We start from the raw sequence: 72,089 nt of genomic DNA, 5'->3' as shown, positions 1-72,089 counted from the left end.
ACTGCTCATTATTCCGATCCCAAAGAACTGCTAAATAAATTGAAAGAAATCAAAAGAAACGAGTCAAACTTATCGTCAAATGAAATCAGACGAAAACTGTATACTTTTCGGTATTTCCCAAATAAAATGACAGGGTCTGATTTCGTTGATAAATTTGGAGAGCTTCTCAGAAGCTACGAAAATTTACAGGGAAAACAACCCTTGTCAGAAGAAGAAATACGTGACGCATTCTATAATGCCGTCGTTAATAACGTAGCGCAGATTGAAACCCTCGACGCTGTGATTGAAGATGCACAAGGAAAAAGGATGACTTATGACCGTTTGAAATCTTTCTTTTTAAAGACAGAGTCGAGATGACAGAGGACCGGAGCTGCTGGGGGAACTGCGCCTGCAACAGCGCTACGGGTGCACCAGCCCAACTCAACCCACGATAACGAACGGTGTTATCGGTGCGATGACTACGGGCACCACTCCTATAACTGCCCGGTCGACGCAGGAATAAGAAAGTGCTACTCCTGTGGAAGGCTTCAACAGAACCTCATGGAGCATAAGAAAAATTGCAGGGGTGCCAAATCAGGTGAGAAGAAAAATTTAAATTGGGATTTCAAAAGACGGGAGAACAAAGACGGACAAGGATCTAAAAATTCGACAAATAAAAGGGGAAAAAGGGAGCATGACAGTGAAAATAACAACCAAAACAAAAGACAGAAAAGGGACAGTGATAAAACTAGTAAAAATGAAAGTAAAACAAAAAGACAGAGTGAAAACACAAATGACAAGAAAGGTAAGACTGTTTTTAAGCAAAGCGACATTGCCTCTTCGCTGTTTTCAAGTTCTGCAAATAAATTAAAGACCGACAACTACAATCTAGTTAAATTCATCGCTAACTCAGGAGCAACCGACCACTTGGTCAACTCTCGGATTGTATTTAAGAGCTTAAATTGTGATAAAACAAGCAAAATTAAGTGCGCGAATAGTAATCCTCTGGCAGACTTGAAAACGGAGGGAGAAGGCACCATCGTCGGTAAAAATAATAACCATGATCTGACACTAAATAATGTGATCTGATCTGAATCCTTGTCGGAAAACTTACTTTCTTGGAGAAAATTTGTGGATTCAGGCCTGCCCATATACCTCGATAATAACAAAATTGATATATTTGACCCAACTTCGAACGAGTCATTCATCACAGGAGTCTATCGACAGCCATACTGGCTTGTTGAATTAAATGTTCACAATAAAGATAAAAACAAATTTGACAGGAAATATGCATATCTAGTGACGAATGGCTTGGGTAAATCTCGGTATAATACACGAAGCAAAGCTATAACAAAAGACAGTGAACAAGACAGAAACTTAAGTAAAAATGTCCAGCGAGAGGAAGCTATTGGAAATCCGTTGGCACTACATCCCATAGGATCTTGCTTTGATAACTCAGTCAATGACCGTGAGCTTCTGAATCCTAATAAAATAAGCGTGTACAATACACCCATTAATGACAGCTATAGAAGTCTTGAAAAAACAAGCCCCATCAACGAGGCCATCCTATGGCACGTGAGATTAGGGCATGCTTCCCTCGCTTATCTAAAGGCATTTCAGAAGAAATTTCCAAATTGCAAAGATCTGAAGAAAGTTATATTTGATGACAGTATAGCTAATTGTGATGTATGCTCCAAGGCAAAATTCAACAAACTTCCGGCTAAGACAGTTAGAGTGAGATCCACCGCTCCCCTCCAAATTATTCATTCGGATACCATGGGTCCCATAAGTCCAACTTTATACCCCAAACGCTACAAGTTTGTGTCAGTGTTTGTGGATGATTACTCAAGAATGGCCATGGCATATCCAATGAAAGCTAAAAGTGATACAGGGATTTGCCTGGAAAATTTTGTCCGGAGCGCCAGAAACATCTTGGGGTATGACGCCAAGTTCTGCTATCTTAGGTCTGACCAAGGTACGGAATTCACTGGTGGCCATACCCGAGAGGTCTTAAAGGAACTGGGGGCCGAACTGCAGCTAGCCTGTCCGGATACACCGGAGCACAACGGGACGGCAGAACGATTTAACCAAACAATCGCAAAGAAGACAAGAGTCTACATGTTCGACTCCGGTCTCCCAGAGAACATGTGGGACTTGGCTCTGAGTGCAGCAGTTTATGCTTACAACCGAACACCTCACAGGTCGAATGGAATGGATATTCCGTTGGTAAAATTTGCGCCACATAAGAATCTCAATATCGAACAACTGAAACGGTTTGGGTGCTTGGGATACATGAAGATTCAAAGAAATTCTGGCCTGAAGTTCAGTCCGTTAGCTCAACGAATTGTTCTAGTGGGATACACAATCACAGGATTTATCCTGATGAAACCTGAAGACGGAAAATTTTATGAAAGCAAAGATGTGAGATTCAATGAACGACTGGTATACAAAGACAGATACCTAAAAAACGATATAGTGAATTGGGAATTAGTTACAACGACAGTTGATAACGACTGCTGGCTCCTGAAGTTCGACGAAAAGACGGAAGAAAGCACAAAAACGAAGGGAGAAATCGTCAAACGAAAGAGAGGACGACCGCCGAAAACATCTGGTTCAGGAAATACGGAAGAGCTCTCACCAGCGAAATGACAGAAGCTAATATATGACACTAGTTTCACAGGACTGCAGGTGCCCCATGATTCAAATAATCAAATCAGATTTGGACAGGAAAATTTTAACGAAGAAGACTGCTCTGTGGATCTAAATCAGGTTAAAGTATATCATGCATTGTTAGCAGAAATTTACAAAGATCCAACCAACTACCAAGATGCTCTGAAGAGCAAAAACAGCACAGAATGGCGGAAAGCAATAGAAGAGGAACTGAAGTCGATGAATGACGACTTTGTTTGGAAAATTGTCAATAAACCAATGAGTGATAGCAAAGGCAGAAAACCAAATATAATTGACTCCCGGTGGGTTCTGAAAAGGAAAGAAGACAACTCTGGAAACATAAAATATAGAGCCAGGTTAGTGATCCGTGGATTTAAAGACAGAAACCAATATGATCTGATGGAAACTTATGCTCCAGTCTCAAGACTAGCAGTGATTCAAGTCTTACTGGCAGTCATAAACAAATATAACTTGGAAACACGACAGCTTGATGTAAAGACTGCCTTCTTGAATGGTACATTGAATAATGATATATACATGGAAATACCTGATGGTGTTCCGTGTGCCCAAGAGTTGAGAAAAACCAAAGTGTGCAAGTTGGAAAGATCCCTGTACGGTCTTAAAATTAGTCCCAAACGCTGGTATGAGAGGTTTTCAGAGACTGCTACAAAAATAGGACTCCAGGAACACCCAAGTGAGCCTTGTCTCTTCATATCGAGATGTGAAAACAAATTTTTATTTTTGATTTTGTATGTGGATGATATGCTGATGGCAAGCAACGATGTCGATAAACTTACAGAAGTGAGTAATAAGCTTAAAGCCGAATTCGAAATGACAGATCTAGGGAAATCAAATAATTCCCTGGGAATACAAATCGACAGAGACAGAAGAAATCAAATCATTCGTTTAACACAGGACAAATAAACGAACAAAATACTGCAGAGGTTTGGTTTCGACAATGCACGACAGTGCAGGACACCTATGGTGACGAGACAAGTCATAAATCAGCAACGAAGAGACAGAGAAGAATCTGGAAACGAAGAAGAGCAAAGTGTGAATAGGCCAGAAAATTTTCCATATCGAGAAGAAGTCGGCAGTTTGCTGTACTTAGCAAACACTGTTCGACCTGATATATCTTATGCAGTGAACGTATTAAGTAGACATCAGATCAATCCCACAGAAGAAGATAGACAAATGGTCAAGAGAGTTTTCCGTTACCTCAATGGAACTAGAAAGAAAGGACTGACTTTTAAAGGAAGCACAGAAATCATGACGGCTTATTCGGACGCAAGTTTCGCAGACTGCAAAGATTCGCATACGACGAGTGGATACGTCATAAAACTATTTGGCAACTCTGTATCTTGGAGAACGCATAAACAAACTTACGTCTCGTTGTCAACCTGCCAAGCTGAATATATAGCTATGCGTGAGGCATGTCAAGAACTCATGGCTCTAAGAAACACCTTGACAGCAGTGCTAAATATCTCACTCTATCCTATGACTGTGTGGTGTGACAATAAAGCAGCCGAATCCAGTGCCAAGTCTTATGGAGGAACTAAACTCAGACACATGTCATCAGTGCGAGAACATTATGTGAAAGAATGTGCTAAATATGGGTTCATAGAAATCAAGTGGATTGCCTCTAAAGAACAGATTGCCGACATTTTTACTAAAGCTTTACCGATTGAATTGCATGAGAAAATGACTGCAAAATTACTAAATGACTGTTAGAACAACATGACAGTGAATCTCGTTTAATCAAAAGAATCTTATTCTTATGGTTTGAATTCTGTTTTAGGTAACAACAATCAGTGAGCAGACTTCAAAGACCCGAAAAACAGCGAGATTAAAGCTGACCCATTGATACATTTTATATTACTTATTTCTTATAACCGTTCAGAGATAGGTGCTCCATTAAACTGAAGGGAGTGTTAGAATAAGAGTTTGTATAAAGCGCCATCTCTGCTATTATATATGTACTGTGCATACGCGAGCCCCGATGCTGCGCATCAGGCCAGTTCAGTTGATCGCTAGTCTCTAGCCAGTAAAGACTTAATTGTAACAACAGCTTGTAAAGACGGTATAACGACAGTTTATTCTAAATAATAATAATTCTGATTTCTCTACAAAGTGTTTAGTGCTTTTCCCTTCTTGTTATCCTTCCTGGCTTATTTCCCGAATCCTGAAGGCCTCGCGCAGTGGATAATAAACTCAATAATAACCAATAATACTTCGTTCGTATATATTACAATAGATAAAAAGTTGATCAGGTACCATTCTTAATAAGCTTACTGGTTGTTTACCGTGAAATAATAGCCTGCAGTCTTTCTTATTTCAGCATGGTCATGCTTAATCTCTGTCAACCCTTCCTTAAACCCAATAACACATTTTATTGTAGTTGACAAAGCAGGAGTTTTTCTGTATGTTCTTGTACGTCCTGGTCCTGTAATGAGACAAATAATAAAACTAAATCTACCTCGATGATCAAAAATTAGTTGCTGACATTTTTTATCTTCATCATTATATTCGAACCATTTTCTATTCATTTTCTCTTATAAGCTATGCACAAAGTCGTATGTACCGTGCTGAATACAACATTCTTTTTTAAAGTTGTTTTGCTTATCACTGCCTTTTCTCGTCGAATATGTAAAATGGTCAATGGGACGTGAATCTCAAAAATTCTACCATCTACAGCTTAGCTCGATCACTTCTGGTAACTAAGTAAAAAAAAATTTTTGTTGTCTTGTTAGAAAGAAATCTTATTCTACTATTGCTAGGTAGAGTTACCGTCAACTCGTTATGATGCATTGTTTTTTCAATCTCTTAAATATATCTACGAGTTAAATTTTCCAAGGTATCCTACCAAACTAACAAAGTACTGTTTGCTTCTCTCTTTTTCTCTGGATTGCAAGATCTTGTCAATTTTATGCTTCTGTTCCAAGACACGCTCTTTGTGAACAAGGTTAAGTTTTTGAGAGGAAAAAAACCCTTCAATTTTTTTACCATCTAAATCACTGAGCATTTACACATGTATTACACATGTAAATGTTGTCTTTTCAAAATTCAATTAATTTTCAATATCTCTTCACTCCAGGTTCTTACTGCACTTTTTTCAAACACCTTTTTCTAACGGCTTATACGTACATAATCATCTATTTTATATTTATCTTTATTTTGACTGTGATGTTGTACTGTTCGCGGTTGTCGCGAATTCACCAAATTTTGTCGTTCTAAATGTGCCTTACATATTGTTACACTGCTTGGTGCTTACTTAGTTGTAGATTGGGCGGTATCATTGTATCCATTACTTAAATTTTGTAAAACGTCTATTTAACGGTACGTATTTTTGTATATGAACTATCTGTATATACGCTCTTTGAACATTTGAATGACTCGGTCTACTACGGCAGCTTGAACATCAGAATTCTTGGCAACTCTAAATATTATGGCATTGTCTTTTAAGAAGTGTTTAAATTCATTGCCTAAAAACTTAGTCCCTTAGTCCATTTGTAACATAAAAGGGAAATGAGATGAGATTTACTATCTTCAAGAATTTTTTAAAAACCTTCTGTTCCACTACGACAGCTTTTATTTTTCAAAGGTTGCATCTATACAAACTTCCTTAATATATCGATTACAATTAAAATAAGAGATACTTCAATATTGTAGTTTTTTGATGACGTCAGTTGAATGAGATTGGCCTTCCACAATTTATCTTTAAAGATAACATCGTAAAACAACCGTGGAAACTTTCGTATAATAGTTTTATGTAAAGTATAAGCATCATGTTTTTGCAGCCATTCTTTGATTTTCTTGAAAGATATTTTGTTTTAATTAACTCTTAGTAAATTGGGTGCACTAAAAATGCTGCTTCTTGGTGTTTAAAATATTGTATCTATAACGTATTTATTATTTATTAATAGTGTAGTCAATTTTAAACGCCACTTGATTTTGGGGTAGATAATTGTACTACATGCTTATCATGATTAGATTTATTATGGTGTACAGTTTTTTCCAAAGGTAATCAAAAACTCTTGTTTTCAAACGTCTCTTTGTCTGCATCGAGCAACTTTACATTACTGGTCCCATCCAACAGCAAACTTGAACTGTTGTGGCTCACGGTTTTCAAGAGTTTGATTTTTTTCAACTTTGTGAATTACTGTACCTGTACCATCCCACCTTAAATTTTTTTATATCTTTTCAAATATTTTTAAAATAACGTAGATTTCTGTTAGTATTTAGGTACAGTACTGATGATCGTTTTATCATCCATCCCATAATCATCCGTCGTAGCTATACTTTTAACCTTGTTTTCTGCAATATGTATTGGCTCCCGCTTTTTATCAATTAAGTATAAATATCTGTGCACTACTTCCAAGTATTTTTTTAGTTAATCATATTCATTACTTTACAAATTGAAATCTAGAATTTTTTTCATCGAGTCGTCTAACCGATTCAAATTATCTCCGACTCTCTTCATGGTTTCTAAAACAGGTTGCGAAAGAAAATTATTTGTGGTTGTTAGAGTATATGGACCAGAGCTAGCTCTTATGGTAGTACTTTTTCTTCTTATTTTTTTGAGCTAGTCTTTAGAGAGTGAAAGGATTTTTTTTCCTCTTTTTATTTAATTATTTTTACAATATTCTTGATAATATTTCACTTAGAATAAGTTGCAATAGTAAGGGTAGAAAGCCATTGCCTTTCAAAACTACAATTTTCCTTTTTTCTTTCCAAGAATTTTTACCTCTACTTTTAGAAATTAATTGTCTTAATATACTTCCAAACTTTTTGAAACTTTTTTTTTGACTGATTTTCAGAAAAACAACACCTTTAAAAACATTTAGAACACACTTACACAAGCAGTTGATTTACTTTTTGTCTCTTTTTTTCAATAATGTGGCTCTCTGTTCTCTGTTAAAATGTGTGAGAGCTTCTAAAATTGCAATGTACCTTCTCTCACACGGAGCTTCACGAGACTTGTCTACCTGACGAGGGGCTTTTTTATAATGCCAGTTTTTCGATGTTCGTGGATTCATAGTCAAAAGAAAACTGAGAGCTGAGCGTTACTGCTAACTATTTCATCTCCTAGCTCATACCAAATGCATTCGTGCACTCGTAATATATTTTGGCAGGTAAACGTACTGATACTTGTCGTCGGTAAATATACTTTCACGAAATCTTAACTCATTCAAAGTATCTTGCTTGCAATCAATCATAAGATACCCATGATCCTTACCCGTTGCGTCTTGTTATGCCTCTTGCACAAATTTCGGACTTTCATGATGTATCTGTCTAGCCAAATGTTGTATTGGGGCACGTTCGCGAGGGTTTTTAAATGTGTCAATAAATACGACACGTTCGGACTTATGTCTCGCGAATTAGTTGACTTGTGAAAAATATTTTGCGTTATGAACATTACGCTAATATCTTTATAGTGACTCCCTTTTGTAAACATATCTACCACAACATGATTCGATGATTCACGCATCAGATCGTCGATGATAAGAAGTTTTTTAGGATAAGCATCGTTTCAATAATTTGATGGTTTTGATAACCCCTTGCGAAATGCAATTTGCTGTCCATTTTTCAATAAATTTCCATTTTTATAACCATTCTGCCACACTGCATAATAAAAGAAAATATTGTCAAACATAACGTTTGCCATTTGTTTTAAATTTTTGAAAAATATTTCAACGAAAACTGTTTTTTGGCAGGATATTGGGCCGCAAATCATGCTTGTCTATAGGTGTTGCCAGCGGGTATCCATTACGGCAGTATTTTTTATACTAATTATATTTTAAAAAGCTTGCAAGTTAAATACTGTTCTTACAAGCATACCTCTAGATGCTGGTGACCGTGACGCTGCAGTGTTACAGCTAATACTTATGCGTATGTGTATACTCCTATATATAGGTATTAATCTATGAATGAGATGGCTTGACGTGTGAGCGTCAGATCATGTGTCTTAGTGCACACATCAAACACCACACTCTCCTTTTCTCAAATACTCCCTAGGGTAAATGGAACAAGCATGCAGCAAAAGCCAATATCTATTTTGGTAACTATCAACGCACATGATTGACTAGTATACTTTTGTTACTAGTACCTTATTTGAATTTTCAAAGATGCAAGTTCTGAATGGCTTAGTTGGTTAATAGTTGTATTGGTATGAAACGTGGATTCGATTTGAGCTCTTCAGAATTTGCACATGATAATTTTTTTGTTTATTTTTTCATACTTATTACAATTCCGAATATTTTTTGATTTAGAGTTTTTCAAAAATCAATATTCGGTTAGAATACCTCCTTAAAAAGCAAAAATATTAGCTAAACGGTTTTATTTCGCAATAACTTTTTTTTAAAAAATGTACAGTAAAAATAATTGTTCCATTTTTTTTATTATCACTGATGTTATCCATATTATCCATAACGTGTGAACATCTGGGGAATGGTGGTAGCAGACTTTGTCATTTAAGATTTTGGAAGGCGTTATAATATGCATCACTATCTTGCGATGATGCTATTTTTAGGGATAAACTCTTGATGATTCATTTTTTTAACATGCACGCTCCATACAGCGAACAAAATGACTGCTTGTCTTAAAAATGCTTTAGCGCATGCGCTAGACAAATGGCAAATCAATTTTTTTTTATTTTCATGCATTTTGAATGAGGTACGAATTTTCAAAAAGTCCTGAATCTTGCGTGCTTGTATTGTACTTCTCAATTTAGCTTCATCATTAGCATACACATAAGTGCCCTAAAAATTTTTGGTAAGTGTAATACGACAATATTTTAAATAATTGATTGGAAAATCTCTGTCAAACCACTTTGTACCGTGAACTTTTAGCGTCTGGTGGTTATCATATACTCTTACATCGTATGGTAAATCGTTGAATAGGTGGGTCGGTTTAATTACTTAAAAATCTATGACATTTGCTTGTATCGATACCACTGCAACTTCTTTTGGTATGAAATTTTTGTCAGAGTCGTAAAAACCTTGAAAATCTATTACGAAATACATCATAGTAAATCACTACATATTCTTATAATAATCATTTTCTAGACACGGTTCTAAGTTACTGGAGAATTGATTGGTTGTAAGTTTTTTTACCGATGAAAATAGCAATTTGTTCTCTTTTCATCCTCCCTGTTAGTTCTGGAGAGATGCCTTTATTTCTTTAGTACCCTTTTCCTTCTTGCCACTTGTCAACATCGTTAAATACTTAGTAAAAAACAGGTTGCAACATGCATTCATAATATCTTTTGCAAAATGGGGTGACATCTCTCCTATATGTTTGAGAAAATCGTCAATAATACTTTAATTATAGTGGTCGATGCATAAGTTATACACACTAATAAGTACTGTTAAAACTATTATCTTTTTTTTGGGCAAGTCAGAGTTTTCGGGATATCGTTATGATTCTAAGGTAGTTCAACAATTCTACGATCTGGAGGAACTCGCTGGTGACGTTTGTGCAGACTGCCTGCTACAGGTGAGTAAATGAATTTTAGGTGAACCATTATAGTGGTAGAAGTAATTGTTATATAGGTATGGTGCAGGTTATATTAAATTTTTCACCAGTATGTTACGCAAACAACTGTCACTATTGCTATGCATAAAATTTTTATCATAGCACTCTTTCTAAGTATCCTACTGCTACAGTTAATAATTTTTCTGCTATTTAATTTACTAACGTCATTAAAATAAAAATGTTATGTATACTTTTCATTTTTTATGATAAGCTAATGAAAACAATATTGTTAAAATAAATAGGAGAGAAGCGAATGATGGTAATAAAACTGTTTGAACGGCCAGTAAAACAGGTTATAGTGTATATTATTATTAATGACTGATAATACATTTTAAACCTTATAAGTTATCATGGTGTTTGCATTATATTACTATGTAAAAAATACGATCATTTTAGTATTATCATGAAAACTCTATTACTGATCTGTAGCCTAGAACTACGTTATTTTTGATGAAGATTCATTTACGAAAATATGTCAAATGAACGATTACAAGTGCCGATATGCACTTCATAAGAAACTCACGCCGTTGTAAGGTGCAACATAAACATGTTACTGATTTGTAATTTGTTATAGTACTGTTCGAAATTAAAAATTTGTAATCTGTAGTTTGCGTATGTAATAGTAAAATAAAAAAATTTTACAGTACAGTATTACGAGATTTTTCATTGAGACACCGTTAAGACGGTAGAGTTGCATTGGCTCCTTTCGAAGTTTTAGCTGATTTTACCATCCCTTTATATAAGCGTCAGCTGACATGTTACATTTGATAACAATTCGTAAAAATCAGCAATTTTCAGCTCTCCAGTAGGCAAATTTAGCTGTATTATTCACACAGTAAACCGAGAAACATAGCCATTAACGCACTACGAGGTCATTTTTTTTTAAATTTAAAATAATTTTAAAAAATTCAGATAACATCTGTCATTTAAGATGTCATTTGACACGTAGCTTCAATACAAAGTGTTTGTAATTCAAATTCAACTGTCTATATTATGTCATCAATACGTTGGTTTTCTCATATACCACACGATAAGTAGAACCAAATTAGCACTCTGTGGAGCTGAAGATTGCTGTTTTTACAATTTGTTTTCAAATTTAACTTTTTTTGAAAGGTTGCATTTGACATGTTTGCATGACATACTAGCGGACATGTCAGATGATATCTTAGATGACATATCAGCTGGTGTTTGTCAAAAGGGATATATTATGAATTTTAGTGATTCCATGAAATTTCTAACTGACTTACTGGCATAGTATACAAAATAAAATATTCGATGATACCTCTTACAATATTTCTTTTTATGATTTCAAATCTTCAGTGAGGAGAGACAATTTTGTCAGTCCGTTCAAGAAATAAAATTTTTGCTAACATTCTTTGATATTTACAGCATGCTACCCTGATAGGACACCCGTCTATGCAAATATTATGCAATTCTGATGCTTCTGCAGACTTACAGCAGATTTATGCTATATATAGTTACAATAGTTTCTTGCACAAGATTTGCGTAAAACTTGCGTTTCGAGCGGTGCGTCACACATTTCTACATTTATGCTTGCAGCAGACTTACGGCAGATTAACGTCAGATGCTTGTTCTACCTTCTTGTACAAGGATTGCGTAAAACTAACATTCAGTGCAGTGCATCAGCTATCTCAAGCATCTGACGCATATCTGCTGTAAGTCTGCTGCAAGCATTATTGCACAAATAAATGGCTAATAAACTACACTAAACGCAAATTTGGCTTCATTCTTATGCAAGAAGCTGTTGCAAGCATCTGACAGAAGTCTGCCGTAAAAGCAGACAATATTTTATTCTTACGCATTTGTGTAAGACGTGCTACCAGGGTAGAGTCATTAGTGAAAATGAGAAGGATGTTAATAGTAATTATGTCATGATAGTACTGACGATGATGATAATGACAATAATGATGTTGACGACAATTATAATGGCAATGATGATGGTCACAATGACGACTATTATGATGATGATAATGATGATTATATTAATTATGATAATCGTAATGACTATGATAATGTCAGTTATGATAGCAATGACAATCGTGAAAAAAAAAAAATTACAATTATAATCAAGACGTGTCACTTGTCATATCACAGCGCAAGCCTTACGTTAAATAATAATTATTTTAACAAAAAATTACCAGCATTTATTAACTTACGTTACCTTTCAGAATTTTTATGATGGAAGGAGGAACACCTACTGCTATAGCAGTTCTTTTGTTTTCACTACTCGTTTCACAATCTCGAACAGTGGTAATACACAATTTTCTCATCTCATTAGGTGTATAGAAAAATCGTAGGAGATTCTTTTAAAACTTTGAACAATTTTCAGCCTTTACAATGTTACTCCAAACTTTATCTCTGATAGTCACATCTGCACTCAAATACCGCATAACAATCTACAATGATAAAATAAGGGTAATTCATAATGTCAGTACTATAGACTATCGAAGAAAACTACCAATGCTATAATACACTCTCCTTTAGATGTAAACATCCAAAAGTTGGTTATACGCAATAATACGAAATTTCTGACAATATTACTAAGTATGTTATGATATACATAGGCGTCTTATGAGACAAAATAGCAAAATGGCTGCAAAAAATATGGTATCAATGTAACTTTTACAACTACAAAGAGTTTACAAATAATATTATGTGTGGAAAAAAAAAATTTCACATGGATAAAACAAATCCACTTACTCAGAACATGTTATTGCATGTAATCATAAATACAATAACGATATTTAAATCTTGTACGGTTGTTATAAGAGAAAACAACTCGATTAGCTAGAAGCACAAGATATAAATAAATTAAAAATACAGGTTATTAAATGACATGTTGTATTTAATTCCATGACCATTGTTTGATTTCAATCCAACTGAAATATAATATTACTTTTATAATGTTTTCATCGTCACAACATATGACTACGTTTAACTATAGACGTAAGAAAGTTTGACTTATCAATAAGTGTATCGATGTATACTTGTGTGCCGTTTTATGTACAATGTACTGGTGTGTTGTCATTGCCTTATGAGAAATGTACATTGATTCTAGTTAATTTAAAATAGACTCTGTCTGAAGAAGGTACTGTGGTGCCGAAACAGCTTTAACAACAAGCAGTAAAATAAAATGAGTGAAGATTGTACAAATAGTACACTTTTATTCTCCTTTTTAAAAATATTACTGAAGGCAAATACTTTCATTGGACGAATATAATTATACATGCATATAAGAAATAATTATGCGAAGTCTGCAGAAGGTAAAATGACAGGATGCTACGACAGGGATCTTATTCATAAGTGTCTGCACATTTTCTTAAGACGTGTTCTTACGAAAACAACCATGTAATCGTAGAATACTTAGGAGATGTAATAACGCTATAAGTAGTTTTATTGTTGAAAAAAAGACAAAAACAAGGGCTCATACGTTAATACAAACTTTTTAGAGTGGCTACAAAGACAGACAAAATAAAAGACTTGAAAATTTTAACGGATTAGGCCACCTTTTTTTTACAATTCTCGAACGTAGAGTATATTTTAGTTACATTTATTGCTTCTAGCTATCAATATAATACATTAGAGTGTGACCAATCGTACCTGCACTTTTCCTTCGGTCTTTGTAAAAGTTTGTAAGTACTTAAACCCATCACTGGTATTTGCTTCTCCATGTGATACAGACTGAGGTGACCCGTTTCTAATGTTTATATGGGCGTTATCGTCTTCATTACTGAGTGAAGGATCAATGATGGGCCAAGATTCTTTGATTTTCAAATTTCAGATTCGTTTTCAAAATCGCTTTCTACAATGGGTAAAATTTTTTTCCTTCTAGACTGAACTTCCGGCCTTTTGCTGAAGATATCGTCACCTGCTCTTTTGTTTTGGACGAACAAACTCTTTCTTGGATCTAGAACAACAAATGCATTAGTATTCCTTAACTTACTTATTTTTGAAAAATGTACACATCAGTGCACTAAATTACTGCAGTTACTGGCAATTAGTGATTTTAAACTATTGGAAGTAAAATTTTTTACAATCTATTTACAAGAATATAATACGATTTCACATAAGAAAATGGAAAAGAAAACGGTCAGATTAACTAGAAAAATTTTTATTTTCAAACAAAGAACTTAACATTATTTAATTATTAAATTAACAGAACAGATGAACCAACATCATAGAGGCAATCGCCATGTATACGAATTTAAGGTGGCTCCTCACTATAGACCTACTAAAAGAGTTAAGACACCGCAACACCGCTTCTCATTGGCTGTGAAGGCTCTTCACTAAACATGGATGGATAAAATTCTCTGCTTTTCAGTATAGCAGACGCCCTACTTTTCCTGATTCGCACAGATATCCACTTTTTCGACTAAATATCTCATAAAAATCCATGATAACACGCAAATTTCTTTATATCATTAAAAAGCTTGTAACTTCCTCTACCTGCGCCCAGTTTTTGATTAACAATTGCATTATTTCTGGTGAGATTTCACACAGCTTATAACATAAATGTTAAACCGTCCATAAGAGGCTAAGTTAGGAAATAGATTTTCAAGTTACTTTTTTTCAAGAAATTCCATGATAAGTTCTGAAATTTCAGGGAAAGACTCAAGGTATTTTTATAAACCATTCCTTTAAATATCATCCCGCTCTGCAGTTTTTTCAATTAGTGAGGAGCCACCTTAAAAAGTTGAGCCTTAAATGCTGAAAGTCAAAGACATTCTTGAGAAACGTTATGCGGTGTATTGTTTAACTGTACGTGATCCTCCCCTTGGCGTTGCATTGTCGACCGTTGGTTCATTACCGACTTTCACCAAATGCTTCTCTAGACTTACATCTACATCCTAAAAAATACACACCGTGATATCTGGCATTATATATAAATATATAACATTACAGTTGTGTGTGGGTACTTCGAACCATATGTTTTTAATTTATTGTTTATTATTACTATTATGTTAAAAAGCACTAATGCGTATACAATATCGTGATTACAGCAAAATTAAGTACTATATCACTTAAGCTCGCTATTTTTATAAGTTAGTAAGTGTAATCTTACATAAAATAATACAACTAATCCTGATCAGAGAGTCTAACAAAATTCTTGACTTCCATGGCTAGGTGAATTTGCTCTAGGAGCAATGATAGGTGGACGTCGTACAAGTGTGTGTTCATATATATCACTATATTATATAGTACTTGTATCATATGGGGCTGTGATCTTCCTTCCCTACCCTTCCGTAACTCTCACGCAAAATAATGTATTATTCGTTTAATTGCTAACTTACTTTTTTATCTATACATTTACGCTTATCTCCCTCACCCTCCCCTGCCGATCCCCCACACAAACAATATGTAGATTCCTCTGCCAATTGACGTCAGATGATATGTCATCTAAGATATTCTCTGGCGTGTCATCTGATATGTCATTACAATGTTAAATGAAATTTTTCAGATAAAGATTAATTTGATTAGGAACTGTGAAAAATACAATTCACAGAACTCTAGTTTGCCAATTCGTTTGTACTACAATCCACATCATACATCAAAAGATACAGGTCTAGAAGCTAAATAGTAGTAATTGTAAATATTTGATAACAAAGAAACAATTTGGGATGACAAATCAGGTGATACATCAGCACATTTTATGAAACAATTCATTCCGTTTATCAGGTAGATTATACAAATATATTTGACATGAATTTTTCTTTCATGTTCACAATAACGACGAAGATAAAGAAGGTACACAACAGGAAGTAAGGGGCGTACGCCGTCACGGATACATGAAACTGTATGTGTTGTGAATGTTTAAAGATACGAGAATCCTTTATTTTACAAATTTTATAAGGTTTTACGGGGTTGGCTCGCCCAACGCGCAGGGGGTGAAGCTCTACGGGTATATAAATATATGTACATACACGTATAATGTGGGAGTCTTTGGTTTAGTATCTGGAAACACGATTTCTAGCATACAAAAGGGCGGGAAGGGAGAGAAGAGGTGTAAGCTTACCCTTGAAGCAGGCAGTTTGGAATACTTTTTTTTTTAAGCTGGATTAATTTATTTTTGAATGCAGGTGGGCCGAAGAATGTTTACATTTACGTTCACAGGGGCATGAGGAGTGGGTCTCGGCCTCAATAGAAAAAGGTTCTGGTTACCAGATGCTACTATCTGGTCCGTGTACCACTGGCATTAATGGCACAGATCATAGGTATGAACAGGTAACTGTTCTGCCCGTGTATTGTGGACACACATGTAGCTACCAGAAACTGCATATAAGTGGCCCATGAGGTAAAAAACTAGTAGACTGTATTATGCAAATATAATACTCTAGAGAGTTAGTAAGTAAGTAAAATCGCATTTTTTTCTCCGTAGGAAATTATTTAGATATCCACTGCATGTTAACCACCCTCGTCTACGGCTTGGGAGGCCAGTTTCACCGAAAGGATACCAAAATAGTTTCCTAATGAGAAAATTCAAATGTCATTTATGAGTTTATGTTGCATGTTCAATCTATGAAATCAGAGGAAAATCAGTATTTTCACTGGGAGAAGAAAAAAAGTATGTGTTACAGGGGGAAGGAAACGTAACGCCTGCACGTATGCTGTATGAAATCCTATAGGCTTTGTCTTCACCTTGGGCGTTATTACACGTATGTTCGAATATTCCATCTTCCCCTTGTAAGAATATATACTATTTTAATGGATTATTCTCCTGTACTTCCACATAAGCTAAATTAAATTCTATTATAGTACATCATAGACATACAAGAATTGATTCTATATCTATATCCCTCTACTTACTAAATGCATTATATAGCTGTGTCAAAACAAATTTAATTAATATCTCATAACTCCCATACAAACAGCTGTGTTTGGGCCAGACCAGGTCAGTCTCCAGTGTCAGAACGTCTGTGTGCCAGCTCGGCCCAGACAGTCACCTGTCCGTACTGGTTGTAATTTAGCATTGCATGCTGGAACCGGACCAGACAGTCGACTCATGGCATCCCTGCAGGCCCATCTCCATGCCGTAAGGTCGATTTTATGGGGATGGCGACCAACAAGTCTTAACTGCCAGGGAGTAGAGACTCCAGCCAATCAGAGCACGTAGAATATTGATGAATATAGGTATACATCAATGGTTACCATGAAAGCGCCATCTGACCTAAGCTTGCCAATTTGCCATCCCTATTCGGGAGAGTTTGGTAATCCGTGTGTTCTAGAGAGGCTTTCTGACAACTTACCGACAACTTAAACATGACATAAGATATCGTAAGACGTTATTATGTTGTTGGTAGGTTGTTTGGAAGCCAACCTGGAACACACACCATATATTCTGTTGGTAAGTGTTGTGTGTGTACACGGAGGGTTCTTATTTTATATTTTCCCAGCGAGCAAAGCGAGCAAGGTATGCGCGCTTCTGAGTTAAGTTATGTATTCTTTCGGCAACTCTACTGTGGGTACTTAAAGTATCCAATTTTTTTTTTTTCGAGTGAGCGAAGCAATTAAGGCACGCGCACTTTCAAGTATACACAACCACCCACGGTAGTACGGCACCCATTCATCAACCCACACACGCTCAAACGCACTTGTGTGACAGACAATGCATGCATGCATGCATACATACATACGTTAAGCTTATGTAAAGATGTATTTCGATAGCCTCGAGCACAGTTATAAATAGTGCCCTCATCGGTCAACTTGAGAATGATTGGTCGGACTTGGAGAGAAGTGTACTATGTGAATTAGTTTTAAAGCGTTTGCAGAGAAACGATTTTTAAAGCTTGGCCATCTGGTGAGTAAAGCTAGGATGCAATAGCATATGGTACTATACTTTTCTAGTTCGACCAATCCTTACTTAAGTTGAACGATGGGGGTGTTATTTCAAAATTGCGCTCGAGGCCAATAACACTTGAAAGTCGAAATGTTGAAGTATTACCATGCTCTACGAGCTGTTTTTGCTATGTATTAAGGCTGTCCACCCAATGTAGCGTTCATAATTTTAAATAAGTTTTTCACAAAAATAACACGTATGCGCGCATCTACAGCGATCGGGGGTACTCGTTTCAGGCTTTTTCTCCGTTCACCCTTCCGCACCCTTTCATCGTGTGTCCAGATACTAAACCGCAATCGTGCCCTTACTCGCTTGGCTATTTAAAAAAAAAACAATCCTATTAATTACGGGCCACATAATCTTACACAATACTTCCGTAAAAAAAGAAGATTGTGTTACCAAAGTAAATCTTTGTGATCCCATATTACTTGCCTCAGAAACAAGCATTTCGTACTTAAAAAAAACGTGATTTCTCACGTGATCTCGGTACGTGATTTATCACGTGATTTCTCACGCTAAAACGTCACGTAAATTTTATCATAAAATATGTATTTTGCAAATAATTGTAAAATTAAATTTGAGATGAATTTATCAACCATAGCAGGCGTTGCCATCAGTACGATAGTACCAAAACTGGTGGACTAAAGTGTTTTACATGAAATTTACATGAATAGAATTTTTTTTTAAAATACCTAAGTTAAACAGAAAATACTTAAATTAATTGTTAATGACTCTTATGGGTATATTATCATTTCTTTGAAATTAAATAACTTAAAAAAAGATTATTGTTTGATATTGTTTGTCATAAAAAGGACATAGATGTGTCAGAGTTGCCAAATGTGGTAACGGCATCTATATGTGCCTAATTGATATTGATGATAAATATCAATGAAGTTTGCTTGTATACCCCTTAGGCTGAAGATACATGCAGCGGAATAGAGCCGACGAATAAAGAATGACGAATGGGAACGACCAATCAGGGACATTTGTCCATTCGTCCATTCGATTCAGCAACAGGGAGTGCAGTTGTTATTATTATTAGATTTATCAAGGTTAGGAATTCTGATAAACTGTTAATCATAAACATGATGTCGTGTAGTAATAAAAATGTGAGTTGGCAAACTTCAAACAATCTTAAAAATTTTTAACAAAAAATTAAATAATAATGTACACCATACAAAAAAATGACTGTACCATATCTGAGCTCTGAATCGTTCATTCGGCCATTCGTCAAATCTTCGTGGGTCCTGTACATATGAAGCGTAATCAAATCAACGAATGAAACATAACCTATACATTTTCAACAAATTATTTCAATAATAAAAAAATGTAACTAATGAAAACACGAATGCATAATTTTTTATGAATTAATCAGTGACACTTACCATTCGTCATTCTTCATTCGTCGGCTCTATTTTGCTGAATGTATCTTCAGCTTTAGAGTCATTAATGATTAATTGATATTATCAAGAAGCATTAGAATCAATGTCCACTTTATTTGTAGAATCCTTTAGTCCTCTAGTTTTGGTGTTATCGTACGGATAACATATATTATAGTTGATAAATTTATGTTCTGTTGCGTGTAAACACAGCCGATCCAACATGGATTGCCTAGTTCAAATTCAAAATTTGATTAATAAAAATATAAGGGGGTGACTACTGTATAGAGGGTTAGTTTTAATTAAAATACAAAAAAATTATACAAAAACAAATAGTGATGGAAAAATAAATAGAATTAAAGGGATGAAATCAAAGTTAACGACAAAAGCCTTTCAACGAATAAAGAAAAAAAATTATAAAAAATGGCCTACTTAAATCGGTAAATTTAATAAATTATGATACTGAATTTTATAACTGGTAAATGTCAATTGAGAAATTAGAGGGGGAGAAAGGTTAACACAATTAATAACCACTTATTAATGGGAAAAAGCCTATGGCATAAAAAACCCAGATTTATTGGCACGAATTGAGATTACAATCGAAGAACAGATCATACATTAATTATTTGAATTGTAGTGTGTGATGGTGTGTGTAAGGGGGAGGACCTGATGGTGATGACTCCCAACGCTCACGAGTTTAAGGTCGAGAAACGATAGACGAATGATTTGCGAACCAGCGGGCCCTGCGCGGTCGCACGAGTTAGCGCAAGGCTGGTGAAAGCGGACCAACGCCCGGAAGACGAAATTAGCTACTACTTGCGCTTGCGGTAGCTCAAAGATTATGGTTGTTCTGAGTGACGAATTTGGGTGGGGATCCTGATACCAGAACGAGAAACGGGATTAAACGGGTGAGACGTGGCGTGATAACAGTGGGATGACGATATGAACTGATTATGGTGTAACAGACGTGTGATTGGTGTAATAGACATATGATTGGTTTATGTGGTGGTGTGATTAAATGCAGATGGAGGGAGAGAATTTAACCACAATGATAATGGATGTGCAAATTTGTGTAAAAAAAGGTGCGGACGATGATGAGAGTTCGTGGACATGAGGCGACTAAAGGTAGATTCTACACGAGGATGCGCGAGGAAGAAAGATATGTAATAAGCAAGGGGTCGATGTGACAGACGTAGACGTGCGCGGGGTGAGGAGGACAAGTCCGAATAATTGTGATGATTATGACCTTGAATACGGAAAGGAAAGATGGCACGAGTGAGGTAAAAGAGTTAAGGTGGCGGCCAGGACGAGCAAGAGATCGATGGATGAATAATAATTAAATAATGAGAATAAGAGGTGTAGAGGGACAGTACTAGCACGAGGTGTAATTAATGAGAGATATGATAGTGCAAAGAGCAAGTCATGAAAGAATGAGGTGTAGATCGAGTTAATGAATAAAAGATGAAAATAAAATAGAGCTAAATGAATTGTAATAAAAGACTAAGCGTCTCGATTACGATGTCCTGAGTCCTGGGGCTCGATGACAGCAGCGAAATCTCCTGCTGACGGTGCAAACGGCAAGCGGTAAAAAAAAACACCAAGCATGAAGATGCTTTCAATTTGGCAGGCCAAGCAAGAGAAAGCGTGCAAGCAAGGCGTAACTGCCAAGTCCTGAAGTCCCACTCCTCTCGACCCCGTGCCGATGGGACATGAGCCAATCAGCGACAGGGGCGGGCGCGCGAAAGGCTCCAGGGGAAAATGAGGTGCGTGCGACTCTGAGATGTGGAACTAGACAAGGTTTCGCTCAATTCCGTCCCTTGACGTAACATGTCTGATTTGATTTTCTAAAATTTTTTGCAATTGTATACTACGCACCTACTGAGCGAGGTCAAGAATGTCGCAGATTTTACGTCAGTAATGGTGGTTAACGTTAAATGTACGACATTTCTTTACCTCCGAACGTGGTGCATTTACTACTTATTTGCATATCCTTGCTCGAAATTTCGTGCTTTACTGCATTTCTTGAACAAGTGGTTATGTATTACCGGTGCAGGAAGCACAAATTTTGGCGAGGGTATACAAAGAAATATATATTTTTTGATCAAATAAACGTAACGTTTGGCGTAAGAAATCACGTACTTAATCACGTCAGAAGCTCACGTAAGAAATCACGTGATTTTTTTCAGTAGGGCTGCACTCATAAATTATAATAACGAATTTATATAGAATATACATACCAAATCTGAGCGAACATTGTTATCTTCTGGTGATTCCTCTAACAAATCCGAAACGGACCTTTCCAAAATATTGTTGAAGTTGGTGTTATGCTGTGGAGTAGGTGGTTGTAGAGTCGAATATTGCAATTCAGTACCTCCGAAATTTTCGCAATCATCTATGTCGAAAACATTGCATATTTTTTTCGGTAAGATCGTATTTTTTACTTTTGAATTAAGAGTGGTATTTTCTAAAAACAGACAATACATACTACTTAAGTTTATGCCTCTTGAAGTTCAATTTCACTCAAACAAACTAAGTAAGATGACGTACGGTCTGTGTCCGGGATCTTATGTAAGTTTACCGCAAGAGACATACGCGAATGTAGGTTCACTAAAATACTGTGTAACTTTTTTATAAGCTTATAAGATTTCAAACAGATGCAGTCAAATATTTGGACTGTGTTAATAATTAGTTGTAACTTTTCTTTTAATAATATCTAAGTAGACTCCTAGAGGGCTTAAGTGAGGATGACAAGAGCCAGAGGCTTCCACACCCGTGTCAAAGAGTTCAGGGCATAGGTTTGTCACAGTCAAGCTCACACAGATAATGTATATTACTTTTTATTAATAACCATGATTATGGTATAATTATTGAGGATCTACAAATTGTTGTAGCTACGTATAGCCTTAAACTGAAAAATTAAAATGTCATGCATGGAAAAAAAAATTTTTTTCGAATTTTTTACATTTTTTTTAGATCTAGTGCTGGTAAAATTTTTTCCCCTGACCAATCTCTCTGTATATTAGACGATCGGGTTTAATCATTTGAAAAAAACGAAAAATCAAATTTGAGCCCAATCGGATAAGTACTTTTTTAGATTATCAAGTACATGCTTACGTGCACACATACTACGTAACACACCGTACTAGGCTACCTTGTAGCACTTTTTTTTAGATTCTTAATTTTTTTCACACTAAAATATATATATATATGGTTGCATATTTTATCTAGTGAAAAAATATAAGACACGGCTCGTGTAAAGCAGTCGTACCTAAATATTACTCTTTTAAAAAGGGTACAATTAAGTTTTATTTTTTAAAAAGAGTTAAATATCATTTTACTACTTGGCAAAGAAGACTTTAAAAAAATAACTCTTTTGAATAGATTACAATAAGGTCTTTTTTTTGAAAAAGAGTAAAGATATTAATCGCAATTATTACGTTGAAAAAGGTAACACTCATAAATTAGACCCACATATTTATTACACACCTTTTACTTTGAATAAGATTAAAGTCTTGCAAGACAGTTTAATAACAACACCTATCTCATTTTATATCAAATAGATAAACTATGTCAAATAAAACTGACCTCATCTTAAATTGTTTACATAAATTGAAAATTACTCTTCCCTCCATAAAGCAATAATTCAATAATTAACATGTTACAGAAAGGCAGAAATTTTAAATTTTTCCTCTTCCAAATGTTTCCTTATCACTAATATACCATTGATACTTATTAAACAATTCTACAGATACACTACGTACCTTCTAAACCATCATCCACAGCTATTATTAAATTTTTCATTTTCTGCATTAGTGTTTTGTAATTATTTATTGTATCTTGTTTTGTAACAATCTTTTTCTTTAAATCTTTAATCTTCTGTTCCAATACTTTTATTTTGTTTCCTTTTTCCTGACATTCATTTTTCAAATTGGCCAGTATATTCTGCATACAATGAAGTGACTCTTTCTGGTTGATACTTTTTTTAATGGTTGTTCACGCATTTTCTCTAATTTTAGTTTAATAATAGACATCTTAGCATTATTAGAGCCTTCTTAAATTTTACTTTGCTTACTTGTCTAAAAAAAAAAAACACTTCGTTACATAGTGGCTTTTGAATTAACTTTAATTATTAATGCATACGTCATTATAACTTACATCTGTGGGTGCTGCAATGGAATTATTATCATCGCTGTCTCTGCATTGGAATGAATCTAAATCACTTTTGTTGAACTTTTCGAAGTTTGCACGTTTTTTTACAGTAATGAAATATCACTTTTCGAACCTGGTTGATGTGACATTTTTTAAAGGCTATTTATCAAATAAAAATTTACAAAGAGAGGTAGTTTTACATTGTCACAATAATGTTATCACACTGTACAAAGGAACAAGAAATTTATCGAAGAATACTTACATATAGTAGACAGTAAAACTGGCACAGTCTTTCTTGTAGAAGTATCATTTTCTTTGTCAATTTAATAAAGATGGTAAATTTTTTTCCTGTTAAAATCTTGGGAACGGTTGGGCTTCTGTTCTTTAAACTCTCGAATGTTCGACAATAGCACAAAATGCTGAGTACCGTCAGTTAGTTTTATTCTTGCATGAATTAAATCACCCATTTTTCTAAAAAGGCACGTATGAACAAGCAAGAGAGTTTGTCTGAAACAACACTAAATCAGAAAGAAATTCGGTAAAGCGGTGTGCGGGTGGTGACAGGTTTAATGTAAAAAGATTCAAGGTTACACGTTACATCAAAAGAGACATGCAGTATTAAGTAGGATGGGAGAGACAGAGAAGATACTATAGGTCTGGTCTTCACTACAACGGACGCGCATAAATGTATAACACGAGAGAATAGTAGGTCCATTCAGATCAGTAGTGCTGATATGAAATATCTTAGATATATGGGGTGTGTTCCAGTAACGCTCTCCGATAACTTACCAACAACTTAATTATGTCTTACGATACCTTGCGTCATGTTTCAGTTGTCGGTAAGTTGTCGGAGAGCACTACTGGATTACACGGATGGGTACAGTGAGCAAGTTCCTGTAGGCTTCGTACATATGGTAGTCAGCGCCACTACACGGGGCACGTCCGATTGTCTATCGTTCGTTCGTTCATGCACTCTTATTCGAAAGTACGAGCCCCGTTAGATGGCACAGATGCTAGCGTACACAGCTGTACGAAAGATGCAGCTGTTACTGTAACTGTCATGAAAGTTATAATAATATCCGTACCTTTCGTGCAGCTTTTGGTTCATGTGTTATTGGTACGCTGGCATCAGCGTTATCTAACGGGACTTGTACTTCAGAATAGGGCTGCTCTACGCTAAAAACTTAAAAATTTAGAATTAGAAATAAAACGATGTAACGAGGAATAATAGATAGACATATGCTCTTATTTTCTGTAGCTGACGATAGGTAAAAACAATATTTCGGACAGCGATGTCAAATGGTCCGGAATTCTCGTACAAAATTCCTGGATACCCTGTACAGATTTCCGGGCTATTTGACATAGGCTGGTTCTACATAACACGAACTCTGTTGCGCACTACGGAGCACCTTCCTAGTTACTTTTGTATTAGTAGTAATAAAATACACTAGAAAAAAAATTAGCCGTTGTGCTAGAAAAAGTAGCTACGTTTGTTTATACCCAATTTGTGATAAGATATTAAACGTGTTAACTTTTTCTAGCTCTATGTTTGATTTTTTTTCTCTTTTGTTTTATTACTACTATACAAAAGTAACTTGGGAGGTGCACCAAAATGCGCACCAGAGTGCGTCTTATGTAGAACATGCAATAGCCGATTTTGGAGCTAGCTGCGTTGACTGCAGAGTCGGTACTCTGTATTTTTTTTTTTTTTACACAAGGATCTGAAAAAAAAAATTATTGTCTTAAAGGCATCTTTAAGGCGACAATTGGTTGTCCATACAAGCTTGAATAACTGTAATGCTAAAGGAACGTTTGGAAATATGAATTGTTCAGTGAACCGTACGTTAACAGTGGTTTCATGGAAGCGAACGAACAACCGATGGATTATCGAACGTGCCTTATGACTTTAACACGTAATCCTACGATGCTGGTGGTACCCATTCCAACTACGTAGGCCACCACTCTAACTAATTTCATTTCCTGTAAGAATTAGCATTGGTGGTTGGTGGTTACCACCTCAAGGGGGCAGCACTCCATGGGCACAGGGCCTATTGGAACCCAGCATGAAACAAAAAACGACTAGCGTGATGCCTCAGAACTTCCAAGGCATCACCGGGCACTGACACTTTAGTGCCTAAGCAGGAGTGCTATTGCGGAACTATTTTTTAGTACATTAGTCCCATGCTATAACATAGGCCCACAAATTTACGCAATACGATCTCTGGTAACGGACTCATGATCCAGGACAGGCAGGAAAACCGGAGCGCGACAAGCGCCATCTACGTCTTGCAGTCTTGGTGGTATATGCTTGACGCTCAGGTCATTACACTACACGGGAAAGCTATTCTATACTTTCAGCACCACGCCACACTACAACTTGACGTCAAATTACAACGCATAAGAGATGGGTAACGTTCCGTCATGCTGTGGTATGGCGTGGTGATGAAGTTACGGAATACCCCCCCTCCCCCATGCGCAGCGATGTCAAATATCCTGGATTCAGGGACTCCGGGAATTTAGAACAGGAATTCTGGGACATTTTACATTACTAAAACTGCAGACAGTGTCGTTCTTTACTCATGCGCTTTATTACTATACCTCTATGAAACTGGACTTATCTGGTACAATGATGGGCCCAACGGCGCTGAAGGTTCAAAATTCTAACAGCTTAGTCCGCTCTGACCACTCCAAGCGAATAAACCTACTGTGTCCAAGTCAAGCGTGCCTCCAGATACGTATACTCACAGACTTACAGTCCTCCCGCTTTTTTAAAGAGAGTGGCTTTATGTATTTAGTACACGTGTTTCGGTCAGTACTTGATCAAATCAAATATTTTAGTGAAAAAATTTATTAGCAAACATGGAACGAGATCCTCACAAATATTTTATTAATGCTAATAGTTATAAAAATATTCCACGTACTACCAAGTATACGGCTGATAAAAGGACAAATTCCATAGTCAACGAGGTATTTATTTAAAGTCCTTCAAATGAACAATTAAGGATTAATAGAGATTCTTGTGCATTGAAAAAATTATCTTGTGCATTGAATTGACAACATACAGTATATGCTTTTATAATTTTAACGCAGTAAAGAAATGGATGTGTTCATTGCTTTTTACGATGATATTTAAAGCATTGTTAAAGGATTATGACAATTGTGCGGATGATCCAATACTAGAAGATGAACCTGAGGATGGAGCTACTTTGACTGTACTGTCCAATAACGAATTGGGGTACCTAGAACCTGTATCAAACGTAGTAGCGTCTGATACTGAAAACGTTCATCGACATTTATAAGCTGTTGAAAGTGAGTGTTCTTATTTTAATGCTGTTATTGGATCTAGTGAGATACGAATCATTTAATAGCTTAGTGGCCCTATACAAAATCATAATAATCAAATATTTTATTGTATGTTAAGAAAAATAGTGCATTTTGCTGACTCTTGTTTTCACATAATTGCATTTTATTTTGAAAAATTTTTAAAGTAGCAAATTAGAAAATAATTTTTTAAGCTATGCTATTAATTGATTTAAGGTGGCTTACAAGTTATGGCCCCCCTGTCATCTAATATCTAAAACTTGTTATAATAAATTTATCAGATATGGTTGATAGAATGTTCAGAGTAAAATATAACTATGCTTGGATTGTAACTGTAAAATAGAATATAATATTTTGTTTTAAACGATATTATTTAGGCTCAAGCCTATAACAGCATTATTAAATACTTTTTGCGTAGTATCCAAGTAGAATTGTGAGTAGCAAATTATTGAGTATACATCGCACTTTTAAAAAAAAGTGTTGTATTACAGTAGCATGGTATGAACAGCAATATTAATACTTGGTGTATTTATTTATGGGTGTTGATGCATTAAACGAAATTAAAGGCAACTCCGTCCACGTAAGTGACTTGTAAATAATGAATACTTCAGTTGCACTCATCAATAGAACCCCACAATGTCATTTGTAACAAGTAAGAGCCTAATAATACAAATTCAATACACTCGTACAAATCTCTGTTTCTCTTATAGTCAGTGATTAGTTCAGCATACATGAAAAAATAAAATTTTCTGTAAACTGCTTGCAGTTTGTATTTAAATAAGAAATTAATATCTAATTAAAATAAATCAAAGTTTTGTGGCATTCTCCCAAGTAAATTTCTGCTTCATGAAAGATACTTACTAAGTATTATAAAATACTTATATTTTTGTCCTAAATAAAAGCTACCTATTTGACCAAAGCTAGTAAATGACATATGTTTTCCATAAATTGTAACCTGAACGGTATGTTACTGGAACGAGAATCCACTGCAAACTTTTCCTGTGTATCATCCCTGCATTGGACAAAGCTATGGTGGGGGAAATATATTTAGTATTTTTAGTTGCCTAATGATTTATTGATTATTTGACAGTATGAGTTTAATTTTCTTCATAATCTCAGCGTCCTACTACGATAAAGAATACAAGTTGAACATAATCAAATTATTAGTTTAATAAATAGAAAAATCAATCGTAGAAAGCAAAAATTTTGTAAAAAGTATTTGCTGCCGATGTTACGGACTTGGAAATACAACAAGTAGTATTCTAAAGTGTTTATCAAAGAATAATAATTTTTACAGTACTAAGTGATGCATAAACCGACACGGTGGCGCAGTGGTAGAGTCTCAGTTTCGTGATCAAGCAAGCTTCCCTACTGAAATTTCGCCGGTGATTTCTCAGGTGAGACACTTATCATGCCAAAACCTCGCCTGAGAAATATTTATTTTTTCAAAAAGCTATGAAATGTGACTTCAGTGTTCTGGTGTGTCCCATTGATATTATCATCTGAACAATTATCGAAAAACACACGTTTTGAAGTATTTTTTACGTATTTATAAAAAAATTATCAAACATTTTTCTTATTTAAAAAAAAATTCATCAATCATACTTAAAAACGTGTGTTTTTCGATTATTGTTTTTATGGTAATACCAATGATGCACGCCAGAAAATTAAAAAGTCACATGTAGTAGCTTCTTGAAAAAAAAAAATGTCTCAGGTGAGATTTTAACATGAGAAATATCTTCCCTGAGAACTCACCTGAGAAATTTCAGTAGGGTAAGCAGCGTTAGGTGCGGCGATTACTTGAATTGGTGACCGTTCAAGTCTCACGGTTTTTTCATCGTAGTTCAACTTTCTGGGATCGATCAACTGTTTATCTGCTGGTTAAGCGAAACCAAAAGGAAGTGAGTTTTTCATTGTACTTTCGGTAAGGGCCGAACCTAGTGTCTCCACGCGACGCTAAATAGTAACGCCGCGAGTCCCAGCAGTAAAGGGACTTGCAAAGGCAGTGAAACTAGGATTAGCTTTACCTAGTTTAAACTGATGTTGCAAGAATTAATTGACTAAAGGTAAAGTGAAGTGGCTACCCCTGAAAGAGCTGGCTTGGGAGCAAGCGTCCTCGTTTCAGAATCCTCAGGGGGCAGTCATCAAAAATGGTGGCACGGGTGTGGCAAGCCCGAGTGACCCCGAGCCAGGGGAAATGCGTGTCGTTTTCTCTCAAGAATGGTAATCAAATCTTATGCTTCAATGACTTCAGCTAAGGCGTGAGCGGAAGAATGTCGCTTGAAAGGAGACCCGGGACTTGACTTAACCGTCTGGTCAAGAGGTGAAGGCTCTGTAAACTTCTCAGAAATCTAAGCTGCTCGAATGGTGAGAGATTGAATGACCTGCTGGGAGCCCGGGTCGTTAATTCGAGAAAATAATTCTCAAACCAATATGTACAAATCTAAGAATCCATCCATGGATGCCAAGGTATCTGGACGAAGTAAGGAATAAATGAACATGAAAAGTAAAAGTGAAAGAATAGAAACAGCAAGAGAAAGGCAAAGTGGAGGGAACGTAGGACAAAAGAGAAAAGGAGGGGATCTGTTAAAAGCCCTGAGCCTCAAGGAAACGTCGTCCCTTCCAAGGGACGTAACTTTGGAAACAAAGCGGAGTTGGTAAACAACTTCTTGATGCCTCGTAGAACTTTCCGAACGACATGCGTCACTCGAAGCAGGTCAAGTGAGGAAGAGAGAGGTAACGGACGATTGAAAACGCAAATCTTGAACCAACTGAAAGAACTTTGAATATGCCTGAGCAGATGTGACATGACAAATCCGTCCGAAGCATCTGATCAAAACCTTAAAGCTTGATGCCTATTGAAAGCGATCGATTGTCGTTCCAGACCATGGACGCGCTCCAGAATGCCTGTCCTCAGGAGGTTAAATTTCTGCAACTAAATGTTGACAGATCAAAAAAGGTGACTGGAGAGGTGTACCAGCTGATCTCTGAAAAGAGGTTGGACGTACTCCTCCTCCTGGAACCGGCCAAAAGGAAGTCAGGCAACTTCTGGACGTGCACTGGCCTGGGCACAAATACGATCATGGCCACCGGCTCTGAAGAGCCCTGGACAGCAATTGTTGTCACTAACCAAAATTTTAGCGCTCTATTCATTTCGCAGCTCAATAACCAATGTTGCGTGGTTGCGGAAATCACAGCTCCTGGGCTCTCGTTTTATGTCATCAGTTGCTATTTTAAATACAGTGATGACAGGGAGTCGCACTTCGCCCATTTGGACATGGTGCTTCGAAAACTAAAGGGAAAGCGTGTGATAATGGGTGCTGATACGAATGCTGAATCATCACTCTGGAGCCTAAGAGGCTCCAACAAAAGCGGTGAAGCCTTTGAAAACTTAATAGCAAGCCATGACCTTGTGACCCAGAATAAGATCATGAATACACCAACATATGAGTCAAGGAGACAAAAATCTTGGATTGATGTCACCTTGGTGAGCTTGTTGGTGAACAATAGGATCTTGAACTGGAGAGTGCAGGTACCATGGACAACCGGTGAACACAAATGAATTTCGTTTAGTTTCAAGGCCCATCGAGAAGAAGGAGAGAATCCTTCTGCTGAAACAAGGTTTGACCTGAGGAAAGCAGACTGAGAGAAGTTTGAGAGAGAATCAATAAGACTCTCAGAGGAAAGACTCGATGACTTGAAACTGAACAATGAAAACGAAATAGATATATACACCCAAGAAATGGGAAAAACTATAATTGATGCGTGCAAACATGCTATGTCCAAGAAAGGTCGCCAGAGGAACCGTAGTCCATGGTGGAATGAAGAACTAGCAGAGAAACTAAATAAAGTAAATAGAATGCTCAAACAATATCAAGAAGATGTCTTGGTAAATGAGTACAGAGCACTATGAAAAAATTACAAACAAATGATTTGTAAAGCGAAAACTGAAAACTGGAAAGACTTTGTTAGTAAAGTGGGGAATGAAGACGTCCTTGGCCGCGTCTATAAATACATGGCAAACAAGAAAATTCCACGCACTGCCTTTAGCGCTCTTTGAACTAAAGGCAACTATACAGTGTCAATGAAAGAAGCTGCTAAAACTGTGCTAGCGATTCATGTGCCGGATGACGTCAAATCTGGCGACTCCCTGGAGCTGAGTCGCATGAGAGAGAAAGCGGGGACTCTTCCAGAAACGGAGCATGCTCCTGTTTTCACTGCTCAAGAGCTCAGACTTGCCGCAAAAGGTTTGAAGAACGGTAAGGCACCAGGGGCCGATCGGGTGGAAGTTCAAGTTATTAAACGGGCAACGAGACTCCTCCCAGATGGGCTCCTGAGGTTAATGAACGCCTGCCTGGAAAAGGGTCACTTTCCACGAGAATGAAAGAAGGGTCTGCTCACGGTCCTATTGAAAAGTTTCGACAAACACCTTGCAGACCCTAGTTAATACCGCCTAATAAATCTTCTCTCCGTAAACGGCAAAATCTTGGAAAAGCTCATAGTCAATCGACTGAACAGCGAAATACTGAGCTCCAGGGGTATATCATCTCACCAGTACGGTTTTAGGCCCCAGATATCGACCGAAGACACCATTGTGGAACTGAGACGGATAGTGGATGAGTTGACGTGTCAATACACATTCAGGGTCCTTTTCGATATAAAAAGCGCATTCGATAACGTGCAGTACTCCGTGGTCCTTTCAGCTCTAAAGAAAAGGGGGTGCCATAGGAACATCTACCAGCTTATAAAAAGCTACTTTGAAAACAGGCAAGTTTCCCTCGAGTGGGCGGGCCGGTCTGCCTCTAAAGTCACACCAAAAGGGTGACTGCAGGGCTCAGTGATTGGTCCCAGCTGTTGGAACCTCGCATTTAACCCACAGTTGGTAAGACTGGAGGCCAAACCAGACGTTGAGTTCCTGGCATATGCTGACGACCTCATCACAGTTGTGAGGGGTAACTTTCGAAAAAAAATCCAAATGAAAGGCCAGGAAGTCATCGATGAGGTCATAAAGTAGAGCAAAAGCGTAAAACTTGAAATTTCAGAGAAAAAGACCGAAGGCATACACCTCAAAATCAACGAATTTGGAAACAATGGACCCAAGGTAAAACGAAGGCCTGATAAGCCAAGGAAATCAAGGAAAAGAAAGGCAGCTTCGCTGCTACGGACGCCGATCATCAAGATCAAAGGAAAAAGTCTGAAAGTAAAGAAAACTGTCAGGTACCTGGGAATCATGACTGAGCAGGGTATGAACTTCGGCAATTACTGCAAATACCTCAGAGACAAAGTGACACCGCTTTTCCATAAGCTCAGGAGACTAGCTAACAGCACGTGGGAAATGAAATTTCCTACGTGCATGCGAATACACCAAGCAGTGTTCGCTCCCACGGTCGCTTATGCGGCCACAGCATGGGGGGACAAGTGCACAGTGCATGACATTCGAATGTTGTCAAGCGCGCAGCACACGACTTTGGTAGCAGCTACCCAAGCGTAAAAAACTGTCTCAACAGACGCGCTATGTAAACTGGCGGGCACACTTCCAGTTGATCTTCTTATAGAAATCAGAATTGCCCTGTACAATTTGAGGAAAGGAAAACTAATTTCCTTTGGAAACCTTAGAGAAGTCAGGGTGGAAGAAGTCAGTGAAAAGCAGATAAAGGAAGAAGCCCTGAATGCATGGCAAAAAAGATAGGACAGCGCGAAGAATGGACGAGTAACATACTTGTTCATCGAAAACGTTAAAGATCAACTTGATACGAAGTAGATGGAGTTGAATCACGAAAACGTTCAGGTGCTCACTGGCCATGGAAATTTCAAAGCAAACCTGTACCGGTTTTGCTTAACGGGCAGTGATGCCTGCGTCTGTGGGGAAAAGGATACTTCTGACCACAGGCTTACGAGCTGCTCTAGAATGCATGAAAATTGAAAGCAATTCATGTGAAAGGTAGGACTCGATAAGTGGCCAGAGAACAATGAATATTTCGTGTCAAGTCAAGAAATCTTTTCCGCTTTCTCGGAGCTCTGCAAATCTTTTGTGAAGAATGCGAGCCCTGCGTGAGCGGAGAGAGAAAAGCAATTAAAACGAAACTATTGAAAGACGAGTATGAAAGACCAAGTAAGAATGGGCCTTAGGGATTTGCGCCCCTACTCACTCATAGCAGACGACGTGGCTCTGGGCGGGAGCCGATGGTCAGGCTGCCTCGAGGTGTCCCCGTGGATGCGGTCATCGTCAAAGCTATCTGTGAACGGTTGGATCTAAAATGGCTAATCAAGAGTCGGGGCAGCTGATGACCGTAACAAAAGTGTCTGTCCTGGACTCCAGCTGTATCGTTCATAGAGACTCGATTTATCTTCGGGTCTCCTTGGAGATACAGCTGGTACGAACCAACGGGCATCTAGATTTTTCCGAAGTCAGACCCAAGGCGGATCTTGCGCAGTTGCGGATGGGTAGTCTTTCAGATTTTCTAAGAACCTCTCAAGAGGCCGTAAGCCCCGATTGGTGGCAACTGGCTGGAAAAAGGGAGCAGTGCCAGCCCAATATATTCGGAGAACATTGCTGTGCACTACTTCGTGTGTCGGTAATCCTTCTGTTTATCTGCTGTTACGGACGACGGGAGCAAGTGTGCAGTTCAGCCTTTGTCTTTATAGACGTATAGATACTGGGTCTGAACTTGGGCAATACATCAGGCTGGGCTGTTTGGGGCTAGATTTTCCATACCCACAGGATCTTAAAGAAGGTCCTGGTGAATGTGGAATTATTACCCCTAGGTTAAAAGTTATCTACCCCCTTCTCAATCCCATTCCTCATCCTTCCCAATTCCAACTGCACAGTGCCCAAAGTAGAGCCCTTAAATGGAAGCAGGACGTTTCGCAGTATGATAAAAAAAAAAAAGAAAAAAAAAAGTATGTGCAACTCATACAAATTGTGTTTTTGTAGTTGAGGCGTCTATTATGTAAGCCCAGAAAAATTATTTTGCACTAAACAGTCATAACTCTCAATCAACCCCGCATATACGATAGTTAAGTATCTCAGGCGTGGAGCGCTCATGCCATCTCGCAGATAAAAAATTCTAACAGTGAGGTAGTAAAAGATAGAAACTTATAGAATAACCATGTTAAAAGTGCTGTTTTGTTTTCAAATTTTTTCTAATTATAAAACTTGTGGTTGTTTGTTATTGTTAATTCAGGCATCCAGTAAGTAATAAAGAAATTATATACCATCAAGAAAATATCTCAATAAAGCTAAAAGCATATTTCTAGCGTAAACAGTGCAGTATCCGCTTAGAACAGACCAGTGACCGCTCGTCCTGCGCTCTCGTAGGCTTAAATTGATTCTGTTCGACCAGCTTATTCCATGTCATGGAAGCTTTATAGGAAAACTTTCTCTTTAAAATAATCTCTTTTATTTGTGAATACACAATTTTACTGTTAAAAAAATTTGATGACTCTTACTGCCCCATACTTGGGTAAAAATAAAAAATAAGACAGTCCTTTTCAAATGGTTATGTCATGCCTTAGTAACTTCTATTACCTTACTGTTAAGACGATTTCCCGCGTAATGCCACTGTCAGCGTTACTTACCTAGCGTATAAAGTCTACTTGAAATTAAACATGGATTTTACCAGTAGAACTCCTCATGGAAAATATTCGTCGTTGAATTTTCTTTGAAAAATATGTCTCGTGTAAAAAATTCCTTGTGAATTTTTCTCGTGAACTTGTACGTGGGAGAAAATTTCTCGTATTTAAAAGTTTGTCAGTGCCGATGACGATGTTCAGTTATTGCGGCTCCGAACTTTGATTTTAATATTGTTTTTAATAATCTATTAAGTGTGTAGGTGCGCTGCAGGTGCTAATGACAATGCCTATGTATCGTGCTCTAGGAGTTTTAGTCTACTTTTGCTTTTGGTACATAGCTTAGCCTAGGTACACTGGTGCCAAAAACAATGTCTACGTATCGTGCTCCAGAAGTTTAAAGGCTATTTATGGCAAGGAGGCAGAAAGCAGAAGCAGAGGTAGATGCAAAAGCATAGGCATATGCACAAGAGTAGCGTTGATGGCCAGTACATCTATGAATATAAACTATAAGCTTAGTCAATTTATTAGACAATTAAATACAAGCGCTTTTGTCGTGTGTTTTTAGAATCTGTTTTATCAATCAAGCTTATATTTCCATAGATGTAGATGTACTCATGAACGCTATTTTTCTGCTTACGCCTATGCTTTTGCTTCTGACTATGCTTTTTCTTTCTCACCGTGAGTAGCCCCTTAGTTTGATTTTGCTTTTAACAACAAAACCTTGTTTCTAGTTGCACTAAAGGTGCCAATAACAATGTCTGGATGTCGTGCTACAGAAATTTTAGCGTAACTTTGCTGTTAGTTACAAAACCTAGTGTTCCAACCTCCAGTGCACCTGTTGTAATTTGTTATATATGAGACTCCTAAAGCAAAGATTTTATAACTGGAATGATAAATCAATGAAAATTTTGTACCGTTATGTCGCTGCCCCAAATGATAAAAAAAAAAAGAAAATTCCTAACATGTTCATTCTAAAATAAGGCTACATTTAAGACAACATATACAGTTTATACATTCATGTTTCTGACTAAGAATACTATACGTAACAACCCTACTAATAAATATAAAATGTAATTCCACCTATACTTCCTTTCTCGAAAACTTTGTGGAAAACCATATGGCATTACGAAATTTATCAAATAATAAAACCAATGGCTATTGCTGTTGTATATAATTTTTTATTATATCCCCTGACGACGTTTCTCTCCTCTTTGGGTAGGAGCCTTTTCAAGTCAAAAAGATTATTTTGTTCGGGGCAGTGAGGAAGATATACAATACTTCTATAAATATTGTCTTCGTATTCCACATAAACAAACAAGTATGCTCTTTCAAAAACCTTCATTTAATTTTAATTTATCCTGTTAAAGAAAAAAAAAAAAAATTTACTTAGATTTTTGCTGTTTTAAGGTTATGTTAAACATTAAAAGGTACTGATATTACAGTAACTAACATGTTTAAGTCTCATATCAAACAGTTTTATGCAGACTTAAGAAAGAATTAGGTTGGACATGAAATATTATCAGGTCTAATTAGGTTAGACATGAAATATTATCATACGTTGTTTTAAAAAAATTTCATTTTTTGTATAATTTGGGGTTAGAAAAATAAAAAAAAACTTTCATGAATTCTTTTATCGTATTCTAGATTAACTTTAAAGTATGTTCTAACAAAAAACATTATCTCATTTTAATTTGTTTTTCAGATATGAGATTGTAAGAAATCTCTATTATTAAGAACAATAAGAAATAACTAAAAATTTTACCACTTGCCCTTATCAGGGCCATTATAAATACTTTCGTTTTCTACTTAACCATTAATCTCATCAGTTCATTTAAGGGCCACCTAAGTTTAAAAAACCTTACTAACAAATACATTTTCACTACCATTTCTAGAAATAATTTGTCGACTAAAAGACTATGTAAATCTAGCCATTCTTAAATCATGTCAGTGATTCAGACGTCAAGAGCGGAGTTGTTCGTCGTAAGGCTAGGAACCTTGGTGACCAACAACCTTAGATAACTCTCTTGACTCCAACTATTTAACCAGGAATCACCAACCTGCTCTAAGGTCTGCGTTGGGAAAACGTAACAGCTATGAAGGAAAAATAAACTTGAGCCAACGGGACAGTCTCCAACGGGCAAGCATCACGGACCAATCTCTCTACTTAAGATTACCAAAACAACTGAGTCTGTAATAAAAGAAGGTGCTTTAGAAACCATTGTCTTTGACATTAAAGCAGGAGATGTTGGGAATGAGCTCTATAGATAGCTCCAAAGCTGCAAGCATTGTAGTTCTCCTTCTGATTAGTGTTGTGATACAATAATAGGCCAGGCAAGATCACCCTGAGGTTTAGAGTCAGTCACGTTTGCCGAAGACTTCAGTCAAGAAAGAGTCAACTTAAAAAGCTCGCCGATCTTCTTTAGGGACATCGTGCAATCAACTATCTTGGCAACTAATATTTTGCAACCAAATAAAATTAAAAAAGAATAGGTTGTAGAACTCACAAAAGTCTTATGCATGCCAAAAGTCACAAGAGGATCAATTAGAAAGAGAACTTCAAATGCCTATATTGTAGAAAATTCTTAGTGTTAAGAATATGACGCTAAGCATTAATCAAGATTAAATTGACAGCATCGAAATTGACAAATAAAGTACTTATTAAGTGACAGATAAGCTTATCACAAGAACCTTCACAGTAATGTCTCGAATCTTCCAGATTTTTGAATAGGTAATGTATGTATTTTTATTTTTGTGGCGATAAAATAAATGTAGAGATTAAGCTTCAGGACTTCATTGCTGTGGTAATAAAGTTGTAAGGTAAGGGAAAAAAAGTTTTTTTTAATACGTATTTTTGAGATTTTTAAATCTTGACAGCCTAAAAAAACCGCCCTGTTTATAGATTATACGACAAAAACGGCCTTTTAGTGCCAACGATCGTTTTACGGCACAAGGTATGCACGATACTTTTCAGGATAACTGGTTTTTTTTTTTTTTTACTTTCTATAGCTTTTTACTTGACCACGTTAACTGTATGGATAACAAAAAAATTATGTTCTTATTAAGAAAATTTTTGTGCTGATGTTCTGAGAAGTGTAAGAAATGCATGTAAAATTTTTAACTTAAAACGTTTCACATTACATGTCAACACACTACAGTGTTAAATTTACCGAGTTTCAGGCTAAGGGGGCCGCCAATATATTATATACATAAAAGCTATCCGTTTTAAAAAAAAGTGCTGTATGAACTTTACTAAATTTTTTTTTTCTTATGTTTATTCTACCGGACGTTTTTAAATAAGGTTTTTATAATTTTTTATAAATTAAACTTCAAATGCAATTTACGATCGTATGAGTAATCAATACTTAAAACTCGTCTTAAAGTTGTAAATTGTAAAAATATAAGCGTTCCTGACTCATGGATTTCTCAAGTAATGGCACATTTTTGTTAAGATTGGTCTATATTTTTTTCGCTAAAGATGATCTTCCTATATAAAGTGAACATTAACAAAATCTGTGAATAAAAAAAATATTATGTTTAATTGAGGTGGCTCATACGTTTAGTGCCGTGTCAAGCGTAGGGCCCTAAAAGTCCTGAAAAGTGATACTCCTGATAGTAAGCTTAATATTTTTTAAAGCGATTATGAACTATTGTTTGTGACGTAAGAAATATATTTATGTAGAAAAGTATTCGAAAAAGTATGATTAACATGCGCACATCACGTAAAAGAAATAAAATATTAGTTTCTTGTGTAATGTCTAAATTTTTTTTTTAATTTGAACCGTTGACCTACTGTATCAGCTCAAAGATTAAATTTTCTTACATCTTATGAAAATAAACATTTTCTTCTTTAAGTAGAATTATCATTGAGCAAGAGAAATAGAGTAATACTAAAATTTCCAAGAGAGCTTTCGTTGACGTCAAGATTTTTTAAGTTTCTTTTTTCTAGCACAAAATGGTTGACTTTCTAATTTTAAGAAAACAAGTGAAAGTTCAAATATTAAAGCTTTAATATATGATCGTTATTAAATTACATTCATTATTCATATTTATCCGCCCACTTAAAACAATCCATATGGAAGTCTATTAGGATTACCCATATGGATTTTCCATATGGCGATTTGGAACAAAATCCATATGGAAAATCCACATGGATTTTCCATATGGATTTTCAAAATGGACTATCCATTGTAGACAATCACTGTACATCCAAACTTTTGAACCAAATAAGTAATTAATACCTATTAATATGACTTTTTTATATGGATCTTCCATATCGGCTCTTGATACAGATTTTTTATATCAATTATCTGTGAAATTTTTTTACGAATATAAAAGAAGAATTTTTCGTATAATTAGTTAGCTACCTCATTAAATATTTATTTTTCATATAGATTTTGCACATTAATTTTTCATATGGATTTTTCATACGGATTTTCCAAATGGATTTTTATATGGATTTTTCCAAAGGTAAGGAGGTACTTCGTGAGAACGATCAAAACTTTGGAACCTTAAAGACTTTTATTTAAGATACTTATTTGTAAGGCAAAGACGCGTGTGTGTTCCCGATTAATTGCCCGATCTCTCCAAGTATTCTCTTCGTTCTCTTGGTCTGTGCGAGTCTTCTCTTCGTTCTCTCTGTCTGCCCGAGTATTTCCTTCGTTCTCTCGGTCTGTGCGAGTCTTCTCTTTGTTCTCTCGATTTTAAAGCTTGCCGGGCCTTATGTTACCTCGTTCCCTCCCGTCGGTACCCTCTTGATAAGGTAGCTTCGTGGTCACCAGGGGGAGTTAGTATAATATGCCTAGCATATCGTACGTAACACGTCCGAGGCCGTGACGTCGTTGCCCTCGACGACGCTGGCTTTCCGATGTTGACGGTACTGAGCCTGTGGATTTGTTGCGAGTGTGCGTGTGTGTGTTGAATTGTATTCTGTTGTTTGTGTTGTTAATGAAGTTTAGTATCCTACACTCATTCTTTTATTATTTTAGAGAACCGCTGTTCCCTTTACATTAATATTTTTTCTCCAACAATCATTCAGTCTCCTCTCATCGTGTGCTAAGTGTATAACAATATTGTTTTTGTATGCGCTTTGCCTTTCATTACAATTATATATGAAATTGCCGCAAAGCGTGCTTCTGTTGACGACTACTTCACATTAAGTGTGGTTTTACAATGTGGTTTTTTTTTTTTTTTTTTCATATTTTCAGTTGCACTTATTTATCAAAAAAGAGAGAAAAAGAATTTCGTACAAACTTATCATCAAAAGTAAAAAAAATTTTATTGTCCTACGGACTGTGCCCCTCGGTATAGCCGAGCGACTCCCGGCGCTCATTCTCATTTTTTTATTGTTAAAATGGTATTTGTTGTTATTATACTTATAACATTACTATTATTATTATTATTATTATTATTATTATTATTCTTATCGCTACAACTACCAGTTTTTTTTTTTTTTTTTTTTTTGACTTACAGTGATTTTTTCGACACTATATACTTGAAAAAAAATTCTTTCCTAGTTTTATAGTTTCATCCTTCAGACTGCGCCCTCCGATATAGTCGAGCGACTCCCGGCGCTCATCCCCGAGGCTCACGAATTCTAATTTTGGTCACTGACAATTCTAGTATCCGTCTAGAGGATCGCAGTCACCTTTCTGCTCTGAGTTCTACTGTCGGTGTGGTTTGAATTAATGCCAATTCTCGTGCTTCTTTTTGAACCTTTTGTTTTCCTGTAAACATTTTATAACATATCAGTAGTAGGGCCCCCCCGATGGAGAAGGAGATGGAAGGCACTTATACATAAGAAAAAGAAGCTTCAAGCCGAATTCATTAATCCTGTAATATATTAAGCTGTTAGCTATTAGTTACCAACCCTAATTTCTGTGGTAAATACTTGTCCTAGCACTACTTATACTTCATCAATAGGTATTTATTTAGATGTATTACCGTATGTACCTTACCCTTTCTCTTGTGTTTCCCCTTTATTTGGTTAGCGTTGAGCTGCGAGTGTGGCTCTCTCCTCACATATAAAGTATATAATAATAAACGTTAATCTTCTAATTCTCTTTCTTCACTTTTTTTGTACAATTATTGTAATTTATTTAAGTGTCTTTGTCAATGTGGGTATTTTTCTCCTAGTTAAAAAAATTCTCCATCGTAAATATGTTTCATTACGTTATCTTTTATTTCGCATCGGCTCTACGTGCGCATATAAGTCGCTTATTAAGTAATATAATGCGCTCCATTTTGCCTGAGAAGTCATATAACATATTTAAGAACACTGTAGAGTCAAATAGTTTGACGATTGGTTGCCTTACATTTCACTAGTATATTTTTTTGGTCGAGTCAAGCTTGGAGGTATGAATTAAAAAAAAAATCATTTCCTGGCAGTGAAAATTTGACCCGTATCGTAAATATTTCTAATACTTTTTACCCATACATTTTCTTATATAATGTCTCCCTCATACTCCTCTAATCTGTTTTCTTATGTGGTCAGATTTAGAAAAGGATTTATGAGGGTATTTCTTTGTCAACAACCACTCTTGACGCCGTAGACGTATTTGCTGAGTTTGTTCGCTGCTTTTTCGATATTCTTTTTTTTTTTTTTTTTTCTTACAACAACAAAGCTTTTATTTTCCCTCTCTTATGTCTAGAGAAAGTGTACTTTTTAAGATGTTTGCGTGGCGACTAAATTCTCAAAGCTGAGCTTCAACTGTACTTGCGTCACAGCGTGATTTTTTTTTTTTTTTTTTTTTTGTGCCAGTAGAATCTCCGTGTGTAGTCCTTATGGATGCAATTAAATTTTTTTCTTTCTTGCAAAAGCAGGAGCAGCTCGTGTACACTGCTGCGCAATGTCGTTATGTAAGTGACAGCTTAAGTGATTGCAAGCGTCTTTTATTTTTTTTCAGTTAAGCATGTGGGTTGTAGATTCGTATGCCTTCTCTCCAATATCGATGACCCTGTTTGAATGAGGGTGGCCAAGTAGCGTTGTCCTTCGATGGCCATGTTCTCAGAAACACTGCCGCACATTAGGTGTGGTCGATTATTCCTCTCGATTGTCGAGCGGTGATCTGGGTGCATTTTTTTTAGTCTCCCTTACATGAACGATTAAGTACTGGTCCATGTAGTTTTTGCAAAACTATACTAACTTTGAGGTGGACAGTTTAACGAACGGGCTATTCGTTGATTTAGACATGGTAGTCAATTCTATATCCTGTTACGATTATGTGTGGTGTTTCAGGTGTTGTGGCTATCAGTATATCATGATGGTAGGAGTGGGATTGTTTCTAATAGAGAACGATAGCAGGAAGTAAGAAAAGGAGGTTTAATCTCTCATACTCGACGTGGGCTCGTGGGCCTTTTTCAAGAATAGTTTTATTTTTTCTCAAATTGTTTTATTTATTTTTTTATCGTTTCTCCATGCTCCTCTCTAACTACTAATGATTGCTAAAATTTTTTTTTTTTTTATAAATTTTTTTTTTTTCTTACAATAATGGAGTTAATTGGATAATCGAGAGTAAAATTATTTTAATTTACAAGTATATGTCAGCTTATACGTCTGTTTTTTCCTTTTTATTTGTCTTTACTATGCGTAATTTGTACATTTGGCCTGTGAGTTAATTCTACTTCTATTGAATACGTCTACTCGCTAGAGAGTGCCACACGCGATCCTCATTCGCTTTGCTTTTTTTTCATTCACATTTCATTAAATTAAAATTGATTATTATTATTAATGCTTTGTTCATGCGTGTCTATCTATTATAGTTGTGGTTTTTTTTTTTTGCAAATCTAAGTCTAACGTATGTGAACATCTAGTTTGCGGTGCGTCTGGGGCCGCGAAAAAAGTTTTATCGTAAACCTAATTAATCCCACTCTTTCCCTGAAATATTTTCGTGCCGCGTCCGGGGGCCGCGAAAATTGAAGTGAAGTCAAATGTTAAATTCTGAACTTCCGTGTTCTTCACCCTGTTCGCATTTTCTGGCGGTGCCTTTACCATGCATGCTTTTTTGATCTTATCTTCATGCGATACTCTTATTTCGTTACCTCTCTGTAATTTTACGTTTTTGTTAATATAGTTGATACCTGTAATTACATACGGGCCTTTGTATAGCGAATCATATTTGCCTTTGGATGGCTTTTTCAATATGTACGCCATTTCTCCTTCCATACAAAATTTGGTGTTAAGTTTCCTGTCGTAGTAATATTTGGATCTATACTTGCTTTGTACCTGTTTCAGCGCTGCTATTGTTCGCATTTGTGTGAGGGTATCTGTGATTTGCTCGAAGTATTTGCTATACGTTTGATCTGTTTCTACCCTTTTAAAGCTCGAAGGGATACGTGCTCTCTGTCTGAAGAGTAACTCGTACGAAGTGTACCCCGTGCTCTCATGCTCGGATGTATTATATGCGAGCATGCATAAAGGTATTAATTCATCCCATTTTTCGTTTTTGTCGACGTACGCCTTGAGATACTCGCATAGCACATGGTGCATTTTTTCTATTGCTCCATTACTCTGTGGGTGGAATGCTGTGCTGCCGATTTTATCGATTTTAAACAATCTTGCGAACCCTTCAATTGTTCTGTTCATAAAGTGTGTCCCCCTGTCTGATAATAATATTTCTGGAGCTCCAAAATATTCCATAAAGTAGTTTAAGAGAGCTTTTACCGTCTCTTGCGCCGTTGCTCGCTGTACCGGCGCTAATACTATGTATTTCGTCAGCCAGTCCTGGATTGACAATATATGCGTATTACCATGGTCTGAAGGCTTATTTATTGGTCCATAAAAATCTATTGAAATTTTCTCAAATGGTCTGCTCGGTTTGTCAGTAATAAGCATCGCCTGTTTGGTTTTTACTATTACCAGTTTTTTCGTTTGGCACGATTCGCATCCCGCCACAAATTGCCTAACTTCGGGTCTCATGTTTCTCCAGTAAAAATCGTTTGCTATCCTATTATAAGTTTTGTTGATTCCTCTATGTCCACCCACCGTTGACTCATGGTACTCTTTAATAACTTTGAATCGTTGATCTACCGGTGGCACAACAAGCGTGTTTGTGTACAAAGTAATTATAATATTCATTTCCTTGAAAATTTCTCCTAGCTGCTCGATTAAATATATCCATTGGTTTATGTTTAGAATCGCGAGGTCCCTTATTATTCCAATGTTTTTTAAACTATTACTGTTCACTAATCCCTGGAGTGATTTTAAGCATATCTTGATGTCTGTCCGTAACGCCCTGTCATCGAAGTGTTTTTTCACGTATATGCGTATGACCAATGCTTTCCTTTTTCTAGAAAGCATGGCATTTCCGACCGCCCTCACTTCGTGATTTATCATTATTGGATCAATGTATCCCCGCTTGTAGAGCGCGTCAATTGTCTCTGTATCCGGGACGTTTATCACTACTGTACAGAAGGCTAGATTGTCTAGGTATCTGAAGGGGTGACCTTCTACTTTCTTTACTTTTTGAAATGGAGGGGGGTCTGATCCATCGCCTAGGATCCATGGTGGCTTATCACGCGGTAGTCAAATTCCGCATACCCTATATTTATCTAGTGCGCTGAAGTTCTTGAGATTACTCCCCTCCTTTTGATCGCTTTTGCATTCTTCGACTAGAGCTTGGTTGAGGTCCCTGCTCTCTTCTTCGCTTCCCGAGGCTATTGTCGATGTGCTATCGGAATCAGGTGGTGGTGGAGGGTCGGGTGGTGGTGTATCTCTGTCCTCGTGCACCTTCTCTGTTGCGCTCATTCCCTCTTTTTGTGCGAAATTTTTACTACTCGTCTGTCTTTCTCCTTTTTCTGACTCATCATTGGAGCTCTCCACGTTGCTCATACGTCTTACATTACTATCTCCTGTTTCGTGTCCTTCTTCGCAATTGCCCTGCTCACTGGTGCTGACTCTAGTATCGTTCAAATCTTTCCCGCCAGCTGAGCCCTTTTCACTATTTTCTTCGTGGTCTGTTGTCAGATGGCTGCCTTCATCGTATTCTATCAAAGCCTGATAATGATCATTCTTGAGGCGTATGTGTTTAAATGTTTCCCCTTTTTTACCTTTAAAATGTTGAAAGATTGTTCTTTCTCTTGATGATCGAAAGTGGATGCATATGTTTACTTTATGTATTTGAGAAAATACAAAGGCGCATTCCCCGTCCCCAAACGCGTAGCTTTCCTTTAAGATATTTTTTGTGCCCTCTGGGTCTTTACATCTATTTATCCATTCCGAGCTAAGGAGCGTTTTTCTCAGTCTGTCCTGTGCCATTTCCAATCCATATAAAAGTATGAGGCAATGAAAGAGACAGCTTTCGTCCCGGGGTACGTCGACTAACGTGAGCCTCTTATTCGGCTCTGCGCAAGAATCTTTACATTCACGAGTCTCCCTATCTTCTCCTTCGCTCATTTCGACCGACGTTGCACAATTTTCCCTTAACTCATTTGTTCGTGGCGAATCGTTCCTAATTCTCGTGTTCTTATTTCCTTTTCGGTTTTTACTGTCCATTGAACTTTCTAATTTTTCTACTCGGTCATTTTCATCTTTCCATAGGTCTATTCTTAATCCTTGTTTACCTTCAACCGCTCATTTTTTAACGTCAATTAGGACTTTTGCCCGAAATCCGCCACCAAGGCTGTCTATTAGGTCGTAAAGGTGTGCGTCGTGTCGGATTGCGCCGTTTATACGTTCAGTATTATTATATATGTTGGTGCTGTTGGTGAGAGGGCTATTCATTGTATGATCGTCCCGTACTAGCTCCTCTTCGCTCTCTTTTTCCTTTGGTTTGCTACGTGCTTGGTCGACTCTCTCCATCACTTCGACCTCCTTGCTTTTGAAAACGCCTTTCTCCATGATCTCGGTCTTTTCTGCTGTTTCGTCTATTTCCGTCAGCTTTCGGATATCGCTTGCTTCTTCTTTGTCTCTCTTTTTCTCCGCCACTTCGGCTGCTAGGCTTGCTTGTATCAGCTGCCGACCCCAATCATCAAGTTTTGGACTATGGTTTTCTGAATCATCATTTGTTATTATTGGTGTCCCGCAGTTTGCAATTATAATATCTCCTGACGGACTTTCGTTGTGTTCTGTGATAGAGAATGGTGCTTGCTTCCTCGTAAGTGTGTCTAATTGACGCTTACAAGTTTTCCATTCTTTTGGTCCAATTTCGTTTTTCTCGATTGCTGGTGTGCTTGTAGCAGTAATACCTTTTCGAAAGCCCGATTCATTTTTGATGTAGCCCAATTTTTCGTCTGCTGGCCCTTGTAATATAAATTCCTCTTCTTCTGTCACATCGCGTATTTTCAACTCGTTTTGATTCTGTAGTGCTTGCAGCAGCGGCGAATACCTTTTGCCAGGCTCCTCTAAATCGGAGTCCGCATCGCCGTTTTTTTGACCTTCTGTTCCCATATCTAAATTTTTTTCAATATTATCACCCTGATATCGTTTCTTTTTCTGTATTACGACGTTCGAGTTTTCTGAGTCAGTGCAGTAGATTTTCATTTTCTTTGGATTACCTTGAATTCTTTTCTTAAGAGTTGTCCGTATTTTACATATGCGTGCCAGTGGTCCGCTGCTATCGGCCAGTTCTTCATTCTCTTGTTCGTCCGCTAGCTGATATAGCTCTTGGCGTGGCCGTTCGTGGTTTATTTCTCCTTCTTGTAATATTGGGTTTCGTGATAATGCGTCGGTCAGTCTGTTGTTTGTGCCTGGGTGGTATATGACTTTGAACTCATACCCTCTTAATTCCGCTTTGAGTCTATTGAAACGAATGTCTGGTTTTTTAGATGAATGAAAGTGTTTAAGCGGCTCGTGGTCTGTAACTACCGTAAATTTCCGTCCGTATAGGTATGGCCTAAATTGCTCTTTTGCGAATACAATTGCCAAAAGTTCTTTGTCGTACGTCGGGTAGCGGAGTTCCCTTTGAGACAGTGAGACGCGTACTCACACGGTCTATCTTTTCCAATCTCTCATTGACTCAAAATTGCTACAATCGCGTAATCCAATGGATCCGTTGTACCGATAGAAGGTTTTTCTTAATCCGGGGCGATAAGTACAGGTCCGCTGCACAATGTATCCACAAGAGTTTTAAATGCCTGCTCCTGCTAATCGCCCCATTTGAATTTCGTGCTCGTTTTTAGGAGATTTGATAGGGGTTGGGCAATTTGTGCATAATTCTTGATGAATCGTCTGTAATAGCCTATGAAACCTTAAAATTGTTTTATCTTTTTTGCATTTGTTGGTTGAGGGCAATTTCTAGCTGCCTCAAGTTTCTTTGGGTCAGTCATTATCTGTCCATTGCCAACAATATGACCGAGCACTTTCGCCTCTCTTTTTAAGAATTGACATTTCTTGGGCTCTATCGTGAGGTTGGCGGCTGCGAGCCATTTTAGCAATTTCGTAAATCGTTTCCCATGTTCCTCAAGGTCAGGGGCAAATACCAGTATGTCTTCGAGATAAACTTCTATTTCATGGCCTTTTAATCCTGCTAGTGCTAGTGCGATAGCCCTTAGAAATGTGTTTGGTGAGTCCTTGCACCCCATAGGCATCCTTTTGTATTGGTAGTGCCCGTCTAGGTCCGAAAATGCGGTTTTATGTGCATCATCTTCGTGTATTTTTACCTGAAAAAATCCTGATTTGAGATCCACTACCGTGATATAACGTGTTGATGCTAGATTCTCTAAAATGTCACTCTGAAACGGTAGCGGGTAACATGACCCTACTGTGACTTCGTTTAGTAGTCGAAAGTCTGTGACTACTCTTACTCTTTTTTCATTGTTTGGCCCCGGTTGTTTTGCCACTATCCATGTATTTGAGTTATACGGGGAAGTGGAGGGTTCAATTATTCCTTGTTCAAGCATTTTTTTAATTTCGACTTTCATTTGATCCCATATTGCTGGTGGATATCTGAATCTTTTCGCTACGATGGGTTTATCCGACGTCGTTATAATTCGGTGTTTTATCAGGTGTGTTGCCTTGAGAGGCTCACCGTCGAGGCCAAATACACAAGGGTTTGACTCGATCAGTCTTCTCACATGTTCTATTTCTTCCTTGTCGCAACCAGCTGTGTCTACGAGTTGCAATATTTTGTCTACTCGTTTTTGTTTCTCTAGCTCCCCTTCGTTTTTTGTAAAAATTTTTAATTTTTTCCTCGTCATCTCTTTTTTCTTTATTAAATAATCTTATCATTGCTTTCCCCAAGCTTTCGACGTCGTCCCCTTTGACGTCTTCTGCACGCTTCCAGTAAATTTCCCCATATTCTAACATCTTTTTTTCCGGAACAGGCACGTATTTTATTTCGTTACTTGTATTAATGCACTCTGCGACTATTTTACCATTAACATTCCTGGCTATAAAGTTTCCGATCAATATTCCTTTCTTCATTTCTTGGAGGGGTATCCAGCCATTTTCTGAATTATTTTTGCTTTTTCTTATTCGCGCATAAATTACTTGCCTCGATCTTGCAGGTAATTTAAAACACTCTGGCCTTACCATACGTAAACGACAGTCTCTCGCATAGTGTCCTGGTCTCTGACAATAACTGCAATTTCCTTTTAACTCTCTTCCCTTGTCTCGCGAAGTTTTTCTGTCATTGATTACTGCTAGTAATTTTCGGCATTCCTCGACTAAATGCCCGGTTCAGCGGTCGCAATATATACAGCGTTTTACGTTTGCTGCGGTCCCTTGTGCCCCGTTAGTGATTTCTGTTGTGTTATCATTTTTACTTGCTAGGTTAACTAGTGGCCCTCGCTCGGTTGTTGCCTTATTGTATGCAGGCAGTGCACTTACTGGTAATGCGTGCCGTAGACTGAGGTCACTCTCTATTTTTAATGCCTCTATGATTGCTTCACAGAGATTCCTCAGATTTAAGCTTGTGATTTTGCACCTGTATGTTGGGTGCAACCCATATGTGAATTGTTTGACTGCTTCTGCCTTCATGCCTTCCTTTAGGACCTGCTTTTGAATCGGCAGTAAGCTTGGATTCGAATCGTGCAGCATCGTGAGCCTGTTATATAATCGTTGTACCCTTTCGCCGTAATCTTCTATCGATTCCAGATTTTGCTGTCTGATTAACTTCAATTGTGCCATTAAAGTGTCCGAATTATTAATACTACCATATCTGTTCGAAAGTTCCTGAAGAAATTCCTGGACCGAGCCGAATAAAGCCAATCTAAGCGTGAAATGCTCAGCTGCCTTTCCCTTTAGTCTGCTTGCAATGGTTTCAAGGAATAATAATTTATATTCTGGACCGATCATTTGAGCAGCCATTCTTACCATTCTTTCGAATAGCGGCAGATTGATTGGGTCGCCGTCGAAGAACGGGATGCTATTTGCCATGTGGCTGAGCGTGGGCAGAATGTTTTGTTGTAAATTCTGCGGTCTGCGTGGATGGTTTTGATTACCCATAGCTTGCATATTTTCTGTATATAGACCCATGGTTAGTGCTATATTGTCCCTATCCCTATGTTTATTAAAATAAGTCCAGTATGTGAAATTATTGGTCAACGATGGTTCTGCTGCCATGGACACGAATCCCTTTATTTTTTCAAGTTTTTTGTTCATATCTTTTAATCCGTCCCACAGCTGTTAAGCATGTAAGTCTCTCGTCCCGGAGTTTCTCCTGCCTTGATATTCGTAACGGGGTGAAACGTGAATCGGCCGCTCTTGTTTCTCTGGTATGCTCCATTGTGTTGATAACATATTTGTTTTATTTTTTCGAGTTCCACGTATTTCTTTAGTTTCTCTTAAGCTTCGCTCGATGACTTGTTTGCCAGGAAGAGGGTCCATTTCTTTATTTATACGTTCTGTGTTTGCGTTTGCGTCCCACAATATATCCCTTCGATCCCTTATCGTCGGTGACGGATTTCGGCTGGTCTCAGTGTTTGGCTCATGTGGCACGTTCACTTCCTCTGCTCTTTTTAGATTTGCTTTTATCTTTGAAAATAAACTCATGACTATCGCTTTTGTTTCTTCGTCCAGGGCATCTAGTTTCTCGCACCCCTCGGGTTCCAGCTCCAATTCCAACATTCATTCCGTCATATTTTCCTTTTTTTGTTTACTATTGGGCTCTGGCCTGTACAAGTCTGCCATCATATTATTACTTGGGCGTTTGCTATCACTCTCTGACTCATGGATATTGTCGCGTAGATGAATCATTTTTTATTTTTATTTTTATTTTTTTTTTTTTTTTTTCCTCTTTTATATATGTATTTCTATATGTCGTATCCTACTTTTTGGTTTTGATAAGGTGTATTTATTCTCCTAGCAACGGGGTTGCGTTTAATTACCTGTGTCACAGCTTAACAATAATCGGGTGGAAAGAGTAGTGACAGGCGAGATAAGAAAATAAAAGAGCAGCGTTCGTCTTTTACTAGCTCTTTTTAATTTTGGCCCTTTCTTTGTTTAGTGATAACTAGAAAAAAATATTATTTTGAGAATATCTGTGGTCTGTTTTGTTAATAAGAATCATAATAATGGAATTAGTGGTGTACATGGGTGCCGGTTATTATTATTATATTATTATTTTCAGATATTTCCTATACCTGTGGAAGCCTACTTATAAATTCCCTCTGTTTTATGTTTGATATGCCCAAATTTTCCTAATCTGCTGTTTGTTTAAGTCTGTTGTCTTGCACGATTTTTCTTCGGGTTCTAAGAGTGAAAAAAAAAAACACCAAACACGGGGAGCAGACGTGGTAATAAATATAAATCCAGAAACAAAAATTTTCTACGACCTTATTTTCGCCTAATAAGTGCCTTCCCTCTTTTTCCTGGGGAGTAAGATATGAAATTAATTTTATTATAAATGGACTTACGTTCTTGTTGATATGCACACCAGTAGAAATAAGATTTTGAAAATCATCTCTTTTCAGCGCTCGCCGCTTGTCTCCTTGATCCTTGATCCTGTGATTATCAGCAGTTGGTGTCCTAGTCCTGTTTTTCTGCGGGTTGATGTCACCGTCGCTTGCAGAATATGACTGCTCCTGTCCTTTTTGATCGGCTTCTCAGCTCCTCGATTTTTAATTGTTGTATTCTCACGGCACTGCACTATGTGTGCTTCTCGGCGTGCAAAAAAAAATTTGACTCTTACCAAACCCCACACTTAGCACTAAAACTGTTACGTGGGTAAACCGAAAGGTAAGGAGGTGCTTCATGAGAACGATCAAAACCTTGGAACCTTAAAGACTTTTATTTAAGATACTTATTTGTAAGGCAAAGACGCGTGTGTGTTCCCGATTAATTGCCCGATCTCTCCAAGTGTTCTCTTCGTTTTCTCGGTCTGTGCGAGTCTTCTCTTCGTTCTCTCTGTCTGCCCGAGTATTTTCTTCGTTCTCTCGGTCTGTGCGGATCTTCTCTTTGTTCTCTCGATTTTAAAGCTTGCCGGGCCTTATATTACCTCGTTCCCTTCCCGTCGGTACCCTCTTGATAAAGTAGCTTCGTGGTCACCAGGGGGAGTTAGTATGATATGCCTAGCATATCGTACGTAACAATATTCATTTTGTGTATGAAATTATCATATGCTTTCTAAATACGGCTTCTTTTTCGAACAACTAATGTCTTCATAACATATGCATATTCCATATAAATTTTCCATATGGATTAAGCATATGGATCTTCCACATACATGATTTCTTCTATGTATTTTACATATGGATTTTTCATATGAAATTTTTTATACGGATCTTACGTATGAAATTTTTTATATGGATCTTTCATATGGAATTTTACATTAGCGCTGCAAATGCATGTTGCATATGGATTTCCCATATGGATTATACCATATGGATCTGCCATTTGAATTTTCTACATGTATTTTACCATATGAATTTTTCATTTTAATTTCCACGTGGATTTCGCAGTTCCATGTTAATAATCTGTTTGGATTTTTTTCAGACCCTGCATGTACCTTTTAGGTATGCAATTTTGAACATAAAATATTAACATAGAGTGTTCACATAAATTTTCTCCATGGAATGTTGACGGATTGATAAGAGCAATTTAGGTAATTTTTTGGAATGCTACGTTTTAACTACGCTGTCCGCAGTTTCTTGTAAATACCGTATAATCTTTATAGACGTGAAGTTTTCACACTATACTTAATAGTGAGCATTTTTAAGTTTCTTTAATTTCCTTTTTCTGGGAAAAAAAATGTTTAAGTAGGACAGAATACCATTTTCTTCTCTTTAAACGCTATAAAAGTACACACAAAACTTTAGATTTGCACTTATATTAGTTGGTGCTATTATACGGTTGTAAACTATTTACAATCATAGTGGTATCTTTTGAAAAGTTATGGACTTCATAAACGACGCTCGTATTATTGAAACTATAGAATCATAATTTAATTACGTATGTTATCAATTCTTAATAAAACCAATTATTACACTTTAATACAAAATCATATATTACGCACCAAGGAAAGAAAGTACGGCATTCTTTCCCGGGTGTGAAATTGCCTCCCAAGCCGAAGCAAACACCCGAGAGCTGATGCCGTACTTTCTTCCCGAGGCCCGTAAACAGATTTTTCCTCTTCCTCCGTTGGAAATATGACGTTTTTCCTGATTTGATTGAGAAAAGTGCAACATAACCTTTCGAGTGAGAATCGTATTTACTGTTTATTGGAAAAGTAATTGACTGTCTTTCGCGTGGTAATATACTCCCAAGCCGAAGGCGAAGGCGGAAACAACGTGGAAGACGGTCAAATACCTTTCTACAAACAGCAAATGTAATTTTTTACCAAGGAGAGAATGTGGCACTGTGCTCCCTGAAAACAGGGAACAAATTTCTAATGTAACAATAGTTTTGCATGTAATAGTAAATTTTCTCCCGTGGTGTGTATACGATTTTTTATCAATTCTGCGCCGGGAGAAGCAATTTTTGTTCCGTGTAGTGGGACGAAAGTGCTTCCTTTCGGTGCAGTATGATGAAAATTAATTTAAATATTTTTAAATATACGGCATGCACGCGTAAATGCTACGTGCATGGTATAGTCTACGCCACTAAGATTTTAACACATTTTAACACGTGGTCTTATCGCGGTAATAACTCGGTTGATGGTAATGACCGGTACAACTCATTTTGCCTCCTACTGTATTTGCAGTTTAACGATAGCTTCTTTGTGCTGCATACTTTTGTGGTTTTGTAATCAGCCAATGCATGCGTTGGCTCAAACTTGGTACCTATGGGTCTAAAAGATTACACTTAGCCTACTGCGCTATCGAGTTACTTGGGCACGATTGTTGAGATTTTACATATCTTTAGAAGCAACCCCTGAAGCTCAAGTTAATTAAAAGTAAAGTCTTGTTCTCCCAAAAATAGGGTTTAGTATCGTATTTACGTTAATTTAAGGTATCGTGAATATGAACTCTAGCATTTCTGGGACTCTGGAGCTCACGCCGAACGAATACGCTGCACTCTTGTAATTATCCCGCACTCTCGTATTTGTAATTTGTTTCTTTGAAAAAAAAGACACTTTATTTTGTCATAACCTCTCGATAAAAAGAAAAAAAATGTTAAAAAAAATTTAAGGAAGTGCATTCAATCTTGATGGCTTCTATTTTTGTAAAAAAAAAATTCTGTCGTCAGACGCTTTTTTATCATGTTTCAGCTGCCTTGCTTCGTAATTATAAATTATAATAAAAAAATAACTCTTCACTTGGAGAGCAGAAAGTCTCACTTGCAATCTCGTTTGTTTTTCCTACGCATGTAAAGAAAAACTTAATATGGATAAGTTTATTGTTCAAGAATGAATAGTCAAACAAGTGAATTTACTGAAGGCCTGGGCTGGCTTGTAACATATTAAATGAGTACTAAAATAAATAACATTTTTTATGGGAAATAAAAAGTTCGTTCATGTTAATGTTAAAAGGTCATCCATTCATTTATTTATAATTTGAGGAGAAGTCATAAAATTATTATGTTACTGAGTGCTTGGTTACATTTTTATCTGTGATTATTGAACATACTAAAACAAAAGAGCACTACTTAGCATTGATGCTCAATTGCCTCTTATTCATGACTCATAACATGGAGAAAAAACAATTAAGTCACTTACTGCTGATGCTTGTTCGCTGAAAACGGTGAAACAACTTTGCAGTGATACTCCCCCGCTGCCTTATCATCAATTGATTAAATGAAATCACTAATTATAAGAGCTATTTACCAGTAACAATTGACCAACTGCTTTTTAATGATAAGTAAAATAATTGTTCTTTTATTAAAATAGTTACCATTGAGTCTCCATTACTTGCTTGTTAATAATTTATGATTTTGTGATAAAAAACTACTTGAATACTTAACTACAATGCTCAATTATTTACATATTATTAATGTATTAATTAGTTACAAAAGAACACGAATGCCTGTTTACCATGCTATCCAAAGTGTGCTTAGTTATTATAAGTAACAGGTCAATTACTTACTACTTGTATTTTTGTACCGTCTTGTTAAATAGTTTATCCAGTTACTATTAAAAATAAGAACTTAGCACCTATTTGAAAAAAAAAAACTGCACGCTCACTACCTTACAATCAATTTACTATCGACCGCAGTCATAGCCTTGTTTTGTTTTAAAAAGCCCGCTATTTTTTTTCCCTAAGCAGGTGAAATACCTGCTGTATCAACCTTTACTGTGGTATGATAAACATTACTCTCCCACTAAAAATAAGTCTTACCTATTTCGCCTGCTTCTACTACTTGCCTCTCTTCTCTTCCCACTAAGTAAAACCACGCCCCGACATCGCATAGCTCTCGTTGATTGGTCGATTACGCCAACCGTTTATTCGTCATATTGTTTAAACAACGCATCCAATTGGAAAGGTTCAATCATCTTTTTTGTTCATCTCAACAAGCTTAATCGCACTATACTATTTTCTGGGATTCATTTCGATACACCCTGTATACCTTCCTGCTCAGAATCTTCATGTCAGAAAAGGGCATGAAACTTTTCGTCCAACTCATAACGATATTTTCGAATAATGCATTTTAATTTTAATTTATTATAATTATCAAATAAATTTATCATATATAATTTGTAGCCATGACTTATTTTTTTTTTTCAATTAATTCAATTTTACTTTTTTTAAACTAGTTTTTGTGTACGTTTCCGAAATCTTATAATTTAAAATTAATCGATGTTATTTCGATATAGCTAACTTATGTTTTATGTTTGATCGGAAACTCAAAAAAAAAAACATAATTAAGTTTGTTAGTACATTGTGTAATATGTCTTGGAAAAACGTCATAAGTCCTTAATTTAATTAAAAATTTGCACTTTACTCCATCACTCTTTAATTTCTTTAAAACACAACTAAGCTTCTAATAACTAAAACTTACATTTCTACTGAAGCATGCACGTATGGAATCAAGCACCCTTTGAAGCCATTTAAAATTTTGCAAACGTGTATCTTTGATTTTGAATTCAACTTTTTTTCATTTTAACAACAAATTTTATAAACAAGTTTTTGCTCTTCAATGGGCAGTCTCTGCAGTCCAGAACTCTGTAATCTTGTTGTGCGTTTGCTTGAAATTTCATGCTTTAAAAATTTATGTTTTAATGTTCGACTGTGTGTGGGGTATGTGAATGATATTTCCATATGTGTGCCTACTAAATAAATTAACTGTACTAAAAACATTTTCAATAGCTATTGTCCGGAACTACAATTGATCGTTGAGACATACAACAACAACAGCATTAGTTTCTCAGATTTAAAAATATCATTTAACAAAATAACACCATAATAACAAATTGGTACCAAAAACTCATACAGTCAGGCCGATACTTGAATTTTCTCTCTCACCATCTAATACAACTAAATTAGCTATTATTTACACATAAGTAGGCTTTTTCTTTTAATTAGCAGACGCTTCATTTTATAACTATTATTTAAAATCAACTATAGAAATTGTTACTATGTAACAACTATCATCAAAAACTTATTGATAAATTTGTAAACAAAAGAATAAATACCTTTAAAAACATGAACATAGTTGACAATTGCAATAAATACAATTATAATTATAAAGTAATTATTATTACTGTATATTCCCCACTTGCTCGGTCCTATTGAATGTTTTTGTAAGAATCTTAACATTAGTCTTGCATACAGCTTGAACAATAAATTGAATTTGATCTTTTCACTTGTAAAACATGTAACTAAGCCACTTGATAAAAATTGTTTTGCTTACTACGTACCATGTGCCAATTGCAGCTCCTATGATGTTGGTCAAACATCAAGAGCCTTAAAATGAAGAATGGCAGAACATAAAAAACAAATAGAGAAAAAACAGATACATCTGTACTATCACAATATAGCATTTAATTTACACATAATTTTAATTGTAATAAAATAAAAATTTAAGACACAGAACAAAATTACAAAAAGTGTTTTTATTTGGAAATGTTAAACATACATTATTTCAATAAAAATATTAATTGACAACAAGATGCAGAAAAATTGTTATAAGTCTCTAAATAAGTCAATTTAGAAAGGAGACTAACTTGATGTACATGTTTTCAGGGCCCCTTTTATTTATAGTATTGGGAAAATATGCTCTGTTTACGTGTATCTCACAAGAAGTTGCTTGTGATTCTTATTTAATTGTATTGTGTGCGTATATTGCGTCAATTGTTTATGTGCAGGGTATAAAAGCAACAAAACTTGAAACTCTGACTACATTACGATTTTCCATTCCTTTTGTAAAAGTCAGATGTATATTATACACTTTACTTATTTTGCATTTATTGTATTTACCAAAATTTGTATTGTAAAGAGTTTTTTTTTATTTCTCATAGATTTTTGTACCTGATGAGGGCTGGGACATTGTCCAAACGACTGAAACGTTGTTTTGTTTTTTAATAAGTACAAGATTACTATTGAAGTACCAACATTGGACGGTTTTTCAATAACCTTTGGAAAAATTACAGCTCAAAGTTTCGATATTTTAGTAATACATTACCTATATTATTTAGGCTATGATTCACATTTATCTTTTGAGAAGTGGGCCATAGGCAGTGGGAATTTCCTCGCTATTGCGCACCCATGCATAAGTAATTAATTTACTAAGGAACTTAGTTTCGACCATTTACACAATTTGTAGTTTTATCAATACGTTCCTAAGCAAAACTTTCATAATTTATTAAAGTTTAAAGGTTTCTCGCATTTAAAAGCAGTTATTATGGTTGGGAGATTTTATACGAGGATGCTATCTATCCCCATAGATTAAGCGAAAATTCTTGCATCTTAAAAACACGTCCAAGCGACATTTGTTGTTTTATGACTTTGGATTATTTGAATTATTCGTATATGCAAAGCTTCATATACCTTTTTATTGGACGATGCTTTCTTGCTTTTCAACAGATTCTACTTTTTAACATTAAAAAAAACCATATTACTTTTATTACTCAATGCATAATTGTGCTGAATTGTTAAGGTAGAAGTAGAGTTAAAAAGTTTTTAATTAAAATCTTACTCGATTCATAAATTACGAAAATGACTAGAATCTTTTCATATTAAGGGGTACTGTATTTTAGTCTATTAGGTAGTACGGTTTTTATGCTTGACTTCTTTTGATATTTAGTTTTACAGCTCAAAAATATGATAATTGGTTTTAAAATCTTTTAATTATTTTTTACTGATCAGATATTAATTTAAATTTAAAGTTTTGTTAGTAGTTTCTCTTTATCATCAGTAACTATTGTCATTGGTGAATAAGTAAAATTTTATTGATTTAATTAAGAAAGTATATAGATTATCACACAACTACCTTAGAATATATAGCAGTTCACATTATATTTAACCTTTAACGTTTGATGTTACATCCCATTTTTTAACTAGAATTCTATGCAAGTTTTATGCAAAACTTAAAACACTTTATTTTACAGTGAAGCAAATCCATATAAAAGGTTTTTTTCCTTTGGAGTGCAATTATTCTTCATGTCACTAAATTCACGAGTTGTCATATAGTACGTTAAACAACATTGACTGGAGCTATTACTAACTATGACATGTAGGGCTTTGACGTCAAACATTGTTTGATCAACGTTGAGTATCTCATTAACCAGCTTATCATTAGATATTCTGAATGTATGTTTTGAAAGACTGAGTATCTGATCCTAAATACTCTCAATTTTTCGATTGATACGAGTAGATGTAGAATCTTCTGCCTTAAACAATATTCTTATAAGTCTACGAAATCGTGTGCTTGCAAGAGTTGGATTAATCCAAATTTTTCTGCTGTCAGTTGAACTTTCTAACTTTATAATTGTGTAATGAGAAACAAATTACGACTGATAAGGATCATAACTAATATTGTCTTGATTCTTATAATGTTGCTGTAGGTTTACTAATAATTCTGTTGTCAAAAAAGATTAATTTGTTATATGTTCATCTAATAAACGGTAATGCCTCTTAAAAAAAAAGAATTTAATAAAAATATTAGGCAAGCACAAAATGTAAATATATTTTCTTACAAGAGCTCAACAAGTGATTAAAATTTGTTTAAAAAGTAGTATTTCAAATTTTGTTAACATATAACGGAAAAACTGTGAATTTTTCAAAAATAATAAAAAAAATTTGTTCAGCTTATAATCAAATATTTTTAAAGTTTTTCTAGATTCTTTAGCTACAGAAGTCTGTCTCTTTCGCGTCTCAAAGATAAGGAGCTTAGGGTGTTTGGTCTGAATTACACTGTATCTGCAGATTTGGTCCATCTTTTTCTTTGTTAAAGCGAACGTTATATCCTCTGATTCAAAAGAGTAGATGACTTCCCTTCGTGGATTTGTAGGATCTTTGGTACGATCAGCTAGTCCTTCGAAGAGGACGTCGTATATCTCAAAGTTGCAGTTAGTTTGAAGAAGAACGTTTCAGTAGGTACTACTCTCGTCCTGATCTGCACATTAGCCCGTATTTCAGAAGCAGCCTGTACCAAAATTCAATATAATTCTGTCTTTAAACAAGTGGACTCCAGCATAATACCCCTGGACCTTGACTTAAAGTGTGCCTTCTAACACAACTTGTCCTTCAATAACTTGATCACTACAGACCAATCCAAGTTGTACATAGTCTAGCTCTTGGTTATACTGACCTTGCTTATATGTTTTTTAATAAGTTTTATCTTAAGCATTTTATATAGCATCTTTAATCCGTTTTTAATTATTAGCTGTGATTCCGCTTTCTCTTCCATGAGGCAAAGCGTAATTTGATACCTTTTGTTAGTCATTTTTCTTATGTTGATGCTTCCTAACTCTGTGAAACTAAGTGCGGCTATTTTATTAGTTTTAATGAGACTGCAAACACCTTCGTCGAGAGGCTTACCAGCTGTGTCTGAGAAGTACACCACATTATTATGTGAAAATTCCAACAGTTCTTTTGTTTTGACGAAACAGCAAGGTTATAAGCTAATGCCTAGTTCCTGATTGATGTCAGTGTTCCTGCTCTGCAACGATATTTCATTGCTGTTGAGTGAGGGATCATTAACTCCATTTTCTGACTGAGTTTCATCGCTAGATGAAGGATCACTTAAGTCAGGCTGTGAAGGGGGTGGCGCCTTTTTGGGGCACCCTCGTTTTTTCTTCACCTTACCTTGCTCTTTTGTTTGTTAACCTGAGGACCTTATTTGATTGCTAGTGGATTTTTCAGTGATAGTTATTTTCTTAGGGCGCCCTCGCTTTTTAGGGATTCGTCTGCAGGCCTCTTCCTTATCAGGTGGTATTATTGATTAATCAGGGTCATCGACTATCAAGAGACTACTAATATCATTTTGTTGAGTGACTTTTCACCTAGTTACAACATGAACTTGAGTGAGGGGCACTGGGTTCTTTGATAACGCGTCTGCGGGTGCGTTTAACCTACCAGGGTGATGAATGATTTCATAGTCATACTCAGAGAGTTTGAACCTCCACTTTTGCACTCTTCTGTTAAGATCCGTGGTTTGAAACCACACTGAGAATTGATGATCTGTTACCATTCTGAATCTGCGGCAATAAACATAGAGATAAAAAGTATGCACTGAATAAAATACCACAAGAGCTTCTTTTTCATAGGTGTCATATCAGAGTTCCAGCCCTCGTAAAACATGTGGAGTGTAGGGCATTGATCGACCGCTGCCAAGTTTGGAAAAAAATACCACGTATAACATAACCAGACGCATTACATGTTATTATAAATGGCTGATTTAAGTCTGGAAATTGCAAAAGGGGGGCAGTGCACAAAGCGTCATTGAGTCTTTGGAAAGCGTTTTATTCTTCGTCATTCCAATAGAAGCTTTAGTTGCTTTGAAGAAGTTCACTTAATGGCTTAGATTTTCTCGCAAAATCTTGAATAAAGCATCTGTAAAAACCAGCAAACCCTCAAAATTTTTAAACTTTCTTAAAATTTTTTAGGGTAGGGTATAATTTTACTGCTTCTATTTTTTTTGGGTAAGGGTTTAATCCAGTCTCCACGTCATCGGGCGTAGCATCGTTTAACATTGTTTCACCGTCAGTGGGTGGTCGTATCTCTTCGTATCTTATACTAAGGGGAACTCTATCACCTTGTAAGGTCAAAAATGTATTGCTAAAGTTAATCCTAACTTTATTGAGAGTAAAGAGCTACACGCCTGAGACTCGTTCAAAGGGTAGTTTTGGATCGTTTGGAATAACTTGAAATGCGGTCTCTAGAGCTCCTAGGCTAATGACTATGCTTCCGAGCGTTTCCATTTATTTAGCTCCAATGCCCCTTATTACTCTCTTATCGTTCGTGTTTACGTGGTAACTTTCCAGGGCTTGGCTATTCTTAATCATACTAACTTTTGAGCCAGTATCTATCAGAAGCTGTCTGGTTGGCTTGTATATATTAAAGTACAGAAAGTTTTATAGCGACTCATTTATGTTTGAGCAATAACTTTCGCATCTAGATTTTGCTTAAATTTCGTGACTCGACTAGGAAACTTTAATAATTGGCGCTCGAAGCTAATTTTGCACTTCGTGTCCAAAAAAAAAACGTATTTCGAGTATACCATCGAAGGGGATGTTAAATAGTTTTTTTAGAACACGAAAAGTAACCACGAAGTTGAGCACTCTTAGTGTTATTGTCCTGGTGGATGAGGTCGTGTCGCAACCTATGCCGTGAAATTTCATTATTTTATTTGTATTGATACAGACATTAGCTGAGACGCTCTCACGTTTTATCAAATTTTCATGAGAGCCCGAATTAATTATTCAACTTATAGACTTGGTGCCTGACAGAGAATCTGGTGGTAGGGCGCATATTTCGGCTTAGGGCTTAACTTGAGAGAATTAATTCTTGCAGAATTCAATTCGTATATGCCAAGTGCAATAATGCTTCGAGGGCGCTCAGAGCCACTCTCATAACCTAAGTGCCAGAGAGTTTTTTCTGTTTTGTGCGTTCATTATATTATCGTTATCTGCATTCCAATATAGTGTGCCCACGGCGGAAGCAGTAGGCGCAGGTTTAACAGTATGCTTCAAGGTGTCCTTTGTTGTGGTATTGTGTACATTATGGTCGGGCGTTGGATGACAGCGGTTGCTATCTGCAGTTGATAATCACGTGCCTTACTAGGTTACATAAATGGCAAACTAGGTTACAAACTGCATTTGGCAGTTACTCGTAGTATGGCCCTATCCTTGGCAAATAGAGCAAGCTATCTGATTTTCACTTGTTTTAGCGCATCTTAAGGCGGCGCGACCTACGGTATTGCATAACTGACATGTTACTGGCAGCGCATCAACTTTTACAACATTTCTTTGTCCCAAGTATTTGAAGCACTTAAAGGCTATGTGGCCTCGTTTTCCGCATACTTGACAAGTGATAGGGGCTTCCTTTGGCCGCTGTTCGGAAAGGTTGGGGGTATTTTTACTGTTGAGAGTTGTAGGGGATGGTTTGCACTCATCTGCGGTGTGACCAACCTGCTTACATAACTGGCAAATGGTTTGAGATTCGCAATCAAAATTAATATGATCATTAGATTGTCATAATCAATAGTATGGGGCGTAGTGACGTTTTTCTGATTGTAAATTTACAGTATTTGCTGTTGCAAATCACATATTGTGTTGGCATAGTTAAGCACTGTTTCTCCGGGTTTTTGGAACTCATTACCCATCTCACCAAGGAGTTGATGTATTGTTTTGGTGGGAGCGCAAATGGCCTAGATATGGTTTTTTAATTCTTCGATGTTTTCGAAGATTACTCTCCTTACGGCAATTCGTGCTTCTTCTGTTCATTTACATCTAATTAGTTTCGTAAGATTGGCTTCATCAGCCACATTTACCATGTTATTTACATTGTTGCAGCTTTTTAAAAACATACTTAACGGAATGTTGTTGCCGCTAAACTGTGGGACTACCATAAGGGCGTCTTCTAAAGCGATTGCTTGCGCCATTGTTACTGGCTCGTTTACAGACGGGTTGCGCCAAAGTAAATTTTTTGGACCGTCTTGATTCAGATTGCTGGCACTTGGGATTGGGGGCCTAGGTTGGTGTGGTTTGATTAGGTCTTCCTGCCAATTTGTGCTTTCTCGAGCGCTATTTATTGTATTCTCAGTACCAGCTGCAGACGTATCTTCGGGTTTGGCGAGATTGTTCAAGGGTGGCTTGTTGTCAGAAGGGCGGTCCACTAAATTCGCTGGTTTGTTGGTTTTCTTAAGTTTTTATTGGTGTTCATGGAAAATTTTTGTCAAGATAAAAAAGGGTTGAGTACTTCTAATTATGCGTGGGGCGTCCTTGGACCTTTTAAGGCTGCATGCCACGTCAACTTCCTCTCTTAACTCGCTGTTACACTGGGCCTGTTGGCGAATAATGTGCCTATCCCTAATAGGCTGGATAGAATTTAATACCTTATTACGCAAACTCAAGTTCACAAACAGTAAGGTTAACTCATTTACGTTTACATTATATTTAATGCAGAGTAACTCGATCACTGCGTGCAAGGTAGCGATGTTGGTTCGAAGGTTGTGTGCTCGGTCTTATTGAATATAAATTATTTATAAACTGTCTTATACATATACATTCATGCATTTGTTTTTTTCATATTTTTTTTTAAAGTTATTATTATTATTTTTTTTTTTTAAATTGGACTAAGTTCGAAGAGGTGATTAAACTGTGGGTGTTTGAAGTGGGGAAAAAATAAAAGGGTTCTATGGATTAAATGAGTTAATTTATTTGATTTTCGATTATTATTATTGTTTTATTTCTAAGTTCATTTTTGGTTCGAAAGGTGAGCACTGAATTAAACAGGGTCTTGACATGCCCCAACTTCTGTGCTCAAGGTGCCTCATTCAGTTGCTGGCCCGTATACCATTTTCCTGGTGTGATCAGTAAGTTGGGTGCAGTCCGGAATGACGAGAGGAGACCCTGCCGTCTCAAAGAGGCAAAGTAAGGCAGTCCTTTTACTTTTTAAGGTCTTCAGTTCAAGTCCGATACTTTACTATTTTACAGTTATGGCATGAGCGTCAGGGTCGTACGAGGCACGGGTGGAGACAGCAGTAGAGGTGTGCTTTGTCGGTTTTACCATTATCTGGGTGGGTAGTAAAATATCACCAATGACGCGAGGTCTTATTGGAAAGTCTCTGGCAGCTGTTGATACTGGTTTGGCTCTGCGGTGAGATGGAGGTACCTGCTCTGGTGCTGTGCTCCAGTTAAACTTTTTTCCTCATATTGGCAAGTAATCCTCTATTAACTTGCGGCGGTAATTCCGGTTGTCTCGTTTTGCCCTACGCTCCTTGTTTACCGCATTTCACCAAATTTTGCGGTAGTATTTCTCCAGCTTCCTTCTGCTGATTTCCAGTGTAGCTTCAGAGATCCGCTTGTGCGCAACCTCTCTCAGACTACCAAAATTCAATGGATGGGAGGAATTAAAATAACGGTTTAAAATTTTATTTTAAAGCTACTAGGCACAGAAGAGAATAAAATCGTTGGTCACTTTGTTTAGTTCCTTTGAATAGAGGCCACAAGTTCCCTGAGGGCAGGGTCATGGTGCTCTACCAGGGGTTTTTGACAACTGGTAAGCTCATTGACAAGGGTGACAGCTTTGTCTGGGATAACTACAGCGGGTGGTTCTGGGTCGCCTGTAATATCTATTATCAGAGGTTTGTTGGTGACTACCACTACCCTTTTTGCGGGTCGGACCACCTGGATAGGTCGTTCAAGGCTGCTTGGACAGTTTCACCTATTCCAAATAGCCTCTGATTTCTTGCGTTCTTACACCCTTCCAGCTCAATACCCTGCCACTGGGACGAAAAATTTGTGTCATATGATTCCTTGTACTGAAAATAAAAAAATAATAAATTGAATTGTAAAGAGCCGCTAGACTCGGTAGCTAATCACTCAGTAACTCTCAACAAAATAATTCGATTCAGGGGCACTGTAAGGTTCTCTGACGCACGTATTTTGTTAAAGTGGCCTGAATACGGTTCTTTGTATCGAGAACGGAACAAAAAAATAAAAATGTAGAAACATGAAAGGAAAAAATACTATCCCGATACACGTGAAACACAAAAAGACCAGTGAAATCGCTCCACAGCCTCGAAAATTTTATGTTACGTCGGCGCGACATACTATTGGAGTTTAAGCTTTTGCTTAATAACTTGGGACACACGTTGGGCACGTATATAGAACTCGGAGCTAAGGGGGTAGTTCTAATTAATGACACGGTATTTGCAAAGGGGGCTACGACTGTTTCACCTGACTACAACCAACTGCTCTGCAATATTCCGATGCACTTGCTCACGGCTCGTCTAAGGTTGGTCGATATAACCCGGAGCGGCATACCAAAGGGTATTTCATCTGGGATCAAGATGCTACATTACGGATAAAGGTATCGTTTCGAGAGGTTACGTGGAAGTAAATGGTAATTTGACTCGTGACCTACCTCAGATGTACTAATACCGTCGCGAGTACTGGTTTTTACGTTAACCCGATTAATTGTTGCTATGATGGTACCACTACTGTGGCAGATAATGGTATGCTCGTAAAACAAACTCTGTGACTCCCAGTGATTCATGGGTACCCATACCGTGGCGGATAATGGTGTGCACGTAATAGAAACTTAGTAATTTCTGATGATCTACCGATATCAATACCGTGGCGGATAATGGTGTGCACGTTTGTTTAGTTATGGACCCGGCCAAAAAAAAGTAAAAATGGGAAAAAGGAAGTAAGACAAATTTGTGATATGAGCTTTAATGCTTACTTTTATTTAAGTATAAAACAGGACTACACGGTAACCAGTGTGAAACGAGGTTGGTGATGTATTAAAAATATTTCGCGTTCGTGGAAGACTGACTCCAGGCCTTTTTAAAAGAAGTAGCGGACCTCAGTCACGCGCTGGTTTGATAATAACGCTGGAAAGCTTGCCGGGGAAGAATCTTGCAAAAATAACAATAGCCAAAAATCCAATTCGCTAGAACTGCTCTAGTTTAGCCCCTAAGAAGTTTAAACTTTACACATCCAGTTCACTCTCCTCTTTGCGCTAAGAAAAAAGAAGGTGGTTCACTTACTCATGACCTTCCTTTTTCTTTTTACATACAAATTTGACAGGATATACATATGATTTATTATTAATATTAGAACAGAATATTATTGATATTTACTAATACTAAACACCAATCGTTTATTTAACTAAACTCGTTTCAAAAAGAGCGGTGTACATCGCTTACTAGTTTAATTCATGCTGGGGTGAACAAGTGATCAGTGTGTTACGATTTATCAATAAATACTACTACTTCAACGCCAAAACGGTGGACTCTGCCGTAATTACTCATACTCATAGTATTAGTGGTGGTCATTATAATAATAATAGAAATAATAATAATAAATAATTATAATGATAATAATAATGATAATAATGATAATGATAATAATAATAATTATAATAATAATAACAATAATAATATTGATAATAATAATAATTGTAGTAATACTAATAAGAATAGCAGTTGTTAAAATAGTAGTGCTTTGACTGTTGCAAGTTAACATACTTAGGTTTACCGGTAGTTTTAAATGTTTATAATGTTGCAAAAATAATACGGAATTTCAGTAGAATTTTAGTCAAGATGTTTTTCTGCCGCTAGTCGTTAGAGGGAAAGTCGTCTTCTGGTACCCTAGACAATCAGAAACTCCGTTACTTATTAGAAGCAGGTGTACAGACTCTCTCTCTCTCTCTCTCTCTACATCTACAAGTCAAAAAAAACGGGAAGGGTTAACTTTCCGTTTTCCTTTACATTAAAAAAAAAAAGTGTTAGTAATTAGATAGATAACAAATTATACTTTTGCACAATGTTTATAAAATTATTAATGTGATGCATAACGGGTTACTCGGTAAATCATAAGCTTGCGAACTTGAATGGTAAAAATCGGGTAATCCCTTGAATGCTTATAAAGTTGCTTTCCAGGCTTATCATAGTTAATATGTAATGTAGTTGTTTGCTAGCGGTGTATACTGGTTGTATACAGTAGTAAGTGCTGGTTGTTTGTAAGGATTCTGGTTATCACAAATATTTTCTCTTATTTATATGTATTTATTCTAAGATAACCTAATATTATACTTTATGTTATTTAATCCTGATTAAAAATTGTGTTAGCATCTTATATTACCCTTTAGTTCCACTGTTCCTAGTTTAACTATTGTCTCTACGGTTGTCAAAAAATATTTTGTTTAATTTCCGGTCAGCATAGGCCAGCGTGCATGTACATGAATTATTATTGTGCTGCAGGTACAAGTAACTTGCAGGCGTATCACCTCTTTTTAGATGCACGTTGGTCCTTGCTCAAGTGCTTTCAAAACAACGACATTTGTTTGTAATTTTAGACTACCAACATTAGACAGCAATTAATGTCATTTTTGCATCATTATTTGCGTTGTTAAAAATCTTTAAAGCATGACGATATTCTGTAATATAAGACGCTTTAACAACATTGTTGGTATGCGAAGGGGATAGGTATGAGAGACTTGAGGCAGACCAAATAAATATATGTTAAGTATATTTATTATATAAAATGTATTGGTGTACAAAAGAAAAAAGGTGGGCGAGATGCTCACAGGTCGAGCGCCGCAACGGATCTGTAGGTATTAGTATAGGTACCGCAATAGCGCAGCATGGCACGCGTGGGCTTGCAGGTGCCCCACTCTTATATGTATGATACTACTATAGATCGAAGTGTAACGTTGGTAATACAAAAAACGCAAAAATATACTATACCAACATCCCCACTATTTGAGTGTTTTTGATGCACCTACAAGGAAGATACATTCAATTTCGATCGAAATAGATTAAATTTTTCATAACTCAACGCTTTCGTAAATATATCAGCACACTGATCATTCGTTCCAATATAAACAGGATCAATCTTATCTTCGCTTATTTTTTCGCATATGAATTTGTTTCAAACATCGATGTGCTTAGTCCTTTGATGAAATTCGAGATTTCTTGTTAATTTAATTGCACTTTGATTATCAATAAATAATGTAGTAGGTTCAACACATCCATGCTCGATATCGCTTAACAATTTACGAAGCCAGATCCCTTTTTTTGATGCCTCGCATGCCGCAATGTCCTCAGCTTCGGTGGTACTAAGGCTTACAGAATTTTGACGTCTTAAAGACCAAACGATACAATTTTCATTTAACATAAACGTATATCCGCTAATTGATCTGCGTTTCTCGAGATCGCTGGCATAGTCCGCATCGGAAAAACCAATCAGTGAGCTTTTGCCTTGTACTTTACGATATAATAATCTGAATGACCACGTGCCTTTTAAGTATTTCAAGACACGTTTAGCTGCTCGCCAATGCGGTTCATCGTAATTATCAAGATATCTACTTTAAACTTCAACTGCATATGCAATGTCTGGGCGCGAAATAATTGTGATATATAACAGTGATCCTATAAGCACGCGATATGGAACTTTCAAATTACTCGGAACGATCGGACTTACTAATTTTTCATTTGTATCAGCTGGGGTTTTCACGGTGTTTGCATCAAGCATATCAAATTTAGTTAAAACTTTGTTTATATAATTTTCTTGAATAATGAAAATTAAATTAGGTTTGCGAGTAATTTGCATGCCGATAAAATAATTTAAATGACAAATTGTGATGTCGAAACTTTGTTTAAAAATCTTAACAAGCTTATTCAAAACATTTTGCTCGCGACATAAACCGTCGCCTACGTAGAGCGCTAGATAAACTTTCGATCCATCGCAATACCCGGTATATACGCATTTATCAGCGTTGCTTTGAATGAAATTATATTTCTTTAGGCAATTGTTGAACTTATCGTTCCAACAGTGACCAGCTTGTTTCAAACCGTATATAGCTTTATTTAACTTTAATACGCAATTTTTCGATGAAACATTAAGACCTTCCGGAATACGCATATACATAGTTTCGCTCAGTTCACTGTTAAGGTACGCTGTGCTTACCTCAAATTGTAAAGAAGACAAATCTTCTTGAACTGCGATTGACAGTAGTGTTCGCACTGATTCGTAACGCACAACAGGTAAAAAACTTCACTATAATCGATGCCTGCTTCTTGAGAGAAGCCTCGAGCGCAAAGACGTGCTTTGTATTGTTTATCGTTGGGTTTCACATCTTTGAGTTTAAATACCCATTTGTAACCTATTGGTTTTTTTTCTTGCGGTAATTTCACGATATCCCACTAACTATTTTTCATACCTTTTTTCTGAGAATTATGAAGACCTCTTGCTACCTTTTTTAGATGACCTTGTAGTCTCTCCTCATTTTTTCTGCTATTTGGCATTTTAGAATATTTTAAAAAATTCATCACAATACTCGCACGTATAAATATAAGAAATCTAGAAAATTTTCGTCATTTTTAAAACTTTTAAGCGTAGGTTACTCCGATTCTTAATTAATTCCTTCTCCACTGATGTAAACATATACGCAAGTATAAATGGGTTTGGAATTAAATTGAAAGCTACTTGTGTTGTGTCACTTAGGTAGATAGTTGAATATTTTTCTCACGTATCTTACTAATATATAAAGCAGAAGCGCTAAAACCGTTGTAATCGCTAACCGCGAAAACTACTGAACCGATTTCGTTCAAATTTTGCACACTGATTCATGATACTTCCTAGATGGTTTTAGCATAGTTTTTATCTTAAAAAGTTTAATAACAATAGCAATAAATGAGCTCAAAGTTTTGCAAAAATATGCTAGCTTTTATCTTAAGTTCAGTAAAATCCACTAGGTGGCGTCGACATAGAATCGAAGTTACCTGCAACATAATTGAATAAGTGTGGTTATAATAGGCTGGAGCATCTTCATAATGTTGTAGTCAAGTTTCGGCAACTCAACGAGCTAAATAGAAAATGCTTATGATAGTCTTGCAGCTGGGTATCCCGGTTACGGACGACACTCTTCTCTAAGGAGGGAGGGACCTAGGTGTCCCTTCACCCTGAATCTCGACAAAAGCAATCAAAAAAAAAAAATTAATTCCAACCGATGCCGTTTCTGCCAGAATACCAGGAGACATATGTAGCCAGAACACAATCTGGTTCAACTCATCAGAGTTGTGAGGGAGTCTCACCATCCCACCTGATGCAGTTAGAGAATTTGTGGCTACAAATGTAAGCAAGGGAAAACAGCTCTGAGCTCTGAGGGGCATGGGCAGCCAGAACGGCTACCTTCTTGGTCGTCGCGTCCCCAATGCAGTTACCCACATGTTCCCGTCTAACGATGAGCGGTTGGTTATCCAGGAAACGACCCGAGACAAGATATTTTTTGGTCAGCAACGTACCTTCCTCCATCACAGTCTCCGTACATCGAGACTCCCAGGGTAAGAATCAAGCAACCGTAGCCAGCTCTTCATCATCAGGAATAAGAATAGCCTGGAAGTTTCACCACTGGCACTTTTTAGCGCCATTATAAGTATTTACAATCCCTACTTAACCATCAATTTCATCGGTTCTTTTTAGGATCCACCTAATTCTAAACTACCTGGCCAACAAATACATTTTTATTACCATTTCTGGAAGCGATTCGTCGACTAAAAGACTATATTAACTAAAGACGGGCACTATTAAACGAAGTCAGCCATTCACTAGCAGACGTCACCTGTCGAGTTGTTCTTCGCAAGGCTGGAAAACTTGGTGACCGACGACCCTATACAACCCTCTTGACTCTAAGCATTCAACCAGAAATCATTGATCCTCTCTAATATCTGCGTTGGGCAAACCTATAACAGCTATGTAGGAAAAAAAACTTGAGCCAACGGGACAGCCTCCACTGGATAAGTATCACTAACCAATCTTCCCATCTAAGATCACCAAAACAACTGAATCTGCAACTAAAAAAGGTGCTTCAGACACCAACGTCATCGACGTTAGGCCGGGAGACGTTAGGAAAGAGCACTACAACTAGCTCCAAAGCTTCGGACTTAATAATTTTTCTCCCAATCAGTCTGGGTCTTCAACAGCAAGCCAGAGAAGATCACCCTGAGGTATCCAGGCAGTCACAATTGCTGTTAACTGCAGTCAAGAAAGAGTTAACTTAAAAAGCTCACCAGTCTTTTTTAGGGCCATCGGACGTCGAACTACCTTGCTAACAAATATATTAGAACTTAACAAAGTTGACAGAAAACACACTTTGGGGGTCACACAAATTTTCAGCATGCCAAAAGTCGCAAGAGGGTGAATCGGAAGAAAAACTTTAAGTGTATCTTATAAATACAATTTTACTTAGGCGTCAAGAAACTGACGCAGAAAATTTATCGAGATTGAAACAGCAGCGTCAAAATCGACAACTAAAGAGTCCATTACGTGAGAGATCAGCTTTTCATTGTACCCTCACAGCAATCTCTGAAATCTTTAAAGATCGTACTTCAGATTTTTAAATAAGTAGAAAATGTATTTGTGTTTTTGTGGCAATAAAAATGTAGGGTTTAAGGTCCAGGACTTTGTTGCTCTGGTAATAAAGTTGTGAGATATGAGAAAAAAATTTTTTTTTTAATATAAATTTTTTGGGGGTTTAAAATCTTAACAGCTTCAAAAAATAGCCGTTTCCGTAAATTACTCGGGAGAAACTGTAAATCAACGGCTTCTTATAGCCACTGATTATTTTATGGCATAAAGAACGCACGGTACTTTTCAGCATAATAATTTTTTTGAATTTTTACACCTCATTATTTAACCAAATAAACTATATGGATTCCAAAAAAATCTGTTTTTAATAAGAAGATTTTTGTTCTGAGATGTATCAGTATTATGTGTAAAATTTCTAACTAAAAATGTTTCCCATTACATGTCAACATACTACAGTGTTTGATTTAGTAAGTCTCGGGCAAATCCGAGACGGGGGGCTGCTAGTCTGTTTAAATACACGTTTAATTAAAGTAGTAAATAATCGTTATATATCATATTACTTTTTTACGATGAAAAAAAAAATTTTTAATTAAATAACTAGTAAATAATAATAACTTATCTGTAGTTCATTATTACGTTAGATTACGTATACATCAAATTAAAGGCTTCGTCATAAAAAATAGTACTTTTTAAACACAACTACGTTCGTACATCGTTACAGAATATAATTTTCCAATAAATGCAAGTCTAGGTGAATTAGAGAAAATAAAGTAAGAATTGAGTAATAATTATTTTAAAATTCCTAAGAAATTTTATTTCTCAACTTTTAACGATTTTTTACTAATAAACCAAGGGGCTCAGATATTACCATCTCTGAAAGTTTTTTGATTGAAATGAGCTTAAAATACAAAAAATTTTTGTTTTTCAATAAATAAAATTTATTAAATCTGAGAATAATTTGTTTAAGCGATATTCTATTAAATTACTAAAATACAAGCACATGTGAATATTAGGAAGGTACTGAGTAATTCAACAAATATTTAGTGTAAGAAAGACATTAGAGAAATATATACGTACATCCAGTTGCATGTTATATTATCTGTAATATATGACATTGTTTAAAAAATTGAAGGATACTGATATTTAGATATAATAGTTACCAGCATTCTAAAGTCTCATATCAAATAGCTTTATCAGACTGAAGAGAGAATCGGGTTGGATACAACAGATTTGAATACGTGTTTCTTAAAAAAATCGTGTTTTTCGTAAAATTTAGACCTTAGAAAAATAAAAAATACTTATATCAATATTTTTTATGGATTTAGCATTAACTTAAAAGTATGATCTAACAAAAATCATCATTCTATCTAAATTCGTTCTGATTTAAAAAAACCAAAATGTATTGATTTTTGCTATTTAAGGTTATGTTATGCATAAAAAGCTACTGATATTAAGATAATATAGTTACTAACATCCTAAGGTTTCATATGAAACAGCTACATGCAAACTGAAAAAAGAATAAGGTTAAATTTAAAACATTTTCAAATGTTTTTCTGAGAAAATCGTGTTTTCTGAAAATTCAGAGTTTATAAAAATAAACAATACTTTTAAAAATAATGTTTCCATATTTAACTAATTAACTAACAAGTATGTCTAAATATTAAATATTACTTTATCTTAATCCGTTCTGATGTAAAAAGAAAAAAGAACCAAAATGCACGATTTTTGCTGTTTTAAGGTTATATAAATCATTAAAAGGTACTTATAAGTATATTTAGATGATATAGTTTGGTTATGGCATTTTTTATTTCACAGTTGTAAGCGTAAGAACTCTATCGTTAT

Source organism: Copidosoma floridanum, unplaced genomic scaffold (genome assembly GCF_036245765.1).
Source record: "Copidosoma floridanum isolate Cflo_tuat_1 unplaced genomic scaffold, Cflo_Japanese_pri ptg000015l, whole genome shotgun sequence".
NCBI lineage: Eukaryota > Metazoa > Arthropoda > Insecta > Hymenoptera > Encyrtidae > Copidosoma > Copidosoma floridanum.
This window is presented reverse-complemented; position numbering follows the sequence as displayed.